We start from the raw sequence: 72,089 nt of genomic DNA, 5'->3' as shown, positions 1-72,089 counted from the left end.
TGAAGAATGCTTCGCTAGGTCGTAGATAAGTGAAGCCGATTATACAGTCAATATTAGATTGTATTAAGTGAATGAAGCAGTAATTATAGGAGCAGCAGATGACAGTTGAGCATGTATTCTTCTTAGTGAGTAGCAGCATACCTCCACTGGCTCTGCCCAGTGTTTTGTCCTTAACAGCATTAATCCAGAACAGATCATAAAAATTTGACCAATAGTTAAGCGTATGTGAATTAGTTGACCAGGTTTCTAGAAGACAAATAACGTCATTTGAGTTTAAATCGGATTTATTTAAGAAATTTTTAATACCTCTTACATTCCAAAGAATAATACTGAGAGAATCGAGAATTAGTTATTTTGAAGTTGTACTACGTAATTTTGAGGGCAGAGAACGTTTTTGTGGGTTTCGCTTTGGTGGTGCATCTGCCGGAATCAGCTTTTGAGATGCGTCATCCCATTTTAGCCAATTATCGTCTATTTTTACTTTATCACCGTAGTAAGTTACTTTGGAACCCTTCTCCCTGAAGGGTTTAACTGCTTTTCTCAGATTCCAAGCTTCTTCAGCTTGGCGTTCCGTAAGCTCATTTTCGATATATACATTGGTCCCGCTGAGAACGCTTTTTTTATGAGACATTATGAATTTTTTCATTTCGGTACTACGCAGCGTGATTTTATATATATTTCTGGATTTACCTAGTACTTTGAAATCCGAGTAAGCATTTTCCAAATTAAATTTTGAACCTAGGAGGTCTTGCACTATACCAGAACCATCATCAGTAGTAGACGGCGCCTGCAATCCCTTGACGATGATGTTGTGTTTTTTGGCAGCTTTTTCTTTCGCTTCAAAACGTTGGGCAAACTTTATCAGGTTATTGATTACCGCATTTTGTTCTGCCGGTATGGGAATATTTGCATTATGCCCTGATAGTCCAGCACCAGGTTTGTGCTTCAGAGTCTCAACTTCCTGTGATAATTTTGCGTGCTCTAGCTCCCATTTACTGTCTAATGCCTTTATTTCTTCTCTGAGTGCAGCAACCTCTTTTTTTTGCTCCTCCTTCACCTGGTCTACCTTCTCAGTAATTAATGTGCTAAGGCTCTCAAATTTTTCAGCGGCGTCCACCCTGATTTTTTTGATTTCACTAAGAATTTTTTCTGTAGCCATATCTGTTGGGGATGAAGTTACAAGAAGGTCGTCTTGGTCGAAGTTGTCCGAGAGGTCCGAATCCTCCTTGTTGATTTTTTTCTTTGCTGACCCTATACAAAAAGCTGTTTCGTCTAAGAATGATTTTTCAAATGATTCTTCTAGTCCTCTTTTCCTTTTCGAAAAAAGTTCTTTAATAGAACAAGTAGAGGAGGAGCGGTGTAGTACTAAGCTGTCCCGGTTAGTAGGTCTACCTGGTTTGCGTTTGTTGGATAAATTATTCTTTGGCGTTTCAAAATCCACCGGGTTTTGCTGAGGAGTAGGTGTCGCTGTTATTAAAAGACTACCGATGTCCTTACTTGCCAAGGGTGACTGACCGACGATTGTACATGTAGGTATTGCGGCCCTCAGAGAAGGAGAATGTACAGTTTGTTGAGACGTGGGATCGATGCCTGACATAACCTCTCTAGGTGTTACCACTTATAAAAACTTATAAAATAAATAATATAAAAAGGATTATGCTCCAGTTTATGCAACTAATGACACAATAACAATTAGCTTCTTGATTTATTCCAAAAACACAAAATAATATGTAATAAAAACTTGAGGGATGTGTAAAAGAGACTGCGGTAGCAGACACACACATCCGCACTGTACAACGGTATAGATTGAACTGATTAATTTTATTTAAAACAGTTTAAAAATTTTTGCAAAATTTTTATTATGGTTGATCATAATAAAAATTCACAGAATTTAGTAAAAAGTGAAATCATAATGAATACTTCAAAAAAATTTATGACACTACATAACTAAAATTCAAACAATTTTTATTATGTCCCACCATAATTAATTATACCGATAACGAATTTTAATTATCTAGTAACATAAATTTAATTTAAAGTTTTTATCCTAAAAATAAATAAAATAATAATAATACATAAAAATGATCTTGTAACATAATGATATTAAGCAATTAATATTATCTCAATACATAATGTTAATTCAAACATTTCCATTATGTACATAATTTTAATTGTAACAAAAATGTTATAATTAAAATTATGTACATAATAGAAATTCAGAATTAAAATTATGTGCATAATAAAAATTCTGAATTAAAATTATGTACATGATAAAAATGTTATAATTAAAATTATGTACATAATAAAAATGTTATAATTAAAATTATGTACATAATAATAATTCAGTATTAAAATTATGTACATAATAGTAATTCTGAATTATTATTATGTACATAATTTTAATTATAACATTTTTATTATGTACATAATTTTAATTCAGAATTTTTACTATGCACATAATTTTAATTCTGAATTTCTATTATGTACATAATTTTAATTATAACATTTTTATTATGTACATAATTTTAATTATAAAATTTTTATTATGTACATAATTTTAATTATAACATTTTTATTATGTACATAATTTTAATTCCGAATTACGATTATGTACATAATTTTAATTATAACATTTTTATTATGTACATAATTTTAATTCCGAATTTCTATTATGTGGATAATTTTAATTCTTATTTGTATTAAATTTTCGATTAAAAGAAATTAAAATGTTATAAATAATTACTCCAAAAATATAAATCTACAGGAGCCAATTTAATTTATGTCACTACATAAAAAAAATTGTTAGTTAAAATTATGTCCTCACATAATTATTAAACTCTTATTTTTAATTATCATGACACATAATAAAAATATTCTTTTTGTCATCAGCTCAACTCAGAATTTTAATTCGTTGATATATTATTATGTCCCTACATAATAATTATTCCTTAAAAAATTTAAGTATGAACATAAAATTAATCTATTATATTTTGATTATGTTTTAACATAAAATATGCATTTTTCTTTTTAGTTATTAATTTTAAGATCATTTTTTTCCTTCTATTAAATAGTAAAACGGCGTGCCATATTATTCGATATTTCCACGTGATGAATTCAAGTTTTAATCTTCAAATTTACCATACTATGTTTCTGCATAACTTTACCTTATTAAGAAGTTGCAAAAAACGAAAAAAAATTTTTTTTGAAATTCAAAAATTGATATTTTGAAAAAAAAAACACCTTTATATTTCATAATTTTTTAAGATGATTACTATGTATTATACAAAAAAAAAATTGAGCTAAAATTTTAACTTCGATCGTCATTTTAAGGGGTTAGGGGTAGTCAGAATTTTCAAAAAATCAATTATTTTTTTTTTGCATTTTCGTTATGTGTAATATCTTAAAAATATTCTCTAAAAATTTCAAGTCGATCCGATAATTAGTTTTTGAGTTATTCGACAAATAACAAAGAGAGCTCGGGTACTTCAAAGCGCTCGGGAGCAGATAGCTAGCGGCAGCTTCAAGAAACCCCCTTTTAGGGTTCTATTGTCATCCTATTCTGGAATTATAAAAGCAGATCCTTACAAAAATACAACTATAAATGAAAAGGAATGTATAGGCCATGTTCAGAAACGGATGGGGACTCGACTGCGTACTCTGAAAACTAAACAAAAAGGTCTTGGTGGTAGAGGTAGGCTTACAGGAAAAGTAATAGACAAATTAACTGTGTACTATGGTTTATCAATACGTCGTCATTGCGATTCTATTGAAGATATGAAATCTGCTATTATGGCAACTTTTTACCACTATGGTTCGACTGATGAAAATCCGAATCATGATTTGTGTCCCAAAGGCGAAGATTCTTGGTGCTCTTACCAGCGCGCTGAAGCAAGTGGAGAGCTTGATACTTATACTCAAGATTATTCTCCCTTACCTCCTGATGTTTTAAAAGCTATTAAACCGATTTACGACGATCTCAATAATGATAATTTACTTTCAAGATGTGTAGGTGGATTCAATCAGAATAATAATGAGAGCTTCAACCAACTAGTGTGGAAAATATGCCCAAAAACCGTGAATACTAGTTCTACTATCGTACAAATTGCTGCATACATAGCTAGTTGTATATTTAATGAAGGTACAAATTCATTATTAATGATTATGGATATCCTAGGACTTAATTGTGGGTCTAATTCCCATCGGTATGCTGAAAAATTGGATGCTGCACGTGTGAAAGTGGCAGATCAGCGCGCCAACGACAACACTCGGGAAGGCAGAATCCTTCGTAGGCAACAGCAAATTGATGTTTTGGAAACTTCCACAATGGCTGAAGAACTATTATATGGCCCAGGAATAGATGACTCGATGTAAGTAATTTAATAATTCGTATTTCTGTACGTGAATCTAGTGTGAAACTTTAAACGCGTTTTTCTCAAAACTATGTTTTTTGAACTGGTGACAACTGTAACTCGAAAACCGCTCAGTAGACTTTAATAAAATTTATATAGCTTTTAGAATACATAATAAACTCGGGCCTGATCGAAGGATTTTTTTTTTTTTCAAAAATTTCGATTTTTTAAGACCAATTAACTGTTGATTTTTTCCCAAAAATCTAGACAAAAATTTCCTGAGGCCGCCATTTTGTTAATTTTTGAAAAAAAAAATCCTTCGATCAGGCCCAGGATTATCTATTTATAAAACTAATTTTTTTCATCCGATTGATTTTAGATGAATCTCGAAGGACTTATAATTGTTACCGCAAGGACCTTTTTTTGGAACTGGGTCAACACAGACAGCTATAACTTTGGAAATAAAATTTTTTTTTTTTTGAAATTTTCGTGACTTCAAGTCAAAACATTGTATAATAATGCCATATTACTACTTTTATAAAATAACATGATTTAATAGCAAAAAAAAAATACTGAAAATTCTCATTTTTTCGTGCCTCTGACTACCCCTAACCCCTTAAACGATTTTCAAAATTTCAAAATTTGACAAATTTGGCATTTTTGAAAATTATTTTCCAAAATATTTTTTTTTTTCAATAACCCCAAGTGTTCCCTTTTAAACAAACAAAAGGCCATTCCTATATCTACAATAGCGTTCGAGATATAACAAAAACAAAATTAAAAAAATGAAAAAATTGCAAAATTTTGAATTTGCATATCTTTTGAAAAAAATTTTTTTATTGTTTTTCTTTTGGCAGAACTTCGTTTTATGATAAACGAAAACTTCTGATTAAAATTTGTCCAAATCGAAAGAGATCGATTCCAACTATTTGTCGATCTGACATGGAATGACCCAATTGCCAATTATTTCTTTAAATTTCGAAATTTAGTCATTTTTAAATGGCTGTAACTAGTGTTTTTGTAGAGATAATCATACTTTGTCTTAGAGTTTTGTAAAGCTCAAAGACTCTACTTTAAGAATATAAAATCGTTTTTTGTGAAAAATTGCGTAAATTATGTGTAAATTCAATTTAAAACAAAAAAGAATTTTTCCCATTTTAATTAAATGGGAAACTAAAATAAAAAAAGCGACCCCTTAGAGTTGAGCTATAGCCCCGAGTCGAAATTTTTTTTCGCTTAAAACCCATTTTAACCTGTGATAGTCTAATTCAGGGTGAAACAGAATGAAATAGGTTTTAAGAAATAAGGAACTGCATTGATACTAAACCCCGTTTCACTCTGGTAACGTCTACTTAAGTCCGTTTTCAGACGAGTTAGGTTGAAGAAGGTTCTTAATAAAACTCTGTTTCACTCTTTTAGCGACTAGCTGGGATTGCACGATGTATACGATTTTTTGTTTCTCAGACGAAAGAGTGTCAGGCAGGGTTTTATTAAAACCTATTTCAACCTAATTCAACCTTAATAGCATAAACTGGTTATATTCATAGTAAAAAAAAAGAAAAAATTATCATTTAACTGTTGGTTACTGCATGTTATTATTTGCATGACTGTTAAGGTAATGATAACTATCAGTAATGTTAATTTATAATTATACAAGAATAATGATATTGAAATGAAGACAGAAGAAACGACGAAGAAAACACAAATTTCCGTTGAAAAAAACTCAGCTTTACTGGGATTCGAAATCGAGACCTCACGATTACGAAGCAAGACTGGATCCTCTCTGCTACTCGAAGACTAGTCATACAGTAGAAATATTTGTTTCCATTTAAGCTACAACTGACAAAATTAAAATTAACTCATGTGATTAAATATTATTATTATTTCTTATGTCATGATAAATATTACTGTGATTATTATTATTAATGTTTGGTGAAGATTTTTTTTATATCAAATAGAAACATTTGAGAGGGTAAGAGTTAAAAAAAAAAATTAAAAAGTTTTTCTGAATCACCCTATTATATATATATCAATCGCCCCTGGCCTAATTGCTCGGATATGTCCAGTGAGTACAGGCTAAAATATATCTCAAGATATATGCAGAATATATCTTAAAATATATCCTGGATATATACTTTGATCGCCCATGGCCTTACTGTTTAGATATATCCAGTGAGCACAGGCTGAGACATCCTAAGATATATGTAAGATATATCCAGTATATATCTTAAAATATATCCTGGATATATACTTCAATTACCCATGGCCTTATTGCTTGGATATATCCAGTGAGCACCGACTGAGATATATACTTGGATATATATCTTAATACAATTGCAGTGTTAATATTGGACAATAATTTTGGTCATTTTTCTCTGATCATATTTTGTTTAAAGTAAAGATGAATATGTCGTTAAGTAAACTAAAGGAAATATTTTTTATTTATACTTTGTTTGAACAAGTTGTTTGTTTGAGTTGTTATTAATTTAAAAATAATAATTATAATTAAGACCGAACAAAAACAGTTTCACTATAAAAAATTGCGCCAAGTCCACGTTCATAAAACTCATCTCAATAACATTTTCACTTTACAAAAAAAATTAGACTCGTTTCAATAATTTTTATTCTCTACAAAAAGATGTGAAATATAAAAAAATATCAAGAAAGCGTCATAATGTTGAAAAAATTGAAAAAAAATTTGTTGAAAATTAAAAAATAAAAAAAAATTTTTTTTATCGTACTTGGCGCGCGTCATTGAGTACCCCAAATTTTTTCGGAAGAATTTCAACTCAAGAAAAAACGATTTCGCTTGAATATATATAATTATATATATTTATATAGATTTACATTATAAAGTATACTCAACTCATTAAAAATACTGCTTAGTGTATTAATTATCAGTTTTAGTGAAAAAATCCGTTTTTAAAATTTTTTTTAGATCTTTAGTGGAAACAACTGTCAATACGTTGGTGTGGTCAAGAAATCTGAAATTATATAAAATTTTTGGATTCATTTTTTTCAGCTTTGTCATTAATCTTTAATGAAGAACCCTATGCAATATCAAAGATTGAAATTGCTTCGTTTAATTGTAATTAACACATTTTAATTGGCACTCACACCGCATTTTCCCAATTCAGTCAGCCATATGTTTTATTCTTTAATAAACACAATTCTCACAATGCAACCGACCCAACGTATGCATGCGTATCGACTTGTATGTAGTTTGCATAACTGCGTATGACATGTCGATTTTACCTAACTTTTGTAAAACTTATTATGAAATAACATAGGTTGACTTACTTATAAATTTCTAAACATTAAAAGGATGTTCATTTATCCTGAAAAAATTTGGGGTACTCAATGACGCGCGCCAAGTACGATAAAAAAATTTTTTTTTATTTTTTAATTTTCAACAAATTTTTTTTCAATTTTTTCAACATTATGACGCTTTCTTGGTATTTTTTTGTATTTCACATCTTTTTGTAGAGAATGAAAATTATTGAAACGAGTCTAATTTTTTTTGTAAAGTGCAAATGTTATTGAGATGAGTTTTATGAACGTGGACTTGGCGCAATTTTTTACAGTTAAACTGTTTTTGTTCGGATTTCATATCTTTTTGTTAAGTGTAATTTTTTGCTCGCCTCTTAATACATTTTACACTTGTAACTTAAAGACATAAGTGTGCTATGTTGTATCGGCTCACTGAATTTGGCCCCACTTTTTTCGATTTTCGGATTTTTTTTATTTTTAATTGTTTGTTCGTCGTTTGTTCGTTAATGTTCGAATGTAAAAATTGTTTGTTCGTCTTTTATTTATTTATAATTAATTAAACAAATGATCACCCTTAAGTTGGCCCCCCTTATTAGATATCTTTATTTTTATCGCTCAGATTATTTAATTTTGATCAACTATCGTTTGTTCGACGACTATTGGTGATTGTTCGATCATAAAAACAATTAAATTCCCAATTATTAATTATTTTATATCTAATAAGCAAACCATCAATTCACGCCTAAACTGCGCATGCGCCAGCAGTCTAATGGCGACTGAGCGATGCATAGTGCATATCATGTAAAAAAATGACATAAATAATGCTCCATTTCGAATATCATCAAATTATACGATTTGAATGAAGTATTTATTCAACAGTATGAGTACCTCGATTAAATATAAAGGTATTTAATTCTAATTAGAAAATATTGTAAGCAGTTCCGATAGTGGTAAATTTTATGGAGTGTACATGTGTACATGTGTAAATTTAGACAAAACCGTAGAAGTAGCAGTGATATCTCACACTCCAACGATAGAAAATGTGACTGTAATTCTCACGAAAATCAGATCATTTTCAAGGGTTCCAAGGTTCCGAAGGACGTCGAGGTGGGTGTGGAGGTAGCTGTGGCAACTGGATTCAACATTATTTTCCGTGGTTGTGGACGATGAAAACGTTATTCTGACTCTAAAAATAAACAGGGTAATGTTGTTAGTGAACCCAAGAATAATATGAAATTCAATAATGATTACAATGTTGGGTAAATTAATACTGAATTAATTCAAAAAATTTAGTTAAGCTTTTAATTGTATTACTATTTCGTCGGTGATGATTATTTTTACTATTTTTTATTCATAGATTTTTTATACTATATAAACTGATTTATCAGTTTAGATTACGATTGGCCAAAATAAAAGTTGATATTGATACCAAGAACGAGAAAAAATATGACAGTACAGATGAAACTGGAGTTGGTGAAAGAGAACCTGCAGAGGAAACTGATGTTATTCACTACGGCAAAGTCAAATCGTTATTTGATGATATTAACTGTGATGCCGACGAGAAGAGTGAAAAGTTAGTATTGCTTTTAAGTATATTTTCTTTTTTTTTAAATTAAGAAATTAATCTTAAGTTTTTAACGTTAATATTTTATTATTTTCATTATATAAAAAAGAGACCAATGTACAAAAATAGCGATCAATGTTAAATCGATAAAAAGTTATTTTATTTGGAGAAAGTAATTAATAATTTTTCTTGTAATAAGTCTATCAAAAATTCGAAAACTTTGTAACAATGAAAAATCAAAATTAACTTTCTCACAAAAAATTTTTATTTCCCGATAGAAAATCTCAGCATTCGAATTGACGAACCGAGCGTAAGTTGAAATGAAAAACGAAGTATCCTGTTGGCTGGGTGCTAGATGACTGCATTTTTCATGGACGTGGACGATAAGAGCATGGTGGTACTTATCCTCCAAATCAAAAGGGTAACGCTGGCAATAAACCTTTAAATACTCTAAAATTTAAAGTGATTTTGAGGAACTCAATTTTAACTTCGATAACTCAGGTAAATTTTCATTAGCACTACTTCTTATTTCACTAAAAAAAAGGTATGCTTGAACTACGAAAATTTTTCGAAAAAATCATGTATTTTGGTACTAAAAGACAATTCCTTAAGACAAGGATATTTCATTCCAGTCAAGATAAAATTCGTTTTTCCAATTATTATCTCGAGTCGAGAAAATTAGTTCTTCAATAATAAAATTTTGTATTCTATATACTTATCATAAATTGCCCTCATAGATAACGTAAAATTTGTGCTGGATTCCTTTTAATGTTTGAGTTGAATGATAAATATGAATATCATGCTAAATTAATTAGATATGTTTATTAAAACTATTTTTTAATCAATGGCGTTTAATTTATATCATAATCGTTTACTTCTTCATTATTCTTTATTTTTTTAATAAGAATTAAAAGACGTGATGATCCATGTTAAAATTAAAAAAAAAAAAAAAATTGATGCTGGCATTGAGAATGAAAAAAAAAAAAAGAATTACAATCGCCCTTTAATAATTATTGACGTTTGGCTTATGCACATAGCGCATATATTTTTTTAATAAATTTCATTTTAAATGTTAATGATTTTTTATTTAGATCACGACTGGCTGAATAAAATAGATGCTAGTATGGAAAATGAGGATAAAATTGACATTGCATTTAAGACTGAAGCTAGTGAACGAGGACCTGGTGAGGAAACTGATACTCTCCATGATAAAGCTAAATCGTTTCTTATCAATATGTAGTCATCAACATGAGTATGTGGTCAGTATTTTTTCATACTATATTTATTTATTTATTTATTTTTACACATTCATAATCATTTTGTAGTTTAAATGTATTTAACTATACCTATTTAGTAATTAAATTTAAAGCTGATCTGTTCTTAGTGTAAAAAGTGTAAAAATTAATTATTGTACAATTTTTCTTTATTTATTTAATTATTATTGCTAAAAAATTTAAATTATCAATGAAGTGGAGTTATCATATGCCGGTATAGTAAAATTTGATTTTATCGTGGAAAAATTTGACAAATTTGTTATTTTATAACTAAAAATAACAAATAATAAATAACAAATAACAAATGAATTAAAAGTGTGATGAGTTACAGCTTTAAAAAAAAATTTTTTTTTCGAAAATTCAGTTATTATTATACATATATTATTATACTTGTAGTGCTGACAGCTTTAACAAATGACAACTACGTCCGTTATATTATTGTATAGATATATTGTTGCTTCCATTGTTGTAAGAAAATTTACCAACTAAGTTAGGTGTAAAAGGTTAATATTAATAATTTTTTTATCTGATTATTTTATTAATTTTTTTGTTTTTTTTTCTCTTACAGACAGCTTTCGAGTAACTTATTATGCCACCTGTAGCAGCTGTGCCGGTCGATTTAGCTGTGAAAGTATTAAAAAAATACATAGCTCATTTCGCCAATGATGAATTTCCACTATGGAAGTCAGAAATCTGGAAAAAAATTGCAAACGATCCTGAGCTAGAGGGTAAATGGTCTATTGGTAGCGTGAGAACGAATGTTAGAGAAGATAGAAGAGGAATTTTGAGTGAAGCCAGAAGACAGTGTGGTATCACTGTAAATATTATATCTAATAAAATAAATCAAACGTAAATGAAAATTGTGACATCTCAGAAGAGTCAGATGAAGATTGTGATGGGGATGATTTGAATGAAGAATCAGATTCTGAGAATGATGATATTTATAAGCATGAATGTTTTACAGTAGAAATTTCCCGGGATCTGTGGAATGAAATACACAACCTTGAGCCTCTGGTTTACAAAGGTCGCAAATATATTGGGTTTAAACCCAAGGTGTGGACCAATGCAGTATCTAATGCTTTTTGGAAGCAGCATCATTTAAAGTGTGCTTTCGTGTTTAAAAGAGGCAGAATTACTGAAAATGGAAGAACTTATGCGACTATAACCAGACGCTGTAGAGCTAAAAATTGTCACAATCCAGTGAAAGGAATAATTAAAGACTGTCCTGGAGAGGTCGGGCCCGTATATATTAAAATGTTTTGTCGTGATACTCGTTTCGTAAAACACGTAGATGTCAAAAGACCACTTAACGGAACAGAACGTGTGAAAGTGCAAGCAGAACTTTTGAAAACTCGTGCTTCTGCTTGGAGGAAGGATAAAGCCAAAGATTATATAGATCCGGGAGATACTGGTTCGCCGTTTGTGTATGATTCGAATACTCTGCATCAAGCGAAGGAAGAAGCTAGCAACAAGAAACTTGGTATTAAAACTGATGACACGCGAGACATGATTTTAGCGATTAGAAACATGAATGTTGATCCGTCTTATGTTAATTCTATTTTGGCGATTGGTGATACACCATTTTATGTATTTTATGCAACTCCAACGCAGTTTCAAGCATACAGTGAATATCAACGCACACATCGGCAATATTCATGTGTATGTATAGATGCAACCGGTGGTGTTGCAAAAAAACTCATCGATTCAAGAGGCGACAAGACAGGTTATATTTTTTTGTACGAAATTGTGATAAATTTTAATGGAACATCAGTAGCCGTGTATCAAATGTTGTCGGAGGTACATGACACTTCTTTCATCGCTTTTTGGCTCTCGCGATGGGTACAGAAAGTTAAATTACCCAGCCAAGCAGTTTCTGATGGCTCAAAAGCCCTCTTAAATGCGATGTCGATTGCATTTAATGATAAAACATTAAAAGAATATATTAATTTTTGTTTTGAAGCATTAATTACTGAAACTAATAAACGCCTCAACACGTTTATTAGATTAGATACTGCACATTTCATCCATTCTGTGTCTAAGTGGAAGTGTTTTAAATCAGCATTAAGTAAAATAGTTAAGACTTTTTTTATCCGTTGCATGGCGCTAATTGTCGACTGTCGAGATTTAAAACAACTGGAAGAAATTTTTATTTTAATGCTAATTGTTGCGAACACAGAGTTTGAAGATTCAATAATTGCTGTTGATAATATCTGTATGACCCCTTTAGACGCCAGAAAACGCTTGGAGGGATTTATTTCTGATAGAAACATTAAAGTCGCAGAAAGTGATTTAGATGAACCTGATTCGGACGACAAAATTCTTCTGGATAAGCTTTCTAATTTTGATACAGATCACCTAGGTTGGTCTGTCTCCATTTTAACGTGGGTTGATAATTTAAGTCGAAAAGCTAATACAATTATTTTTACTGGGTCGAATCTAAATAGCTTTCATGTACGTGGTTTATACGACAGACTACTAGAAAAAATTAAAGAGTTTCAGATTTTTACAAATATTTGCACTCCAGAGACGATGTCTAGAGGAACATCTTGTTTCGTAGAAGGTGACTTTAAAGATTTAAAATTGGATTTAGAGCAACAAGTTAAATTACCTACTACGATTCTTAAATTTTTAAAGCTTCACATATCACAATTATTAGGTGGCATTTGTATATTTCGAGCTAAAGTCAATAAGTTCATTGTTGATAATCAATTTAAGGATGACATGAATGAATGTGAACACGGAAAATGGTTTGAAAACTGGAAAGGGCTAGGAAAGGAAAAAACTGCTAGAAATGCATGGACAGCTTATGAAAATCCAACAAAAGAAGAAAATGATGAAAAAAATGATGATATTATATTTGTTAATAGTGAAAGCACAAATAACGATTCCTCAATTTCCCATGATCATGATTATTCAATTAAATCGGAGAACTTGGAAAACGTTTCATCGTCGACACAAATCACAGAAATTAGTCCAAATGAAAACAATCATAATGATAACAAGAAAAACGTAAATATTACAACTGACTTACCTTCTATTGAAGTAAATAATGATTGTTTACTTAAAGCTGTAGAAGAGATAAATAAGAATAAGATGGACAATAAAAAAGAAACCAAATATTTTCAGAATTATCCTGAAGTAAAACTCCAAAACAATTTAATTAATGAAAAAGTGAAAAAAATTTTTGTTTTAAATAATGGCAATTTATCTGGTTCGGTTTTTTTCAATAAACAAAATTGGATAGTATACAATACGTGTCCTTTTGACACGATTGTTCAAATATTATTTCATAGTGCACTAGAACATCCAAACTTTCATGAATTTCTCACACAATCTAATATTCCAGTTTTTAAATTTTTATCAGATTTTATGAACAGTGGGCCATCTAAAAAAATGTATGAAAAGAGACTATCACTACTGCATCCATTATACATTGGAACGAATGATGGGAAATTGCAGAAGATATCTGACAAAGGTTCGAAAAGCTCTGTGCTATGTCAGACTATTAATTGTCAAGACAATATTATAAATTTGTGGAAGACATTGTTGCAAGAGGTACCTGGAGTACTTAAAGAGATGACGTGTTCGAATCCAGGTTGTGGTTACTCTTACACAAAAATTTTACCAGTTCTATTCGTTAAACATAATGTAATAATCAAAAAAGGATTCTCTTCATTGGAAAAAGCTCTAGATTTTCATCCGAAAATTTTTAATGTTTCGTGTTCATTGTGTAAATCTGGGAAACAAACGCGTCATTATACTCCTAAAGAGTGCATTTTTATTGAATTAGATATTCGTGGAAGTAGCAAAGAATCATCTGGACGTACCTGTACATTAAGTGAACTTCCAGCTAAAATTACTTTGAAAGCTCACAATAAGGATGCAATTTATATTATTGACTTATGTTACCGGTTAGTTAACCTTATTTCATATTATTTTTACATGTATGTATTTAGAACTAAAAATTATTATTCTATGTAAATTTTCAGATTGTCTGGAGTAGCAGCTTATGATGTCGGTCATTATTTTGCATACTGTAGGAAAATATCAGGTAGTTGGAAAAAATTCAATGACCTCAAAGTGAAACCTGAGTATGTGTCACCTAGCACTCAATTGCAGCCTTACGGAGTTTTTTATGTTTTAGAACCACAATGAGTCATTTAATTGTGATTTTTTAACGAGTAAAAGAATGTTATGTTCTTGTGATTTTATTTTTATACTTTTAAAAAAAAATGACCAATGATAAATAGTAATAATGATAAGCAATTATAGTTAACATTATAATATAGTATTTTTAGATTAAATATGCAATATTAAGTTTCGATCTTTAATTTTAAAAATTTTAAGCTAATTTTTTTTTTAAATATAAACTTCAAAATATTTGAATTTATAATTGTGTGACTTATCTTTATCATTTTCACATTGCTATTCAAGTAATATAGATTCTTTATTAATTAATTCAATCTGCTTAATTTTTATTATCTTTTATTGAGTAATTAATTAAAATCTTAAAGTAAATTAGGAAAAGATAAATTATTTGACTTCTGTGTCTCAATACTTATATAATTTATTTTTCTGAATGTTTTGAAATGAATCTTCACTATGTGGTATCTTATAAAAAATAACAACATCCAAATAAAATTATGGTCCAAGTTCCTGATAATTTTCATTATTATTTATAAATTATGGATGATAACAGAAGTCATAAAAATAACTTTAGTATTTTGACTTGGTTTTTAACTAAGAATGAACATTGATTTGTATAATTACCAAAATTATTTAAGAAATGAAGAAGTTTGGATTAAATGATGAAATTTGAGTGTACTTTTATAAATTTGTGACTTAAGTGCTTAATTAAAGAGCCTGATTTAGAAAAAATTGCATAATATTTATTGTGATATAATAATAAAAGAGTTTGAAATTATTAGCAATTATAATGATGATTGGTGTTATTTTCCTTAGGAAAATCTGAGAGAAATTAAAATTCGAGACAATTACAGGAAGTCGGTTTAACTTTGATGTTTTATACTTACAATGAAATATTTTACTATCAAACGAAAATAACTTTATTGATAGATTAAATATAAAGACTTAAAAAACTATAACCAAATCATTTAACTCCATCAAGAAAATGAATCCAGTTCAATAAATAGACTTATTTTAAAAACAGTAAATAATCATTTTTGACTGATGGTGTTTCTGATAAATTATTTTATAAGACACGGTCAGTCCTTTTATTTATAAATTAAAATTTGTGATCATTTTTTATATTTAGTCTAATTACTAATTGATCGTTTAATAAATAGGCATGAACGAATTTTCTCACTGAACATTGGTTATCAACGTTAGCTACTGTAATGAATGGTACGATTGAGTTGAACGAGACTGGTGAATAAATCTCTCTAAGCTCATCCATGGGTTGATCGATGAAACAGTTATGCGAAGATATCTTTGATAACCCGTTTAAAACTTGGAAGGATAAATTGCAGAATAGAATAGAAAACTGTGTAATATACTTTGCTGATTTTTACATAAGATGAGATTTTTACTGTGTTGGTGGATATTTTCATGGACATTCGACATTGTTGTTTAATAAGTATTCAATATTACAAAAGTTGAGGAACGTTTATAAATTTTATTGATGATGTTTATATCATTATTACAGTATTTCCATAGTTTATTTAATAAAAGATAAATTTAAATTAAGATATCAAATCATAAAGAACAAGAATCTATTAATATTAAAGAAAATTCTGATGATTTAATGACAAAAAAAAATTTATTGCTTCAACCCGCGATTGTTCAATGAAGACTATCAACCTTTGCTCTTATTCTGCCAGCAGTCTTAAAGACATAGCGGATTCATATAAAAAGTAATTTCAAAATTAGTGGGCTGTGTAGGTTAGAGTACGCATTTTGATAATTATAATTATAAACAATTAATAACTTTTTAATCATTTTTTTAGGACAGAGCATTAGACCTTAATTATGCGTTTGGTTCAAATATGTAATCTGAATCATCCCGAAGGTGATATTAAAGTATGGAGACAAATAGACAATTAGTTTTGCTTTGTTTAATTTATTTAAACATCTTTTTGATGATTTAGCTGAAACAGATCAACTACTGTGTAAAAATCGAGACGATATTTAAAACAATGAGATACGTGCTGGCTTGTTGATAACCTGGATATTGAGTGTCGTTAATTCAAGACGATTTTTGTTTAACTATATGAGACTGACACGAACATACAATAAAATGCAATTTCAAATATTCTAATTTATAGTATTTTATTATAGGTTTCAAATTAGTAGAAAATTAGATTTACCGAAAATAGGAGAAAAATAACAAAGCGATTGAACTCCATAAGAAAAAAAATTTCAGTCTAACAAACTCAGCATCTTGCGAACAAAACGAAGGTTACTTAAAAAAAAAATATTTCACCCGGGAAAAAATGAATTTGCCTAATCATATATAGTCATATACAATTACTTATATATAATTAGATCTGAAAATTGGCCAGATCTAATCATATATCATCATATATAATTAGATATAATTATTTCTATAAAAATAAAAAATATTCACCACGAGCGGCGATCGAACCGGGGACCTGACGCTTTAAAGACCAACACACTACTTTTTTTTTTTTTTTAAAGAAGTTTTATTTGCCTAGAAAAATTACATTTTTGTTACATTAATTGGCTGCAAATATTAACTTAAAAAATAGCCATAGATAATTTCCGTTTTTTTTTTTTGTTTGTAAAAACAAAAAAAAAAAACTTGGTTTTAACAATAAGTCTCCTCGATTGGAGTAGCTGATGTTAATAATTATTATTGGATATTTATGTATGCTTATTTTAGAATCTTAGAACTAGTTTACTTAGTTATGATAACGATCTTATTTTAATTGCTAAATATGCAACATTAACAGTTGTGGAAAAATATTTCTTTTTTAAAACCACTTGTTTCTAATTTAAAGACCCACACATTACCTGTTTACCTACGAGACTAACTGGAAGAGTAAAGCTTGAAATACCTACAAGTAATGCAAATCGAATACATAATCGATTTTTATAAATTAAATTAATTAATACAGTTCCATTATTTCATCCACAAAAAACTATAGTTTAAAAAATTATTAATCATTGGAGTAGCAGACTCTAAGATGAAAACAGAGAATGTTTTATAGCAATCACAAAATTCATATATAATTATATATGATTCATATATAATTATATATAATTTATATATAATCATATATGATTTATATATAGTTATAAATGATTCATATATAATTATATATGATTTCCGTATAGTTACACTGATATTGATAGAAGGATTTGTTTATATTTATTGAGCTTTATTAACTGTTAATAAATATTTGTTAACAGTTAACAAATATTTATTTAAAATCAAAAGCAAAAATAGCAATTTTCTTTTGACATTTTTTATAACCCGACAGCTGGAATACATAACTGTAATACATAATAATGATTCAAATCACTAAATAAATTAACGTTTTTAATATTGAAAAATTTAAAAGATAATTATGAGCTGTGATAGAATTCGGTATGTTACAATAAACGTTATTATCATGTAATATAATTAATGAAAATAATTTATAAAGATGATTTTTGTTTATAAGCAATCTTCATATCATATCCCGGGTAAAAAAGATTATATATAATTATACATAACTATATATAAAAAAATGGCCCTATATAATTATATATAATTATATAGAATCAGATATAATTAGATATAATTATATAGAATCATATATAATTATTTCTAGAAAAATAAAAAAAAATTCGGCGAGTACGGGGATCGAACCGGGGACCTGACGCTTTACAGACTGACGCGCTACCTGTTTACCTATTTGAGACTTCAACTAAATAAAACATACTTTAATTAGGAATTACTGGCCAATTCAGGGACCCACACGCGGCTTTCGGGACAGGTACAAATATTCCCTCAAAATAACCCTTACTCGCTACGGGATCGACCCGATAAATCGATAGTAAATTTAATTAAACAATAAAGAATAGATTATTTAAGCCAGGAGACAGCGGTGTACGGATATTAATCAAAGTATTACATCACTGTTAACAATTATTACGTTTGTAAATAATATTGAAAAGTTAATATTTAAAATTATCATTTATATTTGGTTTAATTATTTGAAATCTATTGTATTTTGTTTTATTTTGGAGTTATTTTGTTATAATTAGTTGCGAAATTTAAGATATTGAAAACAATAACTGGCGTTTATGAATTATAATATCGAGTTAAACCCAATTATTGTAAGCGAATAGAAAATTCCATAAAGGATTTATTTTGTTATTTGGAAAGTGGATTTAGTTTTAAGTAATTTATTTTATGTAAGTTAATTTCCGGATTCTTTTCCTGCTATCCATCTTTTATTTTAACAGGATCATTCAGAATATTACCTAGATTTAATCACTTATTGTTTCTTATTCTATATTCTACCCTAATCTTAATTTTAATTGCACTGCAACCTGCGCTTTTCATCCGCATTAATTTAAATCGTTGATTGATCGTCCGGCGCGGCCCCTGGAATTCTGATTATTTTTGGTAATTTTTATATAAAATTACCTGGCGTCCAAATCGTGCACTAACCCAGCCTGAGGGGTTTCCGGGTTAACTTATTATATGTTTGAAAGGGCGAGCGTAAAATACTCTACCCAGCCGGTACCTCCGCCACCGGTCGAATTTAGTTAAATTCTGGGAAACAGTTTTATTACAACTCTACAAACAGCTTTATGAGTTAAGTACATATATTGGACGTAATGCAAGTAAATGGACTATATAGACATTAGATGTTTTTCGATGATTATTAATAAGTACATAATTTATTAATAATGATTCTTTTACAACTGAACATTTAAGCTAAAACCACAGATTTAATCTAAACATTCTAACTGCAAATATTTGGGATCCACATATTCATAACGAGGGCATGAGCGTGATTTTCCTTTAATCATAAAACTGTCAACCATTTAGCATTTCAAAAAATTTTGTTAAAGAAGCTTCAATTTCATTCTTGTTTATTTTAGAAACGATGAAGATAATCCTGAGAAAATGACGGAAAGTAATTTTTGGTTAACGCCAGAAATATAATCTAGAAGAATTACTTTAACTTTCTAATAATTAAGATGAACAAAAGAGTTCTGTATTCTTCATAACGGTAAAAAGGTGGATTGTATCCACTAATTAACATAATTAATAAAATTTTAAGTTATTCGTCAATAATATATATTTTGGTCCATAATGTTTATAAACTTAATTAGTTAACTAACAATCTTCTTTAATAAAAGTACCGAAAGTTAATTTGTTTCATTAAATTCATTAAACCAAAGTTTGTCCCAGGCATTTTAAGATCAGTCCCCTGCCAGAAGTTCAAAGCCAAAAAAAATAAATCTAGCGTGTTATTTTACCTTTTGTAAGGTTTATAAGGATCTAACTAGCCTTAAGTTAATAACCATAGGGCTGTTAGCGCTTTATCGCCATTTCATTTAGTGTCAAAGCACCGTTTGTGCTGGAAATATGTGTCTGGGCCACTTCAAAACTCAGTCCCCTGGCAGCTATTTTTGTTTATAATTTATTCATAAAATTGGATCCATAAGTCTTAATATTATTCTAATTAATGTAAACATTCATTGAGAACTTGAAAAGTTGAATGCGTTGGAATAGTTTGCTTGATTTTTCTCAATTTGATAAAAAAAATCAGTCCCCTGGCAGTCAGTCCCCTGTCATGTTATATGGCAAAAGATACACAAATATCGAAAAAGCAAAAATTAATTCGGTTGTTTATTTATTATAGTTTAGCTTATAGTTTTGTAGCCCTTGTTAATTTTTTTCCAATAAAATCAAAAATAATTTGGTCGGACAGTTTTGGATAGATTTAAGATGTCCTTACAGAGAATCACCCATATGCTTGTTAATATTCAATATCCCCGGGAAAAAATGATCAGATCTGATCAGATATGAACAGGCATGAGTCTTCAGGTCTGATCAGATATGAAAAATGACAGGGTCTGATCAGACCTGTTCATGTCTGACTCGATCAGGTCAAAATAAATGTTAAATTTACACATAAAAGTGTTAAATATTTAACACAAAAATTTTTAACACAAAATTTTTTGACGCAATGACGCAAAATTTTTTACTGTGTAAGGTAAAAGCCCCAATAGATGATCATGTACCAGTATATGATCACTCCATGTATTTGTATACCTATATTTGTGAATGTAGATATACAAATACATAGAGTGATCATATACTGGTACGTGATCATCTATTGGGGCTTTTACCTTATATTAGAGTAATTTATTTGGGACGGCTATGTATTTTTTTCGATCCATTAACATATGTTTCTCTGTAAAGTAAAAAAAAAATTTCTTCAAGGTTTATTCCGCAATTATAATTTTATTGTTTTCTTTTAAAATTGAAGTTTTTATTTTAATTAAAACGTATAGGAAATGAAAAATTATTTGTGTGTTCTACAATTTAGCAGCTTTTGACACTCCTGCAATGGACCAAGGCGGTAGCTTAAAATAATAACAGACACCTTGAAAGGACTTATCGCCTATCGATATCAACTGATATATTTTGGTATTTTCACGCTATCAAACTCAAACTTTTAATAAATAATCTTATTTTTCGCGTATTCAATAGAACACAGTAAAAAATTTTATGTCACTGCGTCAAAATTCATCGTTAAAAATCATCGTTTTGGCATGGAAAATTAAAAAGTTCATGCTTATATAAGCCGAAATTTAAGATGAAAGTTGTACATTTAAAATTTATAAGGGGATAGAAACTGATACGTCATACGGAACAAATTAATTTTAAAAATAGAACTGCAGTCTATAGTTCGATAAAATTTTTCTTCCAGACTTAAAATATCATTTAAGAGGGCAAATCATGCATGAACAGTTCTTGTCAGCTGATATATGGAGTTTTAATCCTTATCTATTTTAGGCTAGATCAGACATGATTAGACATGGACAGGTCTGATCAGGTCTGAGCGTATTTAATGCTTCAGACATGAACAGGCATGAACAGATATGAGCAGGAATGAACAGGCTTGATCAGGTCTGATCAGGTCTGAGCATATTTAACGGTTCAGACATGAACAGGCATGGACAGGTCTGATCAGATCTGATCAGGTCTGAGCGTATTAAATGCTTCAGACATGAACAGGCATGATCAGGTCTGAGCATATTTAACGGTTCAGACATGAACAGGCACGGACAGGTCTGATCAGGTCTGATCATACATGAACAGGCCTGATCAGGTCGGATTTCAGGCCTGATCAGATATGAACAGGTCTGATCAGTCCTGATCATTTTTTCCCGGGATGCCATGGTCATTGATGTCTCTAGTAAGAATGTTTCTTATGATATTAGGTATTAATTTTTGTGGAATGAATTTTTTAATATTTCCTTTAATTGTTACAGAATCTGTAGAGACATTAGAAAAAAGATTGAATGCGCTTGAGGGTGTTAAATCTCCTGGTCCGTCAGTGAAACCAGTTGAAGTTATAAATGATAGCTCCAGCGATAATGATATTAAAGAAATTGAGAAAGAAAAGGACGGAGAAGTGGACAGTACAAAAAAGAAGTTGCGTTTTTCTATAACTGGTGATGAAAAAGATTTAAACGATGTGGTAGTGCTCTCTATCACAAAGAATCTCAAAAATCCTGTAAGTACACTCAATTTATATGATAAAATATTGTATAAATTACATACGTATACCCAGAATGTTACTAATTAAGATTCATTTGTCGCTTAAGTTAATTCTGCTATTTATTTAACTATACAGACACTGATGTCTAAGGCTGAGCATGGTCATTCAAGTAAAGATAATTTGATGAGCGGTAAGTATCTAAATTTATAAATTTTCACTTTATAATACTAATAATATTTTGATTTTTTTCAGAAGAATCTCAAAGAAATAAACGCCCAGTCATTTCACCTCATACCTGTGATATAGACCCGAAGAAACAGAAACGAAAACAAAGCAAATCACCAAAACTGGTACGTTTGTATATAAAATTATATTTTTTTACAATAAAATTATGTTAAAAATAATTAATCTTAGAATAAATGAATTTTTGTATTAATATAGAAAGAACTTGGTCATCAAGGACCGGGAGTATGGATCAGTAGAGAGCAGTTGAATGATGCTAAAAGTAAGCCTTCTTTTGCACCTATGAATACGTCGTTACTGGCATCAGTTTTCCCGAAAGAAATACTTTTGAAAAGTAATTACAAAGGAGGCGCCTCTAAAAATACTGAAAAAAAAGAGGTGAATTATGGTGCACTTGACGATAATCTTCTGAGACTGATTAAAGGTACCGTATAATTTTTTGATAAAAATATTTATTTATTTTTCAATATAAACGTTGTTATCTGATTAATTGAAAAACCTTGGATCAGCTGTTTTGATTTTATTATTTGGAAATTTATAATTGAAAATTATATTTTTAATTAAATCAGTTTCAACTGCACATTCGATATAAACCAAATTTTAATAGAATAGCTGAATTAATAACTTAATATTTTATGTTTAATTGATAAGGTAAAATAAAAGAGACTATAATTGAAATTAAAAGTAAATTAAGTCTTCACTAATGTAATTCCTAATTTGAATGAATTTGATGAGTTTAAAGTTTCTTTGAGTAAACAATTTTTAATTTTTAAAACAATGATTGAAAAAATTTATTTAATATTTATTAAATATTAATGCCACTAAAATATTTGAAGTTTATATTTCTTCGCTAATCATTATATTTAATTTAGAAATTAAACACCACCGCAACACAGCTGCACGCTGCTTAATTTCAATCTAAACCATCGCTGAACACCGCCGCAACACAGCTGCACGCTGCTTGATGTTGTTCAAATCGTCGCCACAACATCGCCGCAACACCCCTGCAACACTGCTGTACCCCAATGCTAAAGCATAGCTACAATTTCACAAAAAATGGTATCATAATTAATTTATCACGCAAAAATTAATTAATAAATAACTTGAACATAAATTTTAATGTAAGACCCATTATTTAATCTCCTTTTATTCAAATGCCTAATACTCAACCCGTGAAAAAATTTTCTGATCAGACTATATCAGGCCTGATATAAACCGTCCATATCAGGCCTGATATGGAAATTGGCCATATCAGACTATATATGCCTTGATATAAGTATATCAGACTATGTACCCGCCCCGGTAAAAAAAATTATATATCATTATATTACATAATTATAAATGAAAAATGGCCCTATATAATTATGTATAATTAGGTATAATTATATATAATTATTCCCATAGGAAAAAAAAATCGGCGCGAGTGGGAATCGAACCGTGGACCTACCGCTTGAAAGACTAATTCACTACCCGTTTACCTAAGAGACTTACTTGGAGAACAAAGTTTATTATAACTACAAGTAATGCAAATCGTATACATGATCGATTCGTAGTGAACAAAATTTTTTATCTAATTTATTAATTATTAACTGTCAATATTTATATATAATAATGGTATCTAAGGTAAAAGCCCCAATATATGATCATGTACCATGATCATGTATGAGTGATCATATACTGGTACATGATCATATATTGGGGCTTTTACCTTATATGTAGATTGATAAAATTATCTATGTATAAATGAAATCGTAAAAATGATTCTACGATATATTGTTAAGATACTTCGTTGCTTTAGAATTTATAATTTCTTTGAAATTAAAAAAATAATCGAGGTAAAATCAGAATTGAAAGCTTAAATTTTTATGGAATTATTTGTTTAGTATATGGAACTATATACTGCTGGAGGGCCTGGCTAACAATTTTTGAACTTGACAAAACTAATAATTTTTGTGAAATTAAATTTTTTTTTAAGTTCCTATTATTTCATCCGAAAAATACTATATATTAAAAGATTGTTAATCATTGGAGTAACAGACTCTTAGATAGAAAAAGAGAATGTTTTATGGTAATCACAAAATACCCACTGGAGTAAAAAAAATTATATAGAATTCTATATGATTCATATATAATTTTATATGAATTATATATACATCTATATAATTATAAATGAATTACATATGCTTCTATATAATTGGATATGAATCATATATAATGATATATAGTTTTTTTTACTCGGATATGCCTTTATATGAGTACATAAGACTACTTATGTGCTGGTAAGGGTATGAGTATATCAGACTATATGAATCCATATGAGTATAGCAGACTATATGAATCCATACCAAGTTATATCAATCCTGATCAGGGATTTTTTATTCAAGTTTATCAAAGTAAATATAACTTTATAAGGTTATATCAGGGCATATCAGGACCTATTAAAAAATAATGTAAAGTTAAATATGAGCATATCAAGCTACATCAAGTCTGATATAGACATATCCAATTGATAAGGCTTGATCAGGCCTGATATGGCCAATTTTCTTATCAGGCCATATCAGGACATATAAAAAATTAAATATGGACATATCAGATCATATCAAGCCAGATATGAACATATCAAAAATTTTTATATGGCTTTATCAGCTCATATCAAGCCTGATCAGAATATTTTTTCACGGGAAACGAAAACAAATTTTTAAATCAGGCCAAAGTACCGCGAAATTATTGATTCTTTTTAGTCGTATTATTGAAGTATATTTTTAATTTTGTCCCCTGTGTTGAACCTGAAGCGGCACGCCTATCGAAATACCCTGGAAAAATTTTATATAATGATTAAACTGCGATGGGATTCGAACCTGGGTCGTCTGCATGAAAGTCTCGAACATTACCAACTGCGCTGCAAGTTGTAGTTAACTAAAAGAATTTAGTTCAGCTATTTGAATGATGAACAAATATTTTATTTCAATGTATACCACCAAACGACGATAGTGCAGCGGTGTTTCGGCGGTGTCACGGCGGTGTTATAGTGGTGTTGCAGCGGTGTTGCGGCGGTCGATCGAAATTTCTTATTTTCTAGTAGAAAATAATAATTTAATAAATAAATTTTTTATCTCAGGAATGTGGACAACATAGGATCATAATAACAAATTACATTATTATTTCTGCGACGTTTCGGTCATTTATTTGACCTTCCTCAGGCATCATAATACGAATTCTAACAATCACTATCTTACATTGCACAGTTGCCTTAGTCATATAAATCTTTACAGAATTAATAAAACTGGTAAATTTATTAATTAATTACAAACTCCAGAAATTAAGTCAACACGACACTTATAAAAATTGTTAATTGCATTTTTATAAGTGTCATGTTGACTTTATTTCTGGAGTTTGTAATTAATTAATAAATTTACCAGTTTTATTGATTCTGTAAAGATTTATATGACTAAGGCAACTGTGCAATGTAAGATAGTGATTGTTAGAATTCGTATTATGATGCCAGAGGAAGGTCAAATAAATGACCGAAACGTCGCAGAAATAATAATGTAATTTGTTATTATGATCCTATCTTGTCCACATTCCTGAGATAAAAAATTTATTTATGATAACTATGGACGATAATATTAACTTTAATAATAATTTAATTTTTACTCGGGACAGTGCAGCCGTGTTGCGGAAGTGTTGGGGCAATCACAATTTTATTATTCTGTTAAAGATTTATTGCAGCTGTGTTTCGGCGGTGTTGCGGGATTGAAGAAGTATTTTAGAAATATTTATTATAGTGCAGCCGTGTTGCGATGGTGTTGCGGCAATTATAATTTTTTTATTTTATCACAGATTTGTTGCGGCTGTGATGCGGCACTGTTGCGGGCACTTAGACTCCGTACGGCGCTGTTGCGGCTATTTTATGTTTTTACTCGGGTAAAGAAAACGGGAGAAAGAAAAGATAATAAATAATAAAAGGAGGAAAAGGAGCAGATTAGGTAAACCACCAGTATTCCTTACAATTGTGGGGATTAACCAATTTGTCTTTTTGTGGGACTGAAGTGCAGTATTGTATGTCGGTATTTGATAATATTTTTGAGTCATAATTAATAGCTTTGGCGTTTGGGCCTCTTTTGACGTGGTATATTAACAGTATGAACTGAGGGTCTTGAATGAGACCTAGGCTGTCCAGGTATGTGAATATTTCGGGAGGTGTGTACCCCGATGTCATTGCTTGATTGAAGTATTGTGGTTGTGGGTAAAAGGGACCTGATATTAGACTATTTTCAGTAGAAGAGGATGCATTGGCAAAATGATTGTGGCAAAGACGGATAATGTGGTTGTCAATACGTCGAATGTTTGCCGTATTTAGGATAGTTAGGTTGTGATAGAATTTTATATAGTTTGATTCGGGTGTTTTGTGCATGTTCAGGCAGGCTCTTAAGCATTGCCTTTCAAATTTTCTTAATTTTTCCATTTCTTTAGGTGGAATATTAAACCAATAGGGCAGCCGTAGGTGAGATACCTAACGCCCTACGCCGTACGACCAATAGGTGATTCAACATCTTATTATTCTTATAAGCTAATTCTATGTGATGATTGAGCATTACGGCTTATTATTTATTATTTACATTATTTGTGCTATTTGATGCTGTTTTTTGATGGAAAATAACTAACGTTTACATTATTTATAATTTAGTGAATATTATAAAAATTAAAGTCTAACATATACTCATTCAAATATATTGATTTCGAAATGATCGTTTGAGCGTAATATTAAAATTTATAAAAGATAAATGATGCCTCGAATTTATTATTACAAATAAACAACCATAGACTAAAAATTAGTAAAAATAGATATAAAGGACGTTGTTGATTTTTGATACATCAGTCTCATTTTTGTAAAACTGAAAAGTATTGTTTTTAAAATTGGAAAACAGTGAAGTAGAATTACAATTCGTGTAATATAATTAAAATTGTCTGGTAACATTACATTGCACTGTGTAACTTTACAATAAAAATTGTAAAAATAAAAAAAAAGCTTTTTAAATTTTTTATGAGATTATTGTAATATAAATTACAATATTTTTTGTGATTTTGCATACAGTTATCTTGAATCAGATCACAAATAATGTTTGCAAAATTAAAAAGCTTCTTCTTAAAAATTGATGAACGGTTCTGTAATGTTACAATGCGTTTTGGGTTTATACAAAAAGATTGTAAAATTACAATACATCTTAGTAGATTTACTGACAGGTATTGGAAAATAACATGAATTGTATTTTATTTCGCATTGCTATACACTAATTTGTAATTTTACTTATTATTTGTTTTGTAATATGATATCAAAAAATTTTTAACAGTGTACATAAGATGTATGGGTGATTCTCTGTAAGAATGTTTTTTGCTGTTTCGGGCATTTTTTTATTAGAAAAATTGTTGTTTTGTAACAAAAAAAATTTATTACGAAAGTAAAAAAACATTTCTATTTCGCACATTGTAAACCAAAATGAAATTAATTTTGGTTTTTTTGCTATAAATTCGTAAACCATCGAAATAATAGTCCCCTGGGCTGTCCCTTTCCCAAAATTGAAACTTTGAGATGAAATTTTAAGTTATTCGTCCATAATATATAATTGTGTCCATAATGTTTATAAACTTAATTAGTTAACTAACAATCTTCTTCAATAAAAAGTACCGAAAATTAGTTTGTTTCATCAAATACATTAAACCAAAGTTTGTCCCAGGCATTTTAAGAACAGTCCCCTGCCAGAAGTTCAGAGCCAAAAAAAAAAAAATCCAGCGTGCTATTTTATGTTCCGTAAGGCTTATAAGTTATGACCAAGATTTGGGAACAGAGACAGCTGAGGAGTAGGGCGGAAAGGCGGTACAAGGAAGGGAGCGACAGCGGCTACCTACTCGACGGTCCAATTCTCGTTTGATTTAATTTAATGTTGTTTATCGTTTAAAATAAACGTTTATAGTTATATTTTTGATCAGATAGGTATTATGATTATTATTACGGTTTACTTAGTTCAAATATTATTTAAACTATTAATTTACTTCGTTTCTTATATTAAATTACAAGTTATTTATTATTATTTGAAAAAAAAAGACAGAGTCTTAATTATAATTATGACCCAGATTTTACTTTTGTATCTGTGACGGGTGGGCCTACCCTCCCGTCAATATTATGATATTCTATATATATTTTCTATAAATCGATGGGCCAACTTGCCCACCTGAATTAGACACCGAATTTCCGTTGTATTTCTAGCCTGACTCTGGTTACCGAGAATCGCTGCTTGCACGTGTTGCTGAGGAGACGCTTTCTCATGGGAACCGAGCGAACAGGTACTCTAGCACAGGGAACCGCTTTCGGCGCCTTGATACCATTTTCTGCTGACTAGGGAACTTGACAATAACCACCTAGTTCCTCAGGGCGGAATAATCTGAGTTCAACCGCGGAATAATACAAGTTTCGCGCAGTGATACAGGTGTTTGGCGGCATCCGCGACCGAGGTTACATAAACCTGGGACCTTCAGGAGGAGCGGCCTCTAGTAATCAGTCAGTCGTTTAGTCTGTCCGAATCTATGTCGAGTCCGAGTTGTCTTGCATCGTGATTAATTGTCTCCTAAGACTCTCATTCTCGTTGCTGTCCCATCTCTCTCTCAGTTATAGAATCAAAAGTATTGCATCAAATGGATTATTGTACTGGATTAGATTTGCTTTCATAAATAGAATTAGTTTGTAAAAGAGACTCTCAGGGCCATTTCGGGCAACTCCCATGCTTTGGGGACGCCCAATAAACAATTAGTACCGTAATTCATGAGTATTCTTCATTCACTGCGCGACCCACCCTCTTATCAACATCTAAATATTTTTCAGTGAGACGCTGAGCTAGTCCGGAGGTCTGTTTACGTGACAGGTAAATAACCAGGTGTAGGCTCACACGTAACAGTATCTGAGTATTTTAGTTTATTTTTTTTATTATTACTTAAAAATTAATAGAAACAATTATTGTTATTAGTGCGGCGATTATTATTTAATTTTTGTATTTATTTAATAATTTTATATTATTGTTACCGAAGGTATGATTAAATTGTGAAAGAAATTAAAAGACTGGCAAAATTATTCTAAGTCCCGAGGACAATTTAGTATGGAAAATCAACGAATGGATATAAAATGAAAGAAATGACGATTATTATTTTTGTAAGAAATAAATTAGGTAAGCGAAGATTTTATAAGTTCCGAGGACAATTTAGTATGGAAAATCAACGAATGGATATATAATGAAGGAAATTGCGATTAAAATAATAAAGAATTGTGAATTTGACGAAACGAATGGATAGAGAATGAAGGAAATTGCGATTAAAATAATAAAGAATTGAGTTTCAAAAATAAAAACTTAGAATTTGGCGAGACAAATGGATAGAAAATGAAGGAAATTGCGATTAAAATAATAAATAATTATTTTTGAATGCTAGTTCGAGGACACCGGACAGGTGTCTAACACGACTCTTCCGGTTCGTTACAAGAGAGTTAGGGGAAAAATGATAAACGCCAAAATTTGGCTCGGAAAAGCAAGTCTTGTGACAGAGTGGTTATTTGTGGTGAATACTCTTCCAACAATAACACCTGGAGGGACATTACCTTGGTTTCGTCTAGAACATTGGTAAGTACCTTTGCACTCTTAACAAGATTTGACTTCCCTGGATTTTTGACCTTCTGTCAAAACTCCAGTAGGTGATCATACACCGAGTAGGTGGGTTGACAACCCCCCTTTTGACCCTGGAATTCGGCGAGCTTCAGATTCGAGCAAGGGGCGTTTGAGTCGCAGTATTGTTTCGTTGGTTTAATTATTTTAAACACCTCAAAAATTACCCGTTACAAATTTTTGGACATTTTACAAATTTGTAAACAATTGGGGGTTGTCAACAATATACAGAACTCAATTAAAATGTAAATACCCTATAGATAACTAAGTCTAAAGAAATAAATTCGAAAGTCAAATAGGTTATGCTAGAGACAAATTAAACAATTTATTTATCAAAATCAATTTAAATAAGTCAAAGAAACAAGATAACAAACAAAACAAATACACGTGGTACAATTTTTGGTTATATCAAACCCCAAAACGAAATCTAGATTAACGATTGTCGTTAGTCAAAAACGAAAATACAAAGGTATCGATCTCTTAAACAAATAATCCTACGTCGGTAGCCGCACACGTACCTTCGGTCGGTAATGAAGGCCCGATCAAAACTGGCCTTTACAAAATAACCATCCTCACACACACCCTCACACGTCGTGAGTGTCAAAATCGCGAACTAATCGTCAAAAACTGGTTACCCGCTTCCCCAGGAGACTAGCCGTCACCCCTGGGCCTAAACCGCTACCCCGAGAGCGAATGGAGAGTGTCCTCTTCGCCCCCACCTACTCGGTGTATGATCACCTACTGGAGTTTTGACAGAAGGTCAAAAATCCAGGGAAGTCAAATCTTGTTAAGAGTGCAAAGGTACTTACCAATGTTCTAGACGAAACCACGGTAATGTCCCTCCAGGTGTTATTGTTGGAAGAGTATTCACCACAAATAACCACTCTGTCACAAGACTTGCTTTTCCGAGCCAAATTTTGGCGTTTATCATTTTTCCCCTAACTCTCTTGTAACGAACCGGAAGAGTCGTGTTAGACACCTGTCCGGTGTCCTCGAACTAGCATTCAAAAATAATTATTTATTATTTTAATCGCAATTTCCTTCATTTTCTATCCATTTGTCTCGCCAAATTCTAAGTTTTTATTTTTGAAACTCAATTCTTTATTATTTTAATCGCAATTTCCTTCATTCTCTATCCATTCGTTTCGTCAAATTCACAATTCTTTATTATTTTAATCGCAATTTCCTTCATTATATATCCATTCGTTGATTTTCCATACTAAATTGTCCTCGGAACTTATAAAATCTTCGCTTACCTAATTTATTTCTTACAAAAATAATAATCGTCATTTCTTTCATTTTATATCCATTCGTTGATTTTCCATACTAAATTGTCCTCGGGACTTAGAATAATTTTGCCAGTCTTTTAATTTCTTTCACAATTTAATCATACCTTCGGTAACAATAATATAAAATTATTAAATAAATACAAAAATTAAATAATAATCGCCGCACTAATAACAATAATTGTTTCTATTAATTTTTAAGTAATAATAAAAAAAATAAACTAAAATACTCAGATACAAAAGTAAAATCTGGGTCATAATTATAATTAAGACTCTGTCTTTTTTTTTTTCAAATAATAATAAATAACTTGTAATTTAATATAAGAAACGAAGTAAATTAATAGTTTAAATAATATTTGAACTAAGTAAACCGTAATAATAATCATAATACCTATCTGATCAAAAATATAACTATAAACGTTTATTTTAAACGATAAACAACATTAAATTAAATCAAACGAGAATTGGACCGTCGAGTAGGTAGCCGCTGTCGCTCCCCTCCTTGTACCGCCTTCCCGCCCTACTCCTCAGCTGTCTCTGTTCCCAAATCTTGGTCATACCCCTCTTTCCTTGGAAAGAAAAGTGGTGAACTTCGTTTTCCACTTTTCTTTAGGTGAATTTACCCACCAGATCTTCTAGCCGCTGCTGCTCCCCTCCTTGTTCCGCCTTCCCACCCTACTCCTCAGCTGTCTCTGTTCCCAAATCTTGGTCATACCCCTCTTTCCTTGGAAAGAAAAGTGGTGAACTTCGTTTGCCACTTTTCTTTAGGTGAATTTACCCACCAGATCTTCTAGCCGCTGCTGGGTCGATTGTAACGTCGGTTTCAGCTGGTTTCTCGTCTGGGTGACTTTCCAGATGCGCTCGTGTTGGTCGTAGGCGCTGAAAGTGCGCTTGGTTCTCCTTCCTGGCAGGAACGGCCAGCTCTGCAGATTCTCCAAGGAGGCCAAGGACTCCTTCAATTTCTGCATCGGGTCTTTGGTCTTCTGGGGGCTGGTGAACAGGTCTCCAGGTTTTTTTGCAAAGGACTCTGGATAGTCCTCCAGTTCTGGGTATTCTGGCATCACCCAGCGAACTTCGGGTTTAACCCTCGTCGTGGCTGATGGAGCACGTACCACGGGTCAGTTGTTTGACTCTTGCGGCTTCTGTGGTGCTACCAGACGTATTTTATTCGAGAACACGGTGGTTTCCCGAATTTTCGGGCCTTCCCGTTGGGGATTGCGTTGTTGACATGGGCCCAGGCGGTTTACACTTTTCTTTTCCTTTACAGGTTCGGCAGCGGGTGCAACGGCATCAACAGGTTTCACTGGTTCAACGGCGGTTTCAGCAACAGGTTCAACAAGATCAGCAGGTGTGACAGGATCAACGACAGGTTCAACTAGCTCAGCAGGATCCTCAGTGGTAGGTACCACAAGTTCATCGGCTTCCATTGGCACACCAGTTTCAACATCAGGAACGACAACTGGTTGAACATCAGGTTCAACCAGTTCGGCGACTGGTTCAGCCAGTCCAGCGACTGGTTCACTGGCGTCAGCGATTGGCTTGGCAAATTCAACGACTGGTCCAGCACTCTCATTACTGGCAGGCTTCGTTGGCGTGGCGTTCGACTGGGGACTGCGTTTCTGACGTGGGCCCGGGTCGACAACGTCGGCGCCCTTGGTTTCAGGCCTTCTGGCCAGTTTTAGTAAGCTGGCCGTGACTGGCCTGATCCGCGTCTTGGGCCTCCTACGTTTAAACAGGTCGTGGTGGTTCTGTTTCACGTTTGCCTTGACTGCTGTGGTCGACTTGGCTGGCTTACGATTGGCTGGTCTTACGAAGCCGGGATTAGTCGGATCATAAGGTTCGTGGACAGCATTTTGGATGGGGCTCGAAGGTTTGGCTGCTTCTGGCAGGCGGTGAAGGACGATGTCCAATGGATTCCTCAGCATCTCTTCGAGCAACCATATTTCTTCTTCTTCCGTGTATTGAGGCTCCATCTTGTATGTCTAAATTTAAAGTATGATCAAAATAAAAGGCTCTACTAACATTCATGAGACCAGTTTTGACCCTTAATATTAAGTTTTTCTACTATTAAACAAAAAAAAGAAAACTTTGTATTTCGTTTGTCATGATTTTGTTTCATAACCCTGTATAGACATTTCGATTTAAGAAATTACGTGATTGGCTACTAGGTGATAAAATTTGAACAAAATTTTCAAAACTAAACCAGTCTAAATATGTCTAAACAAAAAATGTAACTTGACTCTAACAGTTTTCTGGGCGTTCCGCTTTCAACCCGGTTCTCCGGCGGCAGAGGCTAATTTTGCCTTTTTGGCCATAGCTCGGGTTACACGACGCGGTCCTAAGGTTTCATCTAAATCCGGTTCATGGTTTTCACGGTCAATTTGATCGCGTTCAGGTTTTTCAGGGTCAGGTTCCGGGGGATTTCCCTCATGGAAAGGTTTCAAGTCTTTAATGTGTGCGGTGAACGTTTTACCGTCTTTGCTAACCTCGTATACGGAAGGACCGACGATTTTAGTTACCGTAAAACCCGTCGCGTACTTCTCCGCAAGTTTAGCTGAAAAGTGGTCAATCGCCGAGGACAAATGGTGTTCCCTCTTGCTGACCAGGTCTCCAAGAGCTGGTTGCCAGGAACCACGTCTGCGATTGTAGTACTTGGCTTGTTTCCCATAGGCTTGGGCCAGATTAACCTTGACCAACTCAATGGTGTCTTCCAAGGTCTTGGCTGCTTGATGCGGATCATAAACCTCGCTTTTCCCTCGGTCGGCTCGTGCTCTTATTGACAAAGGAGGCAGGATTTCGCGGCCGTAATTCAAATACGCCGGAGAAAATTCTGTCGCGTCATGTTTCGCAGTGTTATAGGCGAAAGTGAACTCTGGAACTTGCTTATCCCAGTTTCGCTGGTTGGTTCCTACAAATTGGGCAATCATTGTTCCTATGACTCGGTTTGTTCTCTCGACTGGATTGCATTGAGGCGAATATGGTGGGGTTCGTACGTGATTTATCCCGAATTGTTGCAATAAGGAAGTGAACTCCTTGCTTATAAAAGGGGTACCATTTTCGGTAATTACCGTATCTACCCTGCCAAAACGCAGCAAGACTCTTTCTTTGAAAGCAGTCGCAATCACGGTGGCTGTCTGTCGCCGTAGCGGTTGGATTTCTATCCACTTAGAGAACTTGTCTTGGAAGACTACCAGGTAGCTCATTCCTCGCGAAGATCGAGGTTTGGGGCCTATTACGTCCGCAGATACGACGGACCAGGGCTTCGGGGCAGGGATTGTTCCCATTGGGGCCGACGGGGGTTGCTGTGAGGCCTTGAATGCCTGACATGTCCCGAACTGGCGCACATAGGATGTGATTTCTGCCCTCATACGTGGCCAATAATATTGGCTCGAAACACGAGCTATCGTCTTTGCGATGCCTAAATGGCCGGCTGAAGGAACGTCATGATTTTGCTGTAGGACTTTACTGACTCCTGCGACCGGAACACATAATTTCCAGACGTCGCCTCGATCAGTGTAGTCCAAACTGTGATAACGATGTCGGTATAACAGGCCTTGTTTCAAGCAGTACTCGGGATAACGCTGGGGGTCATTCTCGACTCCTTTGACGATTCTTTCGTACCACGTGTCCCCAAGCTCTAAGGCTTTTAGTACTAAATCGGTTTCTGGTTCGTGAGGATCTTCCTCAGCGGAATTTTCAGGGGTGCTTCGCGATAGGGCGTCCGCGACTTTATTCCACTTCCCTTTTCGGTACACGATGTCGAAATTGTACTGTTGCAAGTACAGGTTCCATCGAGCTACGCGTCCGCTTGGACTCTCTATCGATCGGAGCCATTTCAGTGACTGGTGATCCGTGATAACCGTGAACTCATACTCTTCGAGATATGGTCTCAGTTTCTGGATTGCCCAGACCACTGCGAGGCATTTCTTTTCGGTTACGCTATAGTTTCGTTCGGCTTTCGTCAGACCTCGGCTCGCATATGCAATGACCTTCTCTGCGCCATCATGGTCCTGCGCCATCATGGCCTTAACCTTGTCTGGGTCCGTTCGAATTCCCTGCTCGTCGATTACGTGGCCTAAGTACACAGTACTTTCCTTTAAGAAATGTGATTTCTCTGGATTCAATTTCAGGTTCGCCGCGCGAAGTCGAGTCATGACCTTTTTCAGGATTGACATGTGTTCGTCAAGGGTTTCGCTAACAACAATTATGTCGTCCAGGTACACTACTACGTGCGTTTCAAGATCCGCGCCTAAAACTTCGTACATTACGCGCTGGAACGTCGCAGGCGCTGAATGTAGACCAAAAGGCATTACTCGAAATTGAAACAGTCCACGTCCAGGAATCGTGAAAGCAGTTAACGGTTTGCTTTCTTCCTCTGGTGGTATCTGCCAGTAACCACTTTTCAAATCGATAGTGCTAATAAATTTAGCTTTCCTCAGTTTGTCCAATGATGCATTCACGTGTGGTATTGGAAATGCATCTTTCTCGGAGACGTCGTTTACTTTCCTAAAATCTACGCAGAACCGGTATTTCCGGTCCTTTTTCTTGACCAACACGACAGGAGAGTTCCACGGGCTGTTAGATGGTTCGATGATTCCATCTTTCAGCATTTTGTCAACTTCGTTATTCATAATTTGTTGCATTTTCGGGTTTTTCGGAAAGTAACGCGCCTTTACGGGTTCAGTTCCGGGTTTAATTTTAATTTTGTGCGTCGCACACCGGGTAGGGCCAACTATTTCTTCGTCTAGTTTGAGCCAGGTCTTAATTTCCTGTCGAGCAGTCTCCAGATCGTATTCCATATCCAACGCATTAAAGGATTCTGTCCTGCGTTGCAACTGATAACCTAATATCGTCAGGTTGTCAACGCCTAAAAGCATATCGTTTGTGTAGGTTGGCATGACGTGAAATGGTAGCTCGTAAGAGCGATTGTTTTCCCGGACATTGACCCAAACTGTACCAGATGACAGAATCACTTGATTCCCTAATGTCGATCCCCGTATCGGAGTGGGGTTATGTTTCGTGTGCAGTCTATTTTCGCGGATAAAGTCCCAGATTCGTTGGGAGACAATAGACGCGGTTGCACCAGTATCCATTAATGCATGGATTTTTATACCACCGAGTCCAATCTCGGCGAAGGGACGTTTCTCGCCGGGCTTCAGTGCTGTTGGCCGGAAGTGCTCGCCTGAGGCTCTGGATTGGTCGGGGCAGTGTTCTTTCCTTGTGGTGGTGCTCCCTGTGGGTTCACGGGCCGGTTTTGGGAGCGCGTGCCGGTTCTCGCGGCGTTTCCCTGGTATGGGCAGCAATCGCGAGAATACGTGTCCAGTTTTCCGCATCGCCTACAAAACTTTACCGCCCGATTCGTACACTGTTCTCTGGTGTGCCCCTTTTGGCGGCATCGCCAGCAACAATCACGCCAGTTATACTCAAAGATCTCTACGGGTGCCGATTCGATGGGTTTCGCGGGCTTTCGATTGAACGAGGTTTCCGGTTTCCGGGCTGTTTGTTTAATCTCTTTAACCGCGGGGGGTTTCTCTTGAGCATCGAGATGCTCGTACTCTCTTGCAAGCCGTAAAAGTCCTGGGACGTTAGCGAACTCTGTGCGCTTCATGTAACGTCGATATTCCGGTCTCATGTTATGATATAGCCAGGTAAGACGGGCCGAGTTTGACATCTAGCCATGTCTTCGCATCAAGGTTTGCAGTCTGGTTGCGTATTCCGCCGCAGACTCGGTTTCTCCCTGGACGCTGTTCCGGATCTGCTCTTCCAGCTCGAGTTCGAGACCCGGAGGTAGATAAAAAGATTTCAGGTCCGACACAAAATCTTCCCAAGAGACCCAATCTCTCTTGTTGTTACGATACCAGAGGAGAGCCTTTTCGCGCAACAATATTGGGATGCATGGCAGCAGGTGGTCCATCTCGAACCCATAACTTTCTGCCATTTCCTCCAGCCGTTCCAAAAAGTCTTGAACGTCGCGTTCCCCCTTGAACACGACGTTCCACTTCCGAACCAGATCCCTCCTGCGGAGTTCAGCGGAATCATCCCCAAGCACTGAGTGATGAGATTGGTCATGCCTGGGTGTTCCTTGGAACACGGGGCCTACTCTGGTCGGGCTCACTAGGTCAACCATGTGTTCCGACCGGCGGTTTCCGTCCCCGTCTCCTCGCCGCTCATTTTCCAAACTCGGAACACGATCATGATTGCTGCCGTGAGGGTTCATGCGGGCCTCTCGCTCCGCCTTTTTCCGCTGCTCGGCCTCATACCTCATTCGCGCTTCGTTCGCGTCGAGCTGAAGTTCGTAAACTCGTTGTTCCTCTTTTTCTCGCAAAAGTCGCGCCCTTATTTCCTGGCGCAATCGTTCGCGTAACTCCTTTTCGGCTTCTGCTTCGGCCTCGCGAGCTAACCTCTCCTGCTCTCTCTTTTCTTTTTCTGCCTCACGTGCTAACCGTACGCGTTCCTCCCGTTCTATCCTCTCCCTCTCAACCCGCTCCTTTTCTTCCGCCTCGATCCGCTCGCGTTCTTCCGCCTCGATCTCAGCTCGCAATCTTTTCTCCTGTGCCCGTCGTTGTCTGGCAGTCTGTGCCTCGGGTGACGCGTTATCGCCCTCTGGGTCCTCGTCTGAGGATAGCTCGTCATCATTCTCGGGATCTTCTTCCTCTGTCTCCACTGGAAGTTTGTCTAATTCGGCCTCGGATTGATCGAGGTCATATGGTCATATCGACCCGGACGACCCGCATTTGCCGCTCGCAATTTATTAAGTTCGGCTTTCAGTAGGAATCTAAGCTCCGGCAACGTCGCCTTTGGCTCGATTTCCACTCGAAATTTTTCAAGCTCGCTAATGACCGCGTCCTTTTTGAGCGACCATACCCATGTTTTTGTACCCGTTTTCTTACTCATCTTGGTGAGATAATAGGGAAAAACTAACTAAATTGAAAATCGCAGTACCCAAAATTCCCGCTACCACGAAACAAAATCACAAGTCCCTGTTCGAGCGCCAAAAATTTGTAACGGGTAATTTTTGAGATGTTTAAAATGAAGTGCTTTGTTTATATTTTGTTATTGATAATGTGATCCCCGTTTATGACCCTGGACTCCGGCGAGCAAATTTCGAGCTGGGGACTAATTAGATATTTATAATTTTGAAAACGTGGACGTTACAAAGGACCTTACTAGCCTTGAGTTAATAATCATAGAAATCATTCCCATAATTTTTGGAAAGGTTCTTATAAATTTTTCTCCGTGCACAACATATTTTTCATTATTTTAACCCCTTATGGTTCACTTCATTGTATTCTTTCTTCATTATTAAAAATTACATAAAAATATTTTTAATTATGATTAATATTTCCACTGGCTAATGTTTTTCCAGGACCCTGTCGACTATGCCAATATTATAAAAAGTACATATGAAATATGTCAAAACTTAAACGATTCATCAATTGCTGAACTGACCAACCAGTACAATAGTTCTCTATCCAGCGAAAAAAAAGAATTATTTACTCATTACGCTGATGTTGAATATTTAGCATGTGTCATGAAAAATCAGAAACTGGCAAATACTATGCAATAATGTTTCATGAAATATGATATGAAATCTAAAGTATTAAACTAATAATACAATATTGTTACTATTGTTACTAAATAAATAAATAAATAAATAAATATTACCATTTTTACTTTCAGTTCACGCTTCAGGATTTAAAAGTTCTCGTGGATTTAATTGTTAAATGTTCCGATTTGATGGACTCTAATTCAACGATAGTAAAGGATTCAGATGAATGGCTGCTTGGTCGCAATACATGTATTCTCAAAGGTTTCAAATCTGTAAGAATCTCATACTTATATATAACGATCTGTCTTGTTGCTTGCCAAGGTTAACGAACATTTTTTTACAGATAAAATCAGACAACTCAATAGACAAGGAAGTTCTCAAAAAATACCTGGCAGTTTACTAAGTACGGACAGAAAAACTTACTGATGTTGAAAATGCTTACAAATTTATTGATATTTGCGGTAACGAAAGTAAGTATTTGGTAGCACAGCGATACTTGTATAACCCTCAAACTTATACGAAGTTTTAGTACCACCACAATACGTATCAACTCCATTTTTAAACGGAATTCTTTAAATTTTAAAGTAAAAGGTTATGATAGAAGACACTGTAAACGTCATTTCAGAGAAAAAAAATACTATAACCTCTTTCAATTTATTACTATTTGCTACTAAAAATATTCTAATTATAACTTTTTAATAATCAATTAATAAAATAAATTTATAATATATTGAAATTAAAAAAACTATATTAATCTCGCTTGTCAAAGTTTATATGAGGAAAAAAATATTTATATGTATTACAATATTTTTATTTATAATAATATAATTTTTCATAATTATTGAATTTATTTTTGGATTAAAAATTAGAATGGAAGTAACAAAGTATCTAGATAGACTTTGAGTGATAATATAATATAGGTTAAAGGCACAAAGTCTATCCGAATTAGAGAAGTCACCGTTAAAGAACGTAAACATATGAGTGAGTAGATCTGCGGGAACTTTCTCACTGTACTAACTGTTGATTTGCTATAGTGTCGTACAGAAAATATAAGCCCAAAACCGATACTGAGTATTGTGATGATTCAGATACTCATATTAGTACCGCACGAATACGTATTCTTACAGTAGAAAAACCAACGCGTTAAAATAAAGTATGCGTATATGACTTATACTCCCGTAGTATTTTAAATAATATCTTGAAAGGTAGTAACTCTTAAAAAGTCGGCTCATAATGCAGTACCTAACCTTGCGCCGTAAAATAATTTTATGACTGACCGTCGATAAGGTAGGAACGTCGGAGTAAAAACTAGGCCACTTGACTGCCTGGGGTTTTATTTTGTATATTTTATATCTACAGACTCGGTAGAAGTCTGGCGCCAAGTACCGTTCAAACGCCAGCCTACCGAGTACTATACCGTAAGCAGAGCCTGATTTTAGGGTTAGAAAATTTTATATATTTATTATAATAATTATATTAAAAGTTATGTTTTTTAATAATAGACTACATCGTCATAAACTGTTAATCATTTACTTTTTATATACTTTTTAATTAATTCTATTTTTAATTAATAAATTTAAGCAGCACAAACTATAGCAACGTAAATTTTTAGTTTTAGAACTTTTTTCGGTGCAAAATCTGACATTCGTAGACTATAAAAAATGCTTATGTGCGGTAATTTCATAGGTAGACCGGAAACTCCAGTCTAAAATTGAGTTTTAATAGTTTCTATTTCTACATACTAGAGTGCGACGCGAGAAATTTTGTATACACTGTAGTAACTGAATAAGTAAACTTTAAGCGCCAAGTTTTAAAATGCCAGACGTAACTATGGAATAATCTGTTTCGGTCATTAAGGGCCAGTTTTTCCTATGCAGGATTAAAATTATATATATACTATATTATATATATATATTAAACTATATAAATTATATATATATATACTAATATTAAGTTTATTTTTTCAGAGGGCACCAGCGCTGACGACACAATTATTAAATTCTCGCAATGCGTTAAACAAAACCAAAATTCCATAGCGTAAAAACTGGCCGATCTACAAGTTATAAATCTGGAATATTTCCAAAATTTTAATCATCATAAATAATGCTCACAGATTTCTTAACAGTAAATATTCCAGTAACTGTTCCAAAAGCTCACGTAACTTAATAGTTTCATATTTATCCTAGTGTCTTAAAAGTTTTTAAAGTATAAAATTGTTATAATTACAAAATTAGATTTTTTAAGAGGTCATTCTGGTTTGTTGGAAACATTCTTCGATTTGTTGGAAAAATATTCATGCAAGTGTAATAAAATGTTGCAAAGTACGATAACATTTATTATTTGTTTTTTTTTTTACGACCTGAAAAACTTTATCAAATTCTTACTCATCGGAGCGTGTAAATTTTCCATTGGTGGAACGGAAAGAAATAGTGAGTTGGCTCAGATTGAGGAAGGTATTATAAAAACCCGTTGAGAAAGAAAAAATTTAAATAGAAAGGAAAATATAACTACTGTGAAGGTTTGAAATTTATTCAGAAATGGCGACTCTGTATTCGATTTTGTTGGCTTGGTTTCTTCTAGCTACCGTCACAAGCGCAGTAAGTAAATTATTTTAAAAATTTTTAGAATTATGATGTTATACTTAGTAACATGCAAAAAAATAATTTATATTAGGACTACATAAGACATATGGTAACATATGAATGTGGTGTAAGGATAACAAATCATGTGATAACAAAGTCTGGGGTATAATGAACAATTTATATTTTATAATAAAACAGTTTTGTAATCGCAGAATCTTTTGGTACAACAAAATATTTCAGAATTAACAAATCGATTTGCTGAAATATCAATATTGTTATGTCAGGATAGCAATAGCCCCGGGTCGAAAAATTTAAACTGATTTTAAGCTAAATGATCTGCATTTGAACTTATTGATCTGTATTTGAACTTTTAAAAACATTTTCATCTATATTTGATCTACTATTCAAATTATTTTTGATCTGTTTTAAGTCTAAATAACTTTTTAGTAAAATAATTGAGCAGCTATGAATATTTTATGCTGTTTTGTATCTAATGAGACTAAAAAGTTTTAAAAGTTTGATCGGTTTTTAGTCTAGTTAATTTGTAGATGAACTTTATGGATCGTTTTTAAATTTAATATGAAATCTTATACTGCTTTTGATCTACAATTTTCACTCTAAATGTTCAAAAGCCAAAAGTTGATTAAGATGGTGACTTATAATTTTTTGGACTCAAAAGTAACTCATTAAAAATTATAAGTCGCATTTATTTAAAAAAATAAATTAATTTATAATATATTCATGCGCTCTCTTATTTTATGAACTGAACGTCGATTATAACCTTACATCTATCATATTTATCTGTCATAGCTTAACATTTCATGGATTATAAAAGTTTCGTAACTGCGAATATTAGTTACAGTAATAACTAATAAATTTGTATTAACATACGTATATAAAATAGTTCTCATCGTTTGATTATGTATCTAAATCTAGAGTTTTCTATTTATCGTTATTAAAGACAATGTGAATACATCGACAAGATGACAAGATTAATGTTAAATTTCATACTTTCACGCATCATTTAATGAGCGGTATTCACTATTAGGTACTGCGAAGAATACATTGCACTATGAAATAGTGAATAGTCACTATTTCAATTTCAGAGAATGAAAAGCTGTGCCCTGTAGAGGATCTTCGAGGACATGAATAAAATAATAATAAATAAATAAATAAATAAATATTTTATTATTATTATTATTATTATTATTATTATTATTATTATTAATCTGGTGTCGATCAAAAACCAACTAAAAATTATGCAACGTTTTGGTCTGTTTTTGACCTTGATGCGATCAAAACCAGTTAAATGATTGTGACAAAAAAATTCTGATTTTGGTCTTGAAACGATAGAAAACAATTTTATTATAACATTAAAAATGATCTGAAATTGGTCTGAATTGGAGATAATACGGGCAAAAACAGATTAAATTCTTATATAAAATAGATACACATAATAAAATTAAATTGAATGAAAAATATTAAAAATTTTTATTAATCATAAAACAGACTAAATTTTTTGACCCGGGAGTATATTGTGTGACTAGGGATGAAACAAAACGATTTCAGACCAGAGTGAAGTTGCCTGCCCGAGCGAAGCGAGGGTTGGCATCACTCGGTCTGAAATCGTTTTTCATCCCGCTCCATACATTATATTTTTCATATAAGTTGCATTAAAAATGCTAGTTTCAATGTCTGGAGCCAACCAGAACTAGATAGTTTCAGACGAATAGCGAAAATACCATTTTATCATAAAACTTATAATAAAATAGAAAGTAATGGTTTATTTTTTATTAAACATTATTCGTAAATTGAAGAGTTTTCTTTTGTCATTCTTATTTATGCTTAGTAACGGAATTATAATATGTCAGTACGATTAAATAGTTAGAATGACAATTATAAAGGTACACTGATAGAAAATTTATGTTGACTCAAGAGATATTTTCTTGATCTAAGAATTTATTTTGGGAGACAAATGATTATTTTGCTTTAAGAATTTCTTGTCTTGATTTAGATTTTCTTGGCTTAAGAGCTATATTATGTTCAATCGATACATTTAAGTTTTTCAAACAAAATAACATTATCGTTTAAGAAACTCAAAATAATTCATCAAAGTACATTTCAAAAACTAAATAGTCTTTAATTGTTATACCAAATAAAAATTATTTATTGGAAATAAGTGAAGTAATTAATGACTCAAAAAAAAAGCCATTCTTAACACAAGTCGGTAACATCTTGAATCAATGTTATCGCCTATCTTGAACCAAGAGACAAAAATTCTTGAAAGAAATATATCTATATCTAGTTTCAAGAGTTCAAGTTTTGAAGAAAAAAAGTTTCTTGAATCAAGATTGTTTTTCTATAAGTGTATAAAACAAACAAACCATACTCTGATGCGATTGAAAATAAAGCTGCAACTTTATTTCGCGGACAGAAAATCGTCATTTTTGTCCGTCGGGAAGAAATGATTGATTCCTGCCCGGCAACCGTCGCATTGATCTGAAATTGTTTAGTTGCGGTTGGCTCAACAGGCATTGAAACTCGCATTTTCAATGCAGGTTATATGAAAAAAATTTTGTTGCTGGTTCACCATAAATCACTCAGTTGGTTAAACAAATGTTGCTGTTGAAATAACTAAATTATTTGCGACAAATAATTAATTATTTTGTTAGCTGAATTTTCTCAAAAACATTTTTCCAAGACAGTAACTAGATTTTCGAGCTCGTAGGTGGATTTTGAGATTCAAGAGCTACTAACTTCCCAATAGAAAAGTTTTTGAGCGTTTTTAACTTTAATTATAATTATATCGACAATTTTATAGAAAAGCTTCTTAGAATTTTACAACTATTTTTGCCAACAAAATCACTTTGTTACTACTACAAAATTAGCAGACTAATAGTCGCTAAATTATTTTGTAGTTCTAACAAAATGATTGTTGTTACACAGGAAAAAAGGTTCACTTGAGCCAAGAAAATATTTTTCTTCTTGATTATTTTCTTAAGCGAAAAAAAAATTTTTTTTTTGACACAAGAAATTTCACTTATTCCAACAAAATTAATTCTCTTGCTTTAAGAAATTCGTATCTTGATCCAAGAAAATTTATTTAACTCAAGAAAATCTTGTTGTTTTGAGGTAAATTTTCTTGTCTTGAGAAAATTTCTCTCTTACAACAAACTATTTTCTTATCACAACTCCACTAATGTTTATTGAGGGAACTATTTAATTTGCTTCAATCATATTTATTTGTTACGACAACATATTTTCTAGTTATATTTTATTATTTTTCCCCTTATGGTTCACTCCATTGCATTCTACATTTTTTGAAATTGCTTAAAAATATTTTTAATTATGATTAATATCTCCGCTGGCTTATGTTTTTCTAGGAACCTGTCAACCATAACGATCTTTTATTAGCTGCAAATGGAGAATGTGAATATTTAAACAATTCATCAAACGTTACACGGCAGAACCAGTACTATCGTTCTCTATCCCCTGACGAAAAAAAAATAGTAACTCATTACGATGTTAGTGAATATTTAGCATGTTTCATAAAAAAACTGAATTTGGTAAGTACTATACAATAATAATTCATGAAAAATGATATGAAATTGAAGATATTAAACTAATAATACAATATTACCATTACTATTTTCAGTTCACGCTTCAGGATTACAAAGTTTATATGGATGTAGTTCTTCATTGTTTAGAGATGAATGGCTCAAATTTAACGGTAACGGATCCAGTGCATCGCAGCAATGTTTGTATTCTGAAAGATTTGAATACCGTAAGAATCTCATACTTATATATAACAATCTGTCTTGATGCTTGCCAAAGTTGACGAACATTTTCTTACAGATAAAATCAGATAACTCAATAGACGCGGATCTTCTCAAAAAATACCTGGCAATTTTCATAACAGTGACGGATGAACTTTTCGATATTAATGAAGCATTGAAATACTTTAATAACTGCGTTAACGAAAGTGAGTATTCGGTAGAACAGCGATACTTGTATGACCCTAAAACTTATACGAAGTTTTAGTCCCACCGCAATATGCATCAGCTCCATTTTTAAACTGATTTCTTTAAATTTAAAAGTAAAAGGTTATGATAGAAGACACTGTAAACGTCATTTCAGAGAAAAAAAATACTATAACCTCTTTCAATTTATTACTATTTGCTACTAAAAATATTCTAATTATAACTTTTTAATAATCAATTAATAAAAAAAATTTATAATATATTGAAATTAAAAAAACTATATTAATCTCGCTTGTCAAAGTTTATATGAGGAAAAAAATATTTATATGTATTACAATATTTTTATTTATAATAATATAATTTTTTATAATTATTGAATTTATTTTTGGATTAAAAATTAGAATGGAAGTAACAAAGTATCTAGATAGACTTTGAGTGATAATATAATATAGGTTAAAGGCACAAAGTCTATCCGAATTAGAGATGTCACCGTTAAAGAACGTAAACATTATGAGTGAGTAGATCTGCGGGAACTTTCTCACTGTAGTAACTGTTGATTTGCTATAGTGTCGTACAGAAAATATAAGCCCAAAACCGATACTGAGTATTGTGATGATTCAGATACTCATATTAGTACCGCACGAATACGTATTCTTACAGTAGAAAAACCAACGCGTTAAAATAAAGTATGCGTACATAACATACTTCCATAGTATTTTAAATATCTTGAAAGATAGTAACTATTGAAATGTCGACTCATAATGTAGTACCTAACCTTGCGCCACAAAAATAATTTTATGACCGACCGCCGATAAGGTAGGAACTTTAGAGTAAAAACTAGGGCACTTGACTTCCTGGGGTTTTATTTTGTTTATTTTATAGCTTATTGCATATACTTTTTCTCAGTGTAACTTCTAAACTTGTTTTTGAATAATTTTTACATCGCTAGACAATTTAATGATAATGTAATAAAATAATGTAAATAAGAGGGGCATTCCATAGTGACTGGTGGGACATTTGACTCTGGAATTCCATCAATTATCAGATATAATTATGTGACTGAAACTTATACTATAGTAAAATTTATCTTATAATATAGAAAAATAACTAATTAACAACATCCCTTTGTCAAAAAGCTCGATTACGTTTTAAGTTTCTCGTAATTATCATTTGACTGAGTGTGACTTTTGGGACATTGAAAAATCCTTCTCTCTTACCGCGGTATACTTAAAGTCCAATTTCAGTTCGACCACTAAACTTTTAAAAAATACTTCCCTCTCAATACAAAATTTATCCTACAATCATTCAATATTATGAAGAATTAGACTGATTACCTAAGTAGAAACAATTAAAAAAATTTTTTTTATTGTGACTGGTGGGACAGGCATTTGTGACTGGTGGGACAAGTACAAAATGTCTACAATCAAGTTGTTTATTAAAAAGACTTTTATATTATTTCAACCTTAGAAACATTATTGTTTATATATTTAACTATAAATTATTTAGGATAATTGAAAAAAAATAATTAAAAAACACAAATAAAAGATTTAGCATGCTGACAACACGATCTTGATAAACTTAGGTGTTAATTAATACCGAACATAAAAAAATTTGTTCTTAAAACTATAATAATAAATATTTTAGTTAATAACAAACATAAAATAAATTTGTTTTTAAAACTATTAAAACAACATTTGTACCGGATACAAGTAAGTACGACTGAAAAGTTACTAGGATAGAAAAATCGATTTTCTTATTGATTAAAAAAACTTTTTTTTACAAATTAGTAAAATATAGACTTTCAATAATAAATAAGGACTAAATTAGAATGAATTAGAGAAATTTTTAAATTTCAGTCATTCTCCCATTTTCCATGGAATGCCCCAAGAGTAAATTACGAACTCATCAGAGTAAAAATCAATTAAATCCGATGCATTTTTTAAAAGTCGTAGCAGGTTACGTTAAAAATTGACCAACTAGCCTCGCTCTACTCTAACAATCTTTTTAATATATTGTTAATCAGAAGAATTTATTTAGTTAATTTGTATGATTAATAATTATGCCTACTATTACTAATATTAAGTTTATTTTTCCAGAGGGCAGCAGCGCTGAAGACACAATCTCAAAATTCTTGCAATGCATTGACCGAAACCGAAATACCATAGCGTAGAAACTGGTCGATCTACAAGTTATAAATCTGAAATATTTACAAAATTTTAAACATCATGAATAATATTCACGGACTATGTAAAATTATAAATAAATAATCTCAACAATTAGTTTGTTTTGTTTTTTAAAAGAGAAAAAAATATATTATTAATAAAATTTTCTCGATACAAGAACAAATATTGTCAGTAATTTTATTGAAAAGATATTGTACGCTTCATAGCGCGAAGCGCGTGAGGTTGTGCTTTATACTCGACTCGTCAAGGTCAAGCAATTTTGTGATCTTTAAATGCCTATATTACAACCAAATTACCCTTATACAATAATATAAGTAGATGTACACCAAGAAAACACTTAAATTAAACCATCTTTTACTTTTTAAAATCATTTCATGTAGCTATTTTGAAAAAAAAAAACGTTTTGACAAAAATTTTACGTGGACGTCCTGATGTCACCCCATTTTGTATGTACCAACGATTACTCCCAAACAAATTGATATTTCAAGACCGGACCTTTTTTATTTTACACTGTTAAAAGTTTTTTGTAAAATTACAATCATATTACAAAATAAATAATAAGTAAAATTACAAATCAGTGTATAGCAATGTGAAATAAAATACAATTTATGTAATTTTCCAACACCTGTCAGGAAATCTACTAAGATGTATTGTAATTTTACAATCTTCATGTGTAAACCTAACACGCATTGCAATATTACATAACCGTTTGTCAATTTTTAACAAAAAGCTTTTTAACTTTGCAAACATTATTTGTGATCTGATTCGGCATAATTGTATGTAAAATCACAAAAAAATATTGTAATTTATATTACAATAATCTCATAAAAAATTTAAAAAGCTTTTTTTTATTTTTACAATTTTCATTGTAAAATTACACAGTGCAATGTAATGTTACCAGATAATTTTAATTATATTACACGAATTGTAATTCCACTTCACTGTTTTCCAATTTTAAAAACAATACTTTTGAGTTTTACAAAAATGAGACTGATGTATCAAAAAACAACAATGTCCTTCATATTTGAAGTAAGTAATGATGTAACAAAATACAACGTCATTTCTCAATTATTGACATTTTTTTAAGTGTAAGCTCATTCTAAAGTTAAGCTAGTCAAGACCTTCTATTCGACTACGCACACGAATTTTTTCATATTTTTTATATCTTTATCTTTATATATATATATATTTCTTCTGTGCGTGTGTTTGTCACTGAACTCCTCCTAAACGGCTGGACTGATTCTAATGAAATTTTTTGTGTGTTTTCCGGTGGATTCCAGAATGGTTTAGATTCCCAATTCAGTCCATAGGAAACTGTTTATTTAATAGAATTTTTACTTATAAATTGTTGTTGACCTTGACTACCCACATGCACTTTTCATATATTTTATAAATATCATACATATAAGATATATGAAAAAATTCATGTGGGTACTTAAATAAAAAGTCTCGATGAGTATAATATCATAATGGACTTATATTTACGAAAATGTTACCAATTAACGAATTATAATGTATTTTGTTAACTAATGATGTTTTTAATGATATAAGCTCATTTCGATCTTACACTCATCAAGAGCTTTCATTTGAGTACCCACATGCATTTTTGATATATTTTTCATATAAACATATATGTAATATATATAAATATATAAAATATATGAAAAATTGATGTGGGTACTCAAATGAAAGGTCTCGATGAGTGAAATGTTGAGATGAGCTTATATCTTTAAAAATATCATTAGTTGACAAGATACAATGTCATTTCTTGATTATTGAAGTTTTTAAAGATATAAGTTCATCCCGATGTTACATTCATCGAAATCTTTCATTCGAGTACCCACTTGCATTTTTCATATATTTTATATATTTCATAAATATCATATATATAAGATATATAAAAAAATTCATGTGGGTACTCAAATGAAAGGTCTCGATAAGTGTAACTCTAGGATGAGCTTGTATCGTTAAACATATCATCAGTAGACAAAATACAAAGTCATTCTTCAATTCTTGACATTTTTTAAGACATAAGCTCATCCTGATGTTACGCTCATCGAGACCTTTTATTTGAGTATGCACACGAATTTTTTTTTTTATATATTTTATATATTTTACAAATATGAGATGTATCATTTGAATAAAATATATGGAAAAATACGTGTGGGTATTCAAATGCAAGGTCTCGATAAGTGTAACTCCAAGATGAGCTTAGATCGTTAAAAATATCATTAGTAGACAAAATAAAACGTCATTTCTTCGTTATTGACATTTTTCAAGAAATAAACTAATCCTAATATCTGAACAAAAACAGTTTAACTGTAAAAAAATCGCGCCAAGTCCACGTTCATAAGACTATTAAGAAAAAAAATTTGTTTTTTTCTTTACAAAAAGATATAAAATAAAAAAATAAAAAAATCCAAGTAACCGATATGATTGTTTATGATTTTCGGAAATTAAAAAAAATTTTGTTGTAAATTTAAAAATTAAAAAAAAAATTTTGTAACGTATTTAGTGTACACGGTTGCAAAATATTTTACTTTTAATGAAATTCGTAAAATCTATTTACTAGACTTTAAAAAAATTGAAACACACAATGACGCACACCAAGTACGTTCCAAAAATTTTTTTTAATTTTTAAATTTACAACAAAATTTTTTTTAATTTCCGAAAATCATAAACAATCATATCGGTTACTTGGATTTTTTTATTTTTTTATTTTATATCTTTTTGTAAAGAAAAAAACAAATTTTTTTTCTTAATAGTCTTATGAACGTGGACTTGGCGCGATTTTTTTTACAGTGAAACTGTTTTTGTTCGGATTATTATTATTATCATTATTTCAAGCCTGGTTTGACCGTAATCGTGGTATAATGGGACAAAACTCCACTAGTTACGGTGAAACCATGCTCAGTTTAAATGAGCTATCATTTAATATCAATACAGCGCCAAGTCTGTTTTGACCGTAAAATTGAGATGGGAAAAAATTACGGTTAAAACGGAACTCGAATTTCGACTCGGGCAATTCGTTTTTTTTTTGCTATTATGATAGAGGCAAAAATTTTATAATGAAAGCAAATATTGATATGTTTTTTTAGTCAAAAAGTTGACAAATTTAAATAATTTATTTTTAAACAATAATTTTTCTTCCTCTCAGTGTAAATTGATAAATTCAGTATTTTGAAATACAAAAAAATTTATTAGAATTAACCCGGGTCGAAAAATTTAAACTAATTTTAAGCTAAATGATCTGCATTTGAACTTATTAATCTGTATTTGAACTCTTAAAAACATTTCCATCTGTATTTGATCTACTATTCAAATTATTTTTGATCTGTTTTAAGTCTAAATAATCTTTTAGTAAAATAATTGAGCAGCTATGAATATTTTATGCTGCTTCTAATCTGATGAGACTAAAAAGTTTTAAAAGTTTTATCGGTTTTTAGTCTAGTTAATTTGTAAATGGACTTTATGTATTGCTCTCAAATTCAATATGAAATCTTATTCTGTTTTTGATCTACAATTTTTACTCTAAATGTTCGAAGGCCAAAAGTCGACTAAGATGGCAACTTATAATTTTTTTGACTCAAAAATATCTCATTAAAAATTATAAGTCGTATTTATTTGAAAAAATAAATTAATTTATAATATATTCATGCGCTCTCTTGTTTTATGAACTGAACGTCGATTATAACCTTACATCTGTCATATTTATTTGTCATAGCTTAACATTTCATGGATTATAAAAGTTTTGTAACGGTGAATATTAGTTGCAGTGATAACTAATAAATTTGAATTAACACACGTATATAAAATAATTCTCATCGTTTTATTGTGGATCTAAATTTAGAGTTTTCTGATTATCAATATTAAACATAATGTGAATACATCGACAAGATTAAAATGTTAACAAGATGACAAGATTAATATCAAATTTTATACTTTAACGCATCATTTAATGAGCGGTATTCACTATTTGTTAGTGCAAAGAATACCGCTTGATATACATTGCACTACGAAATAGTGAATAATCACTATTTCAATTTCAGAGAATGAAAAGCTGTGTCCTGTAGAGGATCTTCGAGGACATGAATAAAATAATAATAAATAAATAAATAAATATATTATTATCATTATTATTATTATTATTATTATTATTATTATTATTATTATTATTATTATTATTACTATCTAATTCGTAAAAGGTCCGTTTTTGATCTACAGGCGATCAAAAACAGACCAAAAGTTATGGAACGTTTTGGTCTGTTTTTGACCTTGATGCGATTAAAACCAGTTAAATGATTATGACAAAAAAACTCTGATTTTGGTCTTGAAACAATAGAAAACAATTTTATTTTAACATTAAAAATGATCCGAAATTAGTCTAAATTGGGAATAGTACGGGAAAAAACAGATTAAATTCTCATATAAAGTAGATACACATAATAAAATTAAATTGAATGAAAAATATTAAAAATTCTTATTAATCATAAAACAGACTAAATTTTTTGACCCGGGAATTTCTCACTAATTACCGCAACATCGAAACGAGATAACATTTTTTAGTGATAAAAAAATGTTGTTCACGTGATCAACAGTTCAATTAAATTAGAAACAAATTAAGTTATTTTTTTACAACTTTAGAAATAGGTCAAAGCAATTAAACTTGTTTTTTTCATCGAAATTTTTTGTAAAAAACAATATTCTCATCTATGGATTCTTTTCTGATTGGCCAATTTTAAAAATACGGAAGATTTTAAGACCCACCCAATTCGAATAAACTTTGAGAAGCGTACTATCCCGGGTCAAAAAATTAAGTCTGTTTTATGATTAATAAAAATTTTTAATATTTTTCATTCAATTTAATTTTATTATGTTTATCTACTTCATATAAGAATTTAATCTGTTTTTGCCCGTACTATTCCCAATTCAGACCAATTTCAGATCATTTTTAATGTCATAATAAAATTGTTTTCTATTGTTTCAAGACCAAAATCAGACTTTTTTTGTCACAATCATTTAACTAGTTTTGATCGCATCAAGGTCAAAAACAGACCAAAACGTTGTATAATTTTTAGTCGGTTTTTGATCATCTGCAGATTAAAAACAGATCTTTTACAAATTAGATAGTAATAATTATAATAATAATAAAAATAATAATAATAAAAAAAAAAATAATAATAATAATAATAATAATAATAATAATAATAATAATAAAAATAATAATAATAATAATATATTTATAAAACGTTCCATAACTTTTGGTCTGTTTTTGATCGCCTGTAGATCAAAAACGGACCTTTTACGAATTAGATAGTAATAATAATAATAATAATAATAATAATAATAATGATAATAATATATTTATTTATTTATTTATTATTATTTTATTCATGTCCTCGAAGATCCTCTACAGGGCACAGCTTTTCATTCTCTGAAATTGAAATAGTGACTATTCACTATTTCGTAGTGCAATGTATATCAAGCGGTATTCTTCGCACTACCAAATAGTGAATAACGCTCATCAAATGATGCGTGAAAGTATGAAATTTAACATTAATCTTGTCATCTTGTCAACATTTTAATCTTGACGATGTATTCACATTGTGTTTAATAGCGATAATTAGAAAACTCTAAATTTAGATCCACAATAAAACGATGAGAATTATTTTATATACGTGTGTTAATTCAAATTTATTAGTTATCACTGCAACTAATATTCACAGTTACAAAACTTTTATAATCCATAAAATGTTAAGCTATGACAAATAAATATGACAGATATAAGGTTATAATCGACGTTCAGTTCATAAAACAAGAGAGCGCACGTATATATTATAAATTAATTTATAATATATTATAATAAATTTATTTATAAATAATTTAATTAAGACGGAAAAAGCAATGCTAAATACGATGAAGGAAATTGCTGCCGCATGTGACGCCTCTATGCCACGGCTGAAAAATCAGAGTTTCCCCAGGCCGGCGTTCTGGTGGTCAACAGACATAGCAGAACTCCGGAAAAAATGCCACAGACTACGTCGGCTAGCAACAAGAGCTGCGAAACGCTCCCCCAATCAAGATCTACATTTGAGCGAGTATAAGCAGGCCAAAAAGAACCTAAACCGGGCAATCAAAGCAAGCAAAGCGAAATTGTGGCAAGAGATCTGTAACGACCTTGACAAAGATATCTGGGGTAAAGTCTACCAAATTGTCACCAAACGACTTGGAAAGGCTCCACCAGAGGCGCCGAAGTCTCCAGCCTTAATGGACAGCATTGTAGCGGAGCTTTTCCCCAAACACCCGCCGCGGGAGAAGAAACACTACACTAAAAACAGCGAAGTAACACCCTTCACAACTAAGGAACTACAAGACGCGGCCAAGTCACTCAAAACAGGAAAGGCACCCGGCCCCGATGGCATCCCAGCACCGGTGATCAATACTGTAGCCCTGGAATACCCAGACATACTCCTGAACACCTACAATGCATGCTTGGCAACTGGCACGTTTCCCGCGGTCTGGAAGCGGCAGAGATTGGTTCTGCTAGATAAAGGCAAAGGTGGCCCTGTAACACCCTCGTCGTTCAGACCACTTTGCATGCTGGAAATTGATCGAAAAGCTTATACAGCCAAGACTACGAAACGACATCGATCGTGCTGGAGGCTTTGCCGCAAACCAACATTGCTTCCGGAAAGGACGTTCAACAGTCGGCGCGATCCAGACAGTCGTAGGGTTAGCGAGAGAAGCATGGACTGGTAGCCTCAAAGCTCGTAAAGTATGCATTCTCCTCACGCTAGATGTCAAAAACGCATTTAACAGCGCGAATTGGGGAGATATCCTAGACGCTCTGGAACACAAATTTGACGCAAAGCCAGAGTTTGGCACTAATCGACAACTATCTTCAAGAAAGAAAGCTAATAGCGGAAACTACAGAAGGACCACAAGAATACGCCATAACGGCTGGCGTGCCGCAAGGCTCAATAATGGAGCCCGATTCACGGAACGCCGACTATGACGAGCTTCTTAAGATTCTGTTACCAAAGCAAGTAGAGCTAACGGGCTTTGCAGACGACGTCGCAGCCACGATAATAGTAGACAGCGTAGAGGAGGCCGAACTACTAGTTTGGGAAACCATTGATGCCGTCGAGACTTGGCTCGATAAACACCACCTGAAACTCGCCAAGCACAAAACCGAGATGGTCGTTCTGACTCGCCAAAAATGGTTCCCAAAACCATTCGCTGTGGACATGGGAGGAACAACACTAACGTCAACAAGGGCCCTGCGCTATCTGGGGGTAATGATAGACGAGAAACTATCTTTTCGGAAACACCTCGATAATGCATGCCAGAAAGCCAGCAAGACGGTGTCTAGCCTAGCAAGAATTATGACGAATACTATGGGACCAAGAACAAAAAAGAGAAGAGTTTTTCTAAAAGCAGTCCACTCGGTCCTGCTTTATGGAGCTGAGATATGGGCAGACATATTAAAGCAGAAGACCTACCGGCGAAAGATAGCAGCAGTACAGCGGCGAGGCGCTCTCAGGATTGCCTGCGCCTACTGCACAGTTTTCGAAGCGGCTGTATTGGTAATTGCGGGAGCCGCGCCCATCGACCTATTAGCTTTTGAGAGAGTTAAACTCTATGACGCTAAAGATAGTGACGAAAACATGAAGGACGCAAGAACGAGGATAAAGGCGGAAATGCAGCAAGAGTGGCAGGACCGATGGACATCGGGAGAGATGGGCAAATGGACAGCGCGCTTGATCCCAAACATCAACGTCTGGCTTTCTCGAAAGCACGGGGACACGGACTTCTTCCTGACCCAGCTATTGACGGGACATGGGCTGTTCAATGCCTATCTTTTCGAGATGGGTTTGCACAGCACACCAACGTGGAAATACTGCCCAGACAAAATTGACAATGCCGAGCACATGTTTTTCGAGTGTGATCGGTGGAAGGACGACATAATCATCACCTAAGAAACAATAGGCACAACGCTCTCTCTTGAGAGCTTGGTAACCTGCATGATCAAAAAAAGAAAACTGGTCAACTGAACAAAAGAAGAAAACTGGTCAGCTGTCGCAGCCTACGTGCAGCGCCTTTTAAACGAAAAAATCGCAGAAAGAGATTAGAAACCAGTAGTAACAAGAAGTAGGTGTCGTGAGACACAACATGGACTGGATCGAAGTAATTTTAACGTGGTCCCGATCCAGTCTTCCCTGTAACATCTATGGGGAAAGGAGAGAGGAGGATGTTTAGTCGGTATTGTTGCAAAATAATATTGACTTCTGAGTCCGACGTACCCAGGCACCAACACCTAGTCCTGGCACCAACACCAAGTCCTGGAATACGTCAATATATTATACCTCCTCTATAAAAAAAACACACACACACACACCCACACACACACACACACCTCGTGTCGGGCTTGCTGGGTCCCGCATCGGGCGCCTCCTCAGGTGGCGGATAGGGGAATGCCCGGCATATCTGCACGTCAGATGCGTTGGGTACCGAGGAAACAGAATACTCGGGGTGGACCAAAACCTAGCAAAAGATGATATGGAAATGTCAGAAGATTTTCAAACATCGTTTACAGTACAGAGGATGGATACCTCAGTGCTGGCGAGGGAAGGCGTGCAAACGGGCCTAAACTCGTCGTTATCAAGCGACCGTTTATGACCCAGATTTTACTTTTTGTATTTGAGTATTTTAGTTTATTTTTAGTTAATTACTTAAAAATTAATAGAAACAATTATTGTTATTAGTGCGGCGATTATTATTTAATTATTGTATTTATTTAGTTAATAATTTTATATTATTGTTACCGAAGGTATGATTAAATTAAGAAATTAAGCATGTGAGAAATTATTACGAAGCCGAGCGAATTAATTGTAAAAGAAATAAAAAGACTGGGCAATTTATTCTAAGTTCCGAACAAGATTTAGTATGGGAAAGTGATGAATGGATATAAAATGAAAGAAATGACGATTATTATTTTGTAAGAAATAATTTAGGTAAGCGAAGATTTTATAAGTCCCGAGGACAATTTAGTATGGAAAAATCAACGAATGGATATATAATGAAGGAAATTGCGATTAAAATAATAAAGATTTGAGTTTCAAAAATAAAAACTTAGAATTTGGCGAGACGAATGGATAGAAAATGAAGGAAATTGCGATTAAAATAATAAATAATTATTTTTGAATGCTAGTTCGAGAACACCGGACAGGTGTCTAAAACGACTCTTCCTTTTCGTTACAAGAGAGTTAGGCAAAAAATGATAAACGCCAAAATTTGGCTCGATAAAGCAAGCAGTTCTTTCTCGGGAGAATTACTCGGGCGAATACTCTTCACCAAGTAATTCCAGAGGATGATACTCTACCTGGAGTCTGACCAAGGCCCAGGTAAGTATCATGAACCGACCGGATGAAAGTGCTTCTCCCCGTGCCGAAGCCTTCAGCTGAGGTACGGTAGGTGATCATAAGCCGTGTAGGTGGGGGCGAAGAGGACACTCTCCATTCGCTCTCGGGGTAGAGGTTTAGGCCCAGGGGTGACGGCTAGTCTCCTGGGGAAGCGGGGAATCAGCTTCTGAAGTTTAGTTCGCGATTTTGACGCTCACGGTGAGTGAGAGTATGTGTGAGAAGAGTGTTTTAATTTGTTTATATTGTTTAATTTGTTTATATTGTTTAATTTGTTTATATTGTTTATATCGTTTATTAACATGATCAGGCCAATAAAGAGGTTTTTTTTTTTCTTTGATTTATTTAAAATAAAGTGTTTTGTTTATTATTTTGTTATTGATAATGTAATCCCCGTTTATGACCCTGGACTCCGGCGAGCAAATTTCGAGCCGGGGACAAATTTTTTTTTTATTTATTATAATTTTTGGAAAACGTGGACGTTACACGTTTGAACAGTGGAGTAGACCCCATGGCTCTGCTGTCTAGCAATGCTAGCAAGGTTACAGGGAGTACGAAATCAGCCCAGATGGCAGAGAACGGACAGCTGAGCAACATTCCTTCAAAAAGTGGAGGACCTTTTGCTCCTGCCACTAATCAAACCCACCGAGGAAGAATGAACTCTCTACCGACCGTCACCGGCCAACAGTCACCAATGGAGAGGCTCGGCAACAAGATTGATGAGTTAGCCGACTTCATAAAAGACAAAAAGAATCTCCACCATGAGATCAGAAAATTGGTTTCGTCTATTAGTACGGCATATAGGCTGGCCAACAAATCACCTACGAAGTCGGCGTCAACGACTCAAACATCTCCGAGTCTGAACAAAAAATCACAGCCACTTCTGACCACTCCTAAGAAATTACCACAGCAAGGAGATGGCAACAAGAAGAGGCCGCTGTCCACGCCCAGCCCTTCCTCAGATATTGACAAGCCAGCACAGAAAAAGACAGCCCGGGATGATACCTGGACCAAAGTGACTCGGCAAAACAAGAAAAAGAAAGAACAGGAGCCAGTGACTCAAACTGCTACAGCCCAAGACCAGCCAAACAGCGGTGGCTCCAAGAAACCAAGGAGGAAAAAGACAAGAACTAAAGCTGTCCTAGTCCAACCAGCTGAAGGGCGAACATACGCCGATCTCCTGAAGGAAATCAAGGCCAAGGTAAGCCCTGTCGAGACGGGCGTAGACATAAGGTCTATTAAAAAGACGAAACACGGAGGCGTTCTCCTTGAAATGGCTCGAAAGACCGAAGACAGCAAGGCATTCACCGATGCAGTAAGGGCAGCCACTGCAAACATCGGCACAGTCAATACGCTAACACCAACAACAACGATCGAGATCCTCGACTTAGATGAAATCTCTACCGAGAGCGAAGTCCGTGAAGCACTCAAACGTGAATTCACTGACAACCTGGAGGTCAAACGGGTAAATTTGACAAAACCCACACCACGAGGTAATCGGGCAGCCTTCTGCGAACTAGACGAGCCCAGTGCGATTAAGGCCCTTGACAAGGCCCGTATACGGATCGGTTTGGTGAACTGTCCTATACGCCCAGTAGTAAAAGTAACACGTTGTTTTAAATGTCTTGGTTATGGACACCAAACACGTCAGTGTGCGGGACCAGACAGAAGTAGGTGCTGCTACAAATGTGGCGGAGAGAACCACAAGGCCGTAAACTGCACGGAGAAGTTAAAATGCTTCCTTTGTGCTTCGGACAAAGATGCCCAGGATAGTCTATGCCATATTTCTGGCACTGGAGCGTGTAAGGCATTCCGCAAAGCACTTGCAGAAGCCATGAAAGGTCAGAAATGACACGCATACTACAAGGCAACCTGAATAGGTGCGCCTTGGCGCAAAACCTGCTGCGCCAGCGTGTATTCGAAGATAAAATTGACGTCTGCTTTATCTGCGAGCAATATCTAAACATCGAAGGTAAAACATGGTTCGCAGACGAAACGGGCACGGCAGCAATTTGGATTATGAACACAAAGAACGTTACCGTCAACAACAGCGGAGGTGGAGCAGGTTTTGTCTGGATTCAAACCCCCACAACCTACTTCATGAGCGTCTATCTCTCACCTAACGAAGGGATTAGTGTTTTCCGACAGAAACTCGCAAATATAGAAGATGCGGTCACTAAGTTCGACGGCGAAGTTATCATAGCCGGAGACTTCAACGCTAAATCGGCTGAGTGGGGCGCTGCTTTCTCCGACACCAGAGGAAACGAGGTCGCTGACGTCGTGGCTAGACTCGACCTCATAGTGCTGAACACCGGGAGCACCACGACCTTTAGAAGACCAGGATACCAAGAATCCATCCTCGACATCTCATTGGCGACTCCAAGGACTGCCAACATGATTGAAGACTGGACAGTATCCGAAGAATACAGTGGCAGTGATCACTAGTTTGTGACTTTCAGCGTTGGATTGGCATTTGCTCCGGTTTCACAACGCGACGTTTCTAAGCGGAAGTGGAATGCCTAAAGGCTTGATCCAGAGGCATTGCAAGCTTCACTCGCACAAAGCTGGTCTATCCTCCAGAACAACCCGACACCGGATACCTGCAGCGAGACGGAAAAAGCAGTGCTAAACACGATGAAAGAAATTACTGCCGCATGTGACGCCTCTATGCCGCGGCTGAAAAACCAGAGCTTCCACAGGCCGGCGTACTGGTGGTCAGCGGACATAGCAGAACTTCGCAAAATATGCCATCAGCTACGTCGCCGAGCAACGAGAGCTACGAAACGCTCCCCAAGCCAGGACTTGTATTCAAAAGAGTACAAGCAGGCCAAAAAGACGCTAAACCGAGCCATTAAAGCAAGTAAAGCGAAACTGTGGAAAGAGATCTGCAACGATCTCGACAATGACCTCTGGGGTAAAGCCTACCAAATTGTCGCCAAACGACTAGGAAAGGCTTCACCAGAGGCGCCGAAATCTCCTGCCTTGATGGAGAGCATTGTAACGGAGCTTTTCCCCAAACACCCACCGCGGGAGAAGAAACACTACACTAAGAACAGCGAAGTAACACCCTTCACAACTAAGGAATTACAAGACGCGGCCAAGTCACTCAAAACAGGAAAGGCACCTGGACCTGATGGCATCCCGGCATCGGTGATCAAAACTGTAGCCCTGGAATACCCAGACATACTCCTGAACACCTACAACGCATGCTTGGCAACTGGCACGTTTCCCGTGGTCTGGAAACGGCAGAGATTGGTTCTCTTAGACAAAGGTAAGGGAACCCCCATAACACCTTCGTCGTTTAGACCACTCTGTATGCTGGACATAGCTGGAAAACTGCTCGAGAAGCTCATACAAGGGAGACTTTGCAACGACATAGACCGTGCTGGAGGTTTTGCCGCAAACCAACACGGCTTCCGGAAAGGACGTTCAACAGTCGGCGCGATCCAGAAAGTCGTAGCGACAGCGAGAGAAGCATGGACTGGTAGCCTCAAAGCCCGCAAGGTGTGTCTTGTCCTCACGCTAGACATTAGAAATGCCTTTAACAGCGCAAATTGGAGAGATATTTTGGACGCCCTGGAGCACAGATTTGACGTGGAGCCGGAGAATCTGGCACTTGTCGACAACTACCTTGACGAGAGAAAGCTGATAGCAGAAACCACGTAAGGTCCACAAGAATACGCCATAACGGCTGGCGTGCCGCAAGGCTCAATAATAAGAAATCCCGTTGCCAAAAACTCCAAAATCCCGCTCCTCAAAGCAAGTGGAGCTAACGGGCTTTGCAGACGACGGCGCGGCCACGATAATAGTAGACAGCGTAGAGGAGGCCGAACTACTCGTTTGGGAAACCATTGATGCTGTCGAGACTTGGCTCGATAAACACCACCTGAAACTCGCAAAACACAAAACCGAGATGGTCGTTCTGACTCGCCAAAAATGGTTCCCAAAACCATTTGATGTGGACATGGGAGGAATAACGCTAACGTCAACAAGGGCCCGGCGCTATCTGGGGGTAATGATAGACGAGAAACTATCTTTCCGCGAACACCTCGATAGTGCATGCCAGAAAGCCAGCAAGACGGTGTCTAGCCTAGCAAGAATTATGACGAATACTATGGGACCAAGAACCAAAAAGAGGAGAGTCCTTCTGGAAGCAGTCCATTTGGTACTGCTTTATGGAGCGGAAATATGGGCAGATATATTAAAGCAGAAAACCTATCGGCGGAAAATGGCAGCAGTGCAGCGGCGATGCGCTCTCAGAGTTGCCTGCGCCTACCGCACGGTTTCCGAAGCGGCTGTATTGGTCATTGCGGGAGCTGCGCCCATCGACTTATTAGCGTTCGAGAGAGCAAGACTCTACGACGCTAAAATCGGTGGCGAAAACATGAAGGAGGCAAAAACGAGGATAAAAACGGAAACGCAGCAAGAGTGGCAGGACCGATGGATGTCGGGAGAGACAGGCAGATGGACAGCGCGACTGATCCCAAACATCAACGTCTGGCTTTCTCGGAAGCACGGGGACACGGACTTCTTTCTGACCCAGCTACTGACGGGACATGGGCAGTTCAATGCCTATCTATTCAAGATGGGTTTGCACAGCACACCAACGTGCAAATACTGTCCAGACAAAATTGACAACGCCGAGCACACGTTTTTCGAGTGTGATCGATGGAAGGACGATAGAATCTGCACCGAAGAAACCATGGGCACCGCGCTCTCCCCTGAGAGCTTGGTAACCTGCATGATCAAAAAAGAAGAAAACTGGACAGCTGTAGTAGCCTACGCGCAGCGTCTCTTGAAAGAAAAAATCGCAGAAAGGGATTAGAAACCAGTAATAACAAGAAGTAGGTGTCGTGAGGCACAACATGGACTGGATTGAAGTAATGCTAACGCGGTCCTGATACAGTCTTCCCTGTAACATACACTTCTCACAAAAATTAAGGGAGCAGAAAAAAAATCCAAATTTTTGGGGGATTTTCAACAGGCTGTAACTTATACAAAAATGGTCGTACAGCAAAAAAAAAAAGTAAATTGTAGCTCTAGGTGTTTAGTTTTTGGATCTGAGTTTGAAAATTTTTTTTTGAAAATATTTTTCGAGTTATCATAAGAAAACCACCGAAAAAAAAATTTTCGAAATTTTTTTGGTTTTTTTTTTTAATCTACGGACAAAATTTTTTCCACATTTTTTCGACTTAACCTCCATATGGACCGGATAGCTTGTTTATTCAGCTTTAATTTCGTTTTTTTAAAATCTCGATACGAGCATTTCTCGCTGAGATATCGATGTTTGAATGGAAAAAGATCATTTTGTCTTTGATTACCAATATCTCAGCAACCAATGATCGCACAGAAATTTCGAGGTTGGTTTTAAAAACTTGAATAAATTCTCTACAAGGATTGGCAATTGAATTTTGAAAAAAAAATTTTTTTTCAATCATTACATGAATTTGAAAAAGCATCCAAAAAAGGGCTTTTTGTCGTTTTTTGGAAAATCAAGCGCCCAATCAAAAATATTGCGGAAAACACTAACGTTAAGTGTGCCTTTCACTGTCCAATATACCCACAAAAACCCTACAAAGTTTCAATTCAATCCAGCCAACCGTTTTTTTTCCCACTTGATCGAATTTTTGAAAAAATTAAAGGAGCAAGAATTTCGCTCTGAAAATGTCATAATTTTTATCAAAAATGAAAAAAATTTTTTTTTTCATTTTTCTCTCAATTTTGTATTGGTGACTTGAAAAATTTAAGGAAAAAAAAAAAAAAAAAAAATCGAAAATTTTTGAGAAAAAAAAAAAAATTTTTTAATTTTTTTCAATTGGCCTAAATCAAAAAAAATGTAGCGACTCACTTTCTCACCGATTTTACTCTTCCGCACTTTAATTTTCCTAGTCACAAATTAATTGAATAAATTAAAAGTTGATACCCCCAAGGCAAGTCGAATATTCGTTCTACGAATATTGGGACAATAATTTTTTCGTGCGAATTCCAACAGTGTCTAAAAAAAAACAGTTTTTCTTAAAACTAACCTGCTTTCTTGGTAATCGAGCCAATCAACAGTTTTTCTCAAAACTACCGCATTTTTTAATTTTTAGAAAAGCAAATTAACTGAGTTTTTGCAAACTTTAGTTTTCTTTTTATTTTTTTTCATAATGCCTAGGCGGCATTCATCCGCGCCACAAGTCGCTCAGATAGTGACTCTAGTGGAAGAAGGGTACAATTACCGACAAGTCGGGGATCGTATGGACGTTAGTTCATCTGTCGTATCTCGCGCATACAATCGGTATTTGGAAACCGGTGGTTATCAACGACGAGTTGGCCAAGGTCGTCGTCGCGCAACAAATCCTCGTGATGACCGAGCGATCGTTCAGCGCGTTCGTCAAGAACCTTTCGTTCCTGCGAACGTTGTCGCCCGAAATTTTCCGAACCGTCGACAACAACAACAACAACAGCAACAACAACGACGACGACGACAACAACAACCGCGGAACATTTCAGTTCAAACGGTTCGAAATCGTCTCCGTGAGACTGGAGTGCGATCAAGAAGTGCCGCCCGAGTACCGATGTTATCACCCATACATCGCCGAAACCATCTGGCTTACGCTCGTCAACATGTTCATTGGACCGTAAGGCAATGGAACAATGTTTTGTTTTCTGATGAGTGTCGGGTATGCCTGTTTGGAAATGACCGAAGACCCCGAGTTTGGCGCCGTCAGGGAGAGCGTTTTTCACGTAACTTCACTCGACCGGTAGCTGCTTACAACGGAGGGTCGGTGATGGTTTGGGGAGGAGTTTCGAGATTTTCACGAACTCCTTTGGTAATCGTCCACGAAAATCTAAACGCTACGCGTTACATTAATCAGATCTTACGACCTGTTGTCTTGCCTCTACGGCAGCAAACTAGAGGTTTTATTTTTATGCAAGACAATGCCCGGCCTCACACAGCAAACGTCACCCGTCGGTTTTTCCAAAGACACGACATAACGTTGTTAAGGCATCCAGCGGTAAGCCCTGATCTAAACCCTATCGAGCACGTCTGGGATATCCTGAAGCGCCGATTGCGCCAGAATTATCCCAATTTACGAACGTTAGCAGCATTAGAGCGGGCGCTAATCGAAACTTGGCTACGGATTCCGCAGTCAATGAATCGAAACTGCATTTCGAATATGCCTGAAAGATTGCGGGCTGTTATCAGGAGCAGAGGTGGCAATACGCGGTATTAGCACAACACACACACACACACACACACTCGGGGCAGAAGAGATACTGCTACCGGGCGCGTCTCCCCGAGCGGATGGGAGAACGCTCGCTGTCCTTGGATGACACTTAATCTCTTAGTTGATGAGGTACAGCGGGTAGGAGCCAAGCAAAATAACCAAACAAAATACGCTCCCGTGGACAAAACTCCCCTTTAATGGGTTGGTCGCACTAACTGACCTAACAAGACGATCGTTCTCTGATGTGACCCACTGGGAGTGACCGGAACCTGTATCGTAGTTTCCGACGATGCAGGCCACGGCTGATGTGAGCTTGCTCTACCGAGGTGTAAGTTGCAGCAGTGGATCAGGAGCCAGCCACTTCGGGCCTTGATCAGGAAGTACGCAGTGAGTGTTAGAGGTCGGAATCTTCACCGCTCCGAGCGAGTCTAGTCCGTCCGTGTATTCCGGGACTGGCTAAGTGTCGGCTAGGCCTCAGGGAACTGGGGTAGGAGTACTATCTCCGAGGGTACACCCGTTCCTAGTTATGACAACCCGCTCCACTCCATACGATGCGCTGGTAAATCAAAAAGTATGAGTAATTCACAGGAAACAAACAAGAATAAAAACGGGCTTCATGCCCAACAAGCAGCGATTGAAGCAAGCGCTGAAATAAAGAGAACGCAAGCGCTGGAACGCCTGGAGGAGCTGACTAATGAGTTAAATAATCTCGTTCAGTCAAAAGTCAATATCCACAAGGAGATCAAGACCAAGGCGACTAGTGTAACTAACGCCCTTCGAAGGTTCAAAAAACTGGATGAAGAATGGCGATTAGCATCGCGACGCACTCCTCGTGCTACACCGGGGCAAACCAACCAAGTTGTAGTTGTGACTGACGAAGCAATGGATACCGGAGCCGAAGGTGACGGTGAATCGGTCATCGAAGACAAACGAGAAACTGTCACGAAGACTGGAAAAAGGAAAGATCGATCCTCTCCAGACCCAACGTGCAGCCAAGTCACCAAGAAGAAGGACCTGAGACAAAGCCCTCCACAAAGAGCGACAATGCAAATGGACGAACGGACAAAAGCGATTGCTTGGCAGAAAGTCCAGTCCAAGAAAGAACAAAGAAGGCAAAGGAAAGAACAGCTCCCAAAGCAATTTCCCGAGGAGCCCCGTCCTGAACCTAAACGGAAGAAATCGCGAAAGTGGATCAGGCCAGACGCACTGATCATCCGCCCAGCTGAGCCGGCGAAGTACGCTGAGATTTTGCGTAAAATAAAAAATGATGTCCCTGACGAGCAGGTCCGTACTACGGTGGATAAGATCCATAAAACTAGGGCCGGAAATATGCTGATTACGCTCTCTAGGAAGAGCTCCGATAAAGGCCAAGCTTTACAGAAAACCATCGAGGGCATCCTACAAGAAGAGGCCAAAGTGATCTGCAAAGGTCCACAGGAAGACGTCGAAATCCGAGACCTTGATGACACTACAACCAGGGAAGACATTCAAGCCGCCTTGCAGATGGCAACCGGAGAATCCTGCGAGGTATCGCTAGAGGCAATTAAGATCCGAAAGGCCTACAGAGGTACCCAGACTGCCGTAGTGACTCTACCAGCAGCTGCAGCGCGGAAGATATTGGAAGGAAGCGGTAAAATCCGTATCGGCTGGGTAAACTGCCGAATTAGAGCCACGAGAAGACCAACCCAATGCTTCAAGTGCTGGCACTTCGGGCATCATGGATTTCAGTGCAAAAGTAGCGTAGACCGATCTAAGCTTTGCATCAGGTGCGGACAAGAGGGGCACAAGATCGCTGGTTGTAAGAATCCAGCCAAATGTGCATTATGCGCTGAAAACCAAAGCGCAGAGAACTCTGCCCACTACGCCGGCAACCACAAATGCCCGGTATTCCAAGAGGCGCTTCAGAGGTTAATAAACAAAAGAACATGAAGATACTGCAGCTCAACCTCAATCATTGTGAGGCTGCGCATGACCTGCTCATGCAAACTATCCGCGAACTAGAGCCTGACTTAGTACTAATAGCAGAGCCTTACGAACACCTGAATACCCAGTCTTGGGAATCTGACAGCACTACCAAGGCTGTCATCTGGTCTTGTGGTAAGCATCCCTTCCAGAGTGTAGTTAACAATGATAATGCCGGCTTTGTAGCAGCAACAGTTAACGGCATCCGTTTCTACAGCTGTTATGCACCACCTAGCCTATCCATTGTTGAATTCACTGAATTCTTGGACAAACTGACCGAGGACGCCAAGCAGCATTATCCAGTCGCGATTGCCGGTGACTTCAACTCCTGGGCAGTAGACTGGGGCAGCAAGCAGACCAATGCGCGAGGAAAAGCACTACTGGAAGCTTTTACTACACTAGATGTAGCCCAGCTCAACAGTGGTGATACGCCAACCTATACTAAAGGGGAAGCAAGCTCTATTGTAGATCTCACTTTCGTCAGCAGCAGCCTCATCAGTGGGAAATACGACTGGAAGGTGATGGATATCTACACAGCCAGCGACCACAAGGCAATTCTCTGGGAAATATTACATGACCGGAATACAAGAAGACCAATCAAGTCACTTAATACCATTGGATGGAAAGTGAAGTCTTTTGACACAAGCACATTGATAATAGCCCTGAATAGTGAACCGATTACTACTGGACCCGCAGAAGAAATGACCAAGGACCTGATGAAAAGAGTTGTCCAGGCCTGTGACGCAAGTATGGTCCGGAAATGCAGCATAAGCCAACGCCCGGCAGTACACTGGTGGAACGACCACATCAGCGTTCTTCGGAAAGAGTGTCTAAAGAAAAGGAGAATATCCCAGCGTGGCTATCGACGACCTAACTCTGCGGAGCTGGTCGCAGAGTACAAAAAAGCCCGTCGATTACTGAACAAAGCCATCAAGGATAGTAAGAGGCAATGCTGGAAAGAGCTCATCAACGAGGTGGACAAAGACCTGTGGGACAGACCCCACAAGGTGGTCATGAATCACCTAAAAGTCAAACAAATGCCGGCACCCACATGCCCACAACTTCTGCAGAGAATCGTTACCGCGCTGTTTCCGCAGCAACACGAGCTTCACTCCCAGCTAGCTCAAGGAGAACTGGAGGACATTCCAACTGTCACGGAAGAAGAACTGACGGAGGCTTCAAACCACATAAGGAATAATAAAGCACCGGGATTAGACGGAATCCCTAACATTGCCTTAAAAACAGCTATAAAGGCAGCACCGGCATTATTCCTGGATGTTTACAACACCTGCCTCAAAGAAGGGATTTTTCCTCGAAAGTGGAAACAGCAACGGTTAGTGCTGCTTCCTAAAGGGAAAAGCCACCGGATGAACCGTCATCTTACCGCCCACTTTGCATGCTAGATACAGCGGGTAAGATATTCGAACGCATAATTCACCAGAGAATTGAAGCAGTAGTCGACCCACTCCTGGCAGACAATCAGTATGGATTCCGGAAAGGACGATCAACCCTGGACGCAATCAAACTGGTTGTTGATACGGCCAAGGAAGCAATCGCAGGAACCAGATGGAAGGGTGGAACGAAGAAGTATTGCCTGGTGGCGACCCTAGACATCAGAAATGCCTTCAACTCCGCCAATTGGGAATGCATCATGCAGGCCCTCCAAGAGAAGAATGTACCAGAATACCTTCTTAAGATCGTAGCAAGCTACTTTGAAAACAGGGTCCTGAAGTATGACACGAAGAACGGTCCAAGGGAGTATGCTATTTCTAGAGGTGTACCACAAGGTTCAGTTCTAGGCCCGCTCCTGTGGAATATTATGTATGACGGCCTATTAAGACTAACTCTGCCAAGAAACGTCAAACTCGTAGCATATGCAGACGACGTAGCCGTAGTGATCGTTGCCAAACATCTTGACGAGATAAACCATGTGTTCGATCTCACTTTCGAGCGCGTTAACCGGTGGATGGACGCAGTGAACCTGCAACTGGCGCAACACAAAACTGAGGCAGTGCTTATTACCAGCAGGAAAGTGGTAGAGACAATTAAGCTGAAAGTCGCCGAACAAGAAATCACATCACAACCTTATATTCGATATTTAGGAGTGATGCTTGATGCCCGACTCAACTTTAAGCAGCAGGTAGAACACGTCAGTGCCAAGGCGTCAGCAGTGGGAACAAGTCTAGCACGACTGATGCCGAACATCGGAGGGCCAAAGCAGAGCAGAAGGGTACTGTTATCATCTGTAGTCACATCGGTGCTTACATATGGTATATCTATTTGGACCAACGCTCTCGAGATGCAAGAATCATGGAGGAAGGCTGGACCAGTATACCGACGGTGTGCCTTAAGAGTCGCCAGCGCCTTCCGCACAATATCCGAGGAAGCAGTGTGCGTTATTTCCGGAACTCTGCCTCTCAGAGTCCTCGCTGAGGAAAGACGGAACCTTTATCATCGTAAAAGGTCAACTACACTAAGCGCTGAAGAGCTCAGAACTGAAGAACGGCAAAACAGCTTCGACCGATGGCAGCTCCAGTGGGACGCTGCAGAAAAAGGAAGATGGACGTATCGTCTTATACCGAGGATCGACGACTGGTTGAACCGGAGTCATGGAGAGGTTAACTACTACCTTACGCAGATGTTGTCAGGACACGGCTGCTTCCGAGCCTATCTTCACCGCTTTAAGCACGACGATTCTCCGGAGTGCCCATCCTGCCCAGGTGTCGCTGAAGACGTGGAGCACGTGATCTTTGCATGTCCTCGTTTTAACCAACAGCGCGATGAATTAGAGAAGATTCTAAAAAAGAGAATTCAACCGGAGACAATAGTAGAAGAAATGCTGTCATTAGAAGCTGTCTGGAACGCCACGAGCACCTTTGCCACTGAAGTGCTTACAGAGTTGCGGTCCATCGAGAGAAAAAGAGCAGAAAACAGAAACTAGAAGGGAGATAGAAATAAAAAACATCTTAGCCACCAGAAGGAAGAGCGGCAGCTAATTCCTCCCCCCGCGAAGAAATGCCTTACGGCGGTACCATGGGGGATCAGAGGATAGAAGAGAAAGGGGTTTAGGGTTTAGTGGGTAGGGGCGCCAGCGTCGAGTTTTAGTATGACGCTGCGTCGAGTCGCCACATATCCAGGCCAAACATCTATGCAGAACATCTATGCAGTACATTTATAAAAAACATCTATGCCTGGAATGCGTAAAGAGCATTCCCCCCCTTACAAGGAAAAAAAAAAAAAAAAAACACACACACACACACACACACACACACACACACACACACACACACACACACACACACACACACACACACACACACACACACATCTTCGGAGAGTGAGTTTGGAGTCACAAAATACTGTGGAAGTGACGAACCACAGGGTCTCAATCTCTGATAAAACCACACACATACACGTGCGCAAGCACAAAAGCGTAAATCCGCCGTGCAACCTCCACGTGGTACGCTTTGGGTAACGCTAATGCCGGCGGTAATTTTTTTTTAATTTTTTGAAGTTTTTAGCCAATTGAAAAAAATAAAAAAAAATTTTTTTTTTTTTTTTCTCAAAAATTTTCGTTTTTTTTTTTTTTTTTTTTTTTTCCCTTAAATTTTTCAAGTCACTAATACAGAATTGAGAAAAAAATGAAAAAAAAAAATTTTTTTCATTTTTGATAAAAATTATGACATTTTCAGAGCGAAATTCTTGCTCCTTTAATTTTTTCAAAAATTCGATCAAGTGGGAAAAAAAAACGGTTGGCTGGATTGAATTGAAACTTTGTAGGGTTTTTGTGGGTATATTGAACAGTAAAAGGCACACTTAACGTTAGTGGTTTCCGCAATATTTTTGATTGGGCGCTTGATTTTCCAAAAAAACGACAAAAAGCCCTTTTTTGGAAGCTTTTTCAAATTCATGTAATGATTGAAAAAAAATTTTTTTTTCAAAATTCAATTGCCAATCCTTGTAGAGAATTTATTCAAGTTTTTAAAACCAACCTCAAAATTTCTGTGCGATCATTGGTTGCTGAGATATTGGTAATCAAAGACAAAATGATCTTTTTCCATTCAAACATCGATATCTCAGCGAGAAATGCTCGTATCGAGATTTTAAAAAAACGAAATTAAAGCTGAATAAACAAACTATCCGGTCCATATGAAGGTTGAGTCGAAAAAATTTTTTCCACGTCCGTAGATTAAAAAAAAAAACCAAAAAAATTTCGAAAATTTTTTTTTCGGTGGTTTTCTTATGATTACTCGAAAAATATTTTCAAAAAAAAATTTTCAAACTCAGATCCAAAAACTAAACACTTAGAGCTACAATTTGCTTTTTTTTTTGCTGTACGACCATTTTTGTATAAGTTACAGCCTGTTGAAAATCCCCCAAAAATTTGGATTTTTTTTCTGCTCCCTTAATTTTTGTGAGAAGTGTATATAGGGAAACGAGAGAGGAGGATGTTTAGTCGGTATTGTTGCAAAATAATATTGTCTTCTGAGTCCGACATACCCAGGCACCAACACCTAGTCCTGGCAACAACACCAAGTCCTGGCATACGTAAACGTATTTTACCTCCTCTATAAAATAAAAAAAAAAAAAAACACACACACACACACACACACACACACACACACACACACACACACACACACACACACATACAGACACAGTGACAACCTCGCGGGAGTAGTCAGGCAAGCTTCCTATGACCTTCAAACGTCGAGATCTGATGAAAACTCGATTTTTGCAAAACGGGGTAAAAACAATAACTTCCCGATTTTTGGAAATCTTCGATTTTCTTAGCGGGAAATTAAAAATATCCGATCTTAAAAAAAATTATTTCTCAAATAATTGTTTAAATAAATGGCTATAAATAATAGATGGCTCGGGATTTCGCCAAAATGACTGCGATATTCGGTTTCAGAGGGTCAAAATTCATAAAGTAATCATATTTTGTACACTGACCTCAAAATTTTACGAAAAGATAATACAGCGCCTACACTATTATCTGAATAGTAACTCAGTCAGGTACTTCTAGTATCTGAATGGTACGCTCTGGGATTGACATGCAGGAGGACTCAGGTTCGAATCCCCAACATCGCAAATTGTTTTTCAACGATAATTCGACTTTAAATCACGGAAAATTGATATAAAATACATAATTTCTAGTTTGCAAGTAGAAATAAAATAAATTTTACTATTATTTTCATTTTATAAACTTTTTTATAAATTGATTCTGTTTCAATCGAAACAGATTTGAACAGATCAGATTTGATCTAATCAGATCAAATTTGATCTGGACAGATCTGGCCAAAATGCAGATCTGGTTAGATCTGATGAATTTAATCTGATTTGATCAGAGCAGATCTAAACTTTTTTTCCCGGAATAACAAACTATTTTCTTATCACAACTCCACTAATGTTTATTGAGGGAACTAGTGAATTTGCTTTAATCATATTTATTTGTTACGACAACATATTTTATAGTTATATTTTATTATTTTACCCCTTATGGTTCACTCCATTGCAATCTATATTTTTTGAAATTACTTAAAAATATTTTTAATTATGATTAATATTTCCGCTGCCTAATGTTTTTCTAGGAATCTGTCAACTATAACGATATTTTATTAGCTGCATATGGAGAATGTAAATATTTAAGCGATTCATCAAACGTTAAACAGCAGAACCAGTACGATCGTTCTCTATCCCCTTTTCCAACATAACAACTTTTCCAACATAACAATTTCTTTCCTTAAAAAAATATATTTTTTACCATTATTCACGGTCTATACATTAACCT

The 72,089-nt window shown here is 34.9% G+C and overlaps 2 protein-coding genes and 1 long non-coding RNA gene across 3 annotated transcripts; all 3 read left to right on the top strand.

Annotated features, from left to right (window-relative positions):
- The first annotated feature begins 21,871 nt into the window (after window positions 1-21,871).
- LOC123264010 lies at window positions 21,872-23,491 on the top strand. Its single transcript, XM_044727057.1, has 6 exons — window positions 21,872-21,890; window positions 21,942-22,186; window positions 22,307-22,361; window positions 22,424-22,521; window positions 22,613-22,838; window positions 23,287-23,491. The coding sequence occupies exons 1-6, from the start codon at window positions 21,872-21,874 to the stop codon at window positions 23,334-23,336; spliced, it is 693 nt and encodes a 230-aa protein (XP_044582992.1). The 3' UTR covers window positions 23,337-23,491.
- A 15,254-nt stretch (window positions 23,492-38,745) lies between these two features.
- Window positions 38,746-39,421, top strand: LOC123263237. The gene is made up of 3 exons (XM_044725840.1): window positions 38,746-38,955; window positions 39,087-39,227; window positions 39,299-39,421. Exons 1-3 carry the CDS (start codon window positions 38,761-38,763, stop codon window positions 39,356-39,358), a joined length of 396 nt encoding a protein of 131 aa, XP_044581775.1. The 5' UTR covers window positions 38,746-38,760; the 3' UTR covers window positions 39,359-39,421.
- Window positions 39,422-44,906: 5,485 nt separating this feature from the next.
- LOC123263240 lies at window positions 44,907-47,793 on the top strand. Its single transcript, XR_006509131.1, has 4 exons — window positions 44,907-45,103; window positions 45,193-45,321; window positions 45,393-45,519; window positions 47,614-47,793. It is a non-coding gene; the product is annotated as an uncharacterized LOC123263240 (long non-coding RNA).
- The last annotated feature ends 24,296 nt before the right edge of the window (window positions 47,794-72,089 follow it).

Source organism: Cotesia glomerata, linkage group LG4, assembly GCF_020080835.1.
Source record: "Cotesia glomerata isolate CgM1 linkage group LG4, MPM_Cglom_v2.3, whole genome shotgun sequence".
Taxonomy (NCBI): Eukaryota; Metazoa; Arthropoda; class Insecta; order Hymenoptera; family Braconidae; genus Cotesia; species Cotesia glomerata.
The sequence above is the reverse complement of the archived record's forward strand: the minus strand, read 5'-3'. Positions and strand labels throughout refer to the sequence as shown.

Coding starts and splice junctions, on each gene's coding strand:
- LOC123263237 (XM_044725840.1), top strand. CDS start 38,761: ATGTTTTTCCAGGACCCTGTCGACTATGCCAATATTATAAAAAGTACA. Junction 38,956..39,086: donor TCATGAAAAATCAGAAACTG/GCAAATACTATG, acceptor TTTTACTTTCAG/TTCACGCTTCAGGATTTAAA. Junction 39,228..39,298: donor TTCTCAAAGGTTTCAAATCT/GTAAGAATCTCA, acceptor ATTTTTTTACAG/ATAAAATCAGACAACTCAAT.
- LOC123264010 (XM_044727057.1), top strand. Junction 22,362..22,423: donor TAAAGATAATTTGATGAGCG/GTAAGTATCTAA, acceptor GATTTTTTTCAG/AAGAATCTCAAAGAAATAAA. Junction 22,522..22,612: donor AAAGCAAATCACCAAAACTG/GTACGTTTGTAT, acceptor GTATTAATATAG/AAAGAACTTGGTCATCAAGG.